Genomic DNA, 72,089 nt, shown 5'->3' with positions numbered 1-72,089 from the left:
AATAAGGAAATAGGAAGTTAGGCTCTTCAGTGGGCTCCTGAGTGGTGCAGTGGTCTGAGGCACTGTGTCTCAGTGCTTGAGGCGTCACTACAGACCCTGGTTCGATTCCAGGCTGTATCACAACCGGCTGTGATTGGGAGTCCCATAAGGCGGCGCACAATTGACCCAGCATCGTCCGGGTTAGGTTTTGACCGGGGCAGGCCGTTATTGTAAATAAGAATTTGTTCTTGACTGACTTGCCTAGTTAAATAAAAAATAAAATCATTAAAGTGGAGTGGTTATGGCCACCGCCGCTGCCAGTTGCCAGTTTTCCACTCATGTCATCTTTCCTCATTTACAGATGACGTGACAATTATTCCGTAATTACACACGTCATCTGGACCAGAGTGCCTGTCGCCAGCGCTGATTAATCCTGTTTACAGTGGCGACGGCAACGAGTCCCCGTTGTTACGGCTGGCCACCAGAGAGACAGACGGGCTATGGGTGTGCTGGTAATGAAGGTGCAAATAGGTGTAACTGACTAGCCACCAGTAAACAGATAGCTGACACACAGTGGTGTCGTCTCAACGGTTGGCGACCTTTAAGGCATTGACAGATTGATGCTATGATGATTCAATGTGGTTTCATGTCAATTATTTGACCCTTCCACCATGGGAATCGCACTAGGGGGTGAGGCAACAGAGGCTAGAGAAAACCACCAAAGTGTCGGTGCCAACGACTATGAGGTTGCCCACTCATGGGGAAAGGGCCAAACATCGATGCTTAGACACACACAAAGCGGCGGGACGCTTGCCAAGGCATTTGAATACTATGTACAGTAGTCTAGGTCTAACCACCTCTGTCAGCATCTGACGCCAACCCCGATTTGCCATCCATGAATAAGACTCTCAATTCATTACCTAGTGCCAGTAGATATTAACAAAGGAGATGGCAAGACTGCAAATGAGAATTGTATTTTCCTCATTGGGCAGTGAGGTCATGTGGGCATTGGAAGCGGAGCGGGGCGTGTGAATCACTCTGCAGGCTGTGTTTGTGTGTATGCGCGTGCGCATGTTTGTTGTGCACATGCATGGAAATATACATTTTCCTGTAAATGAATACACAGCACATGTGAGCCTGTAACCCAGTAAACAGGAAGATCTTGTCCCATGATGGGAATGTGGGGAGGGGATGGGAGAGGCGTAGATGGCAGTCTGGCTGGTCCTCGGTCGGTGGGGGCCTGAGTCAGGCCCTTTGAGGGGTGGGGGTGGGCAGACAGGGGTTTATCTGAAGATGAGGTATGGGGGCAGTGGGGTGGAGGGGGTTGTGAAGCACTCTGTCATCTCAGGTTTATTCAGTTGGGGGGGAATTCTCTATCCATCCATTACCATCACCTTTTCTTTCTTTCTCTTTCTCTCTGTGACAGTGGAATGCCTCAGTGAGAATGTGAATCGACTGTGCCTTCTTTTCCCAGTAGTCCCCACACTCCCCCCTTCTTTTCCTTAACGGTGTGCTCATTTAGGGAGCGGGTAAAAAGAGTCGAGTAGAAATGTACCCTGTAAGGGGAAAAAAGGTGATGATACAATCAGTTTTATTGTGCTGTAAGGATTTTCATGCACTTGTGGTTACACACCCCGTATACATGCTCTATGCAGGCCACAATGAAAGAATTGCAATTCACATGCTTTTCCCCCCCTCCTTCCATCTTTTCATTGCTCCAAATAATCAGGCCAGTGTTTGGACTCATGGGCGGGAACTTCTCTGCTCACGTTTCTGTGAAACGCGACGAAAAGAAGAAAAAAATGTGGCCAATTTGTGCTGCTCTAGAAAATGATACCTGTGTGTGACACCTCCTCTCCTCCCCTGGTGTGGTTTTAGCATGGAGTTGCACAAGGTACACTGCACTTCGTCTGACCTAATTCTTGTCTGGCACACTTCCAATGCTACGAGTGCATAAGGAGCACGAGACTCACTGTCAAGGTATTCCAAGAGGTGCCGTATTTGGCAATTAAATGACATCTGTTATGTTTTTGGGCGATTATAGTGATCCCGTAGAATTGAAGTCTGAAACTATTCCACAAAATTCATAGAGATTGCCTACATTTTCCAGACGTCTTTGTAACAGTCTGGAGAGACAACAGTCTGGAGAGGCAGTTTGAATCTCTATTTTGCTCTTTCAAGAAAATGATTTTGGTCAGCCATTGTCACATTTGAGGTATGTTGCATCATTTGACATCTGCCGGTATTTTACAACCGTCTTAAAATGTAAGTTTATGGAAACGTGTTTGTGTGTGTGTGTTTGTGCACGTGTGTGTGTGTGTGTGTCAGTCCCACCCCTTATGGTCCATCAGTTTTAGCATTCCTCTCAAGTCCCACCCAGGCAAAACCCAAAGCTCCCATACGGGTGACTGCCCAGAGAGTTAGCTCACCACAGCTCTCTATAACCAGAGCATTACACGCCATGCCTGCGTTGGCTCTTTGCCCTCTTCCTCTGCTGCCACTTTCTCCCATGCATCTTTCATGACTCGCGGTGGTTTTAAACAGGCCCAATAACAGCCCTTACAACAGGGAGCACCGACGGGGGACAACAACTCGATTCGCCGAGCGACCATGATATTATTCGTCGGCGGGAGAGCAAGGCTCGCCGCTGCGCCCTCCGCTCCTCGAAAGCAAGGACGGGGGGTAGGGGGGGCTGGGGGTATGGGGTGCCCTGCCGCGTCCCTTTTGTGTTTACCCGCCTCTGCGTGGGACTGATGTTATTTTCAATTTCAAGGCACAGACCCGGCTAACTCGGCCCCAGCCCCCGTCATGCCATTTGCCTTAATAACGTGTGCTGGACTCTCAACGGGGAGAATCGCCGCCACCCTGAGACCTGCTTTATGCCACATTGAAGTTCATTGATGGAAAGGATTACATGCTTGCACGCAGGGCACTTGGCGAACTGACCCTCTTCATATTTCTCTCTCTCTCTACCACACCTGCTGTCTCGACCTCTGAATGCTCAGCTATGAAAAGCCAACTGACATTTACTCCTGAGGTACTGACCTGTTGCACCCTGAACAACCACTGTGATTATTATTTGACCCTGCTGGTCATCTATAAACGTTTGAACATCTCGAAGAACGATTTGACCTTAATGGCCGTATACTCTTATAATATCCTGCCTTTCTAGGCAGATTTTCTGAGCCACTGTGCTTCTACCTCTGCACTGCTTGCTCTCTGGGGTGTAAGGCTGGGTTTCTGTATAAGCGCTTTGTGACATCTGCTGATGTAAATAAAAATGGCTTTATAACTGCATTGGACTGATTGATTGACTTATTCTATGAAGGGCACTAAACAAAGGTGATGGATCGTGTTTGAAGGGAAGAGGTGGCTCACCGAGATGTCAAAGAAAGTGAGCTGATTTACTTATCCATGTGTAATGTGCTCCTTATGTAGTGCTCCTCACAGAAAAAGCCTATGGGAGCCTATGGGATCCCATGGGAGGTTGGTCACCTGCCCTCTCACTTAATTTTGAATTCATTCCATTTGTAGGTTATGTGTTCCATCCTTTCAATAACACTTGTATGATGGCTTGCTTGTCATGCTTTGATAGGTATTACAATCTTGTGTCCAAAATATGAAATACCACATCATGCACAGCCGATATAGAATGTGGTGGTCTCTGCATTGGTAGCGTTGCCTCATTGTGATTTCTCCATGGTGTATCTTACGTCTAAGGAAGCCATGTGCTATCGACACAATTGGCATGCGCGTTCAGAGCACATGTATCCCTTTACATTTCCTGTGGTCAACGCTGTGTCGAAGTGTGGCATTGCCAGGGACGCGACCCATCCTGAAACGTGAGGCACTCTCTTACTTTGTCCCCCAATGTTTGCTCCGGAGCGGACGACACATTTATCAAAGGAAAAATGACCGGGGCTCTGGAGCGTCTGAAAGGACGTCAAACGGTGATCAAATGAAGAGATAGTGTATCTTATCGTGTTCCTGTGCAATACGCGGATAGATATTTATTCTCCTGCCAACACTGCTCGCGATTAATTCATATAAATGCATCTGTTATGCCTCAAACTGGCCAGATGCTTGGATAGATTCTGTTGGGAGGGTGTGACATACGACAAAGTGATATGAATCACCTTCCAAAAGCGTGAGCCCCATGAAACATATTCTCATAGGCTCCTATTTTCTGGATTAATGGTCACTTTTGCCAAAATGATTAACATAGTACTTAAACTTCCCTAAAGGGACTGTTTCCTGTAACAAATGATGATGAAAAGGGTAGCAATAGTCTCAAACTAAGCCTCCTGATCATAGGGGGTGCAGAACATTGGATTAGAACAACTTTCCAGTTCAGAATATATGAGCAATTCAGGGGTAAACAATTTGCCTGGGTTTCCTGTCATGTAATAGCTGTAAGTGGGGCAGGGCACCAAGTACTGTGGGACCAGGCCAACCTCTAAGCAGCTAATTCATCAAGGGTAAACATTTTATATAGGCATATTTGACTATAACTGCCTCCTCACATGAAGGCTTAAATGCAGTAATAAATTGAAAGTTCAAAGTTCATAACTGAGATGAATATGGATTTTCGCCATTTCGGATATGAGAATTCCAGATGACGCCCCTGTCCGCTAATTCTCAGACAAATCACTCAACCCTTTAGGGCATTCCATTTCTGGGAAATGCCATCAGCGGAGTAAAATCCTGGTAAAGGATTTAAACAATGGCGCTAGCTAGTGATGAGTTTGCCATGAAAACTGACAATCTACTAATCTACTTGAATAATCTACTAAATGACGTAAAAATGCCGAACTACGAATGGAGGCTTCACAACCATCTAATTGTCAGATTGGGGTCATCATCATGCGGGGTAAATCAATGCTCAGAGCTTCTGCTTCGTAGTGACCAAGTCCATCACACCATTATACCCCATGCAACAAATGAGTGTGAACAAATGTTCACACATCTCCCACTATCGGTTGATCCTTTGGAAGCATGATGTATGTCCATGAGGGGGCCTTAATGTAAAGACTGTGTGAAAGCAAGACTTGCGGCCATCTTTTTATATAAGAGTAGCTGTGATATTGCCACAAGCATTGCTTTCAGTGCGCCGCCCACCAATGTCCCTTCCAATGTTGGCCAATACATGTTTCAAATGCATTAGTCACCCTGTGAGTGGGATAGTCCTACACACAGACCACTGATAGGCCACTTCATTAAATAGACTACCTATACCTTGGACACAATACCCAATAGTACTTTAAATAAGGCTGGACAGACTCCATCTTCAAAGATTAGCCTTAACTCTGTCAACCACCGCGACACTAAACAAAACAAAAATCTATATGCTGCATCTACCAGAAAAAAAGGGTAGAAAAACCAACCAATCAGAAACAAAAGCAATCCAAAATTCAAATCACAACACAGTCTATTTTTAAGCTCGGCCGTCTTAATTGGCATGAAGAACACAATCAGATAAGCCTGGGTATGTGAATCAGACGCTACCCAGAAGCCTGGGTATGCTTCCAGAGCCCCTACTATCGTGTTCTGTGTCACTTCCATAGGTCCCCTGCTCTATGTGTGTGTGTATGTGTGTGTGTGGGGGGGGGTGGGGGGGTGCGGGTCCATCTGGGCCCAGTGAGGTCATTGCACACCGGCTGCTCAAGTAAGGTTTCACCATGGCTTCTGGGTAGCGTCTGTGGGCACGCACTGGGCACGCATGGCGAAGCAGATGTGTAGGTTTACTGGTAGAAAAGGCCCTGGGATGGCAATAATCATCAAGCAGACACAATGTCACCACCGCTTGCAAAGCATGTCCCCAGCTCCAGGTTTCAGAAGCCTTTTTACAGGTTTCTGTGCAATTTCATGTTTAATGAGACCTATGTGGCTTGCTAATTTAGGGAGACAATTGCTCCTTGCATGCTCAGGTGGAGTTAATAGGCCCTTGAAAACAAAACTGGACTGATCCCAGTTTATTCCATAGAGTGAAATGTTATTCCTTGTTTGGGTTGTGTGTGTTGTGTTGTATGTAGTTATCTATGTGTACCTCTAAAGAATACATTGGTAAAACGTAACATTACATTTCTCTTATACTTGTGTACTAATGGTGCATTTATAGTAACAACAAAATGTATGAATTGTGTTACATTGTCATTCAATAGTGGTATTACACAATACAAAATCTTCCTTGAATTATTCTAACAGATGTTTAATACCATTCACAACCCATTGGGCACAAACTGGTTGAATCAACGTTCAATCAAAAATGGTCAACGTATTTTGATGTGGAATCTACATAGAAAATGCACTAGATTTGAAAAACGTAATCAACTGTTGTTTTGAGGGTGAAACTTCAACCACAGGATTATGTCGTCATGGTAACCAAATTTCAATTTAGACAAACCTTGTATAAAATATGTTGAATTTGAACCTTTAAAACAGCGTTGTATCAACTATCAGAAGAACAAAAAACAATAGGCTGGGGAATTGATATCTCTACAACTACCCTTTGGTCTCCGATACAGGGTTTTAACCAAGCCCAGCTCTGCTTAGGTATGATATTTGTCACTGACTATTACCAATGTGCTATCGTGAGAATGAAGGTTGAGAGATCTTCACTTAAAAATGAAATACATTCACTGTTGCTATCAAAGTCATTCCAACGGGTAGGTTTAACAGAGCAAACAAATTGGGACCATACTTTATCACTCATATATCATTAATGATGCTATTTAGGCCTATATACAGTTGAAGTCGGAAGTTTACGTACACTTAGGTTGAGTGTCATTAAAACTTGTTTTTCAACCACTCTACAAATGTATTGTTAACAAACTATAGTTTTGGCAAGACGGTTAGGACATCTACTTTGTGCATGACACAAGTAATTTTTCCAACACAAGTAATTTTTCCAACAATTGGTTACAGACAGATCATTTCACTTATAATTCACTGTATCACAATTCCAGTGGGTCAGAAGTTTACATACGCTAAGTTGACTGTGCCTTTAAACAGCTTGGAAAAGTCCAGAAAATGATGTCATGGCTTTAGAAGCTTCTGATAGGCTAATTGACATCATTTGAGTCAATTGGAGGTGTACATGTGGATGTATTTCATGGCCTACCTTCAAAGTCAGTGCCTCTTTGCTTGATATCATGGGAAAATTCAAGACCTCCGCCAAGACCTCCACAAGTCTGGTTCATCCTTGGGAGCAATTTCCAAACGCCTGAAGGTACCACGTTCATCTGTACAAACAATAGTACGCGAGTATAAACTCCATGGGACCACACAGCTCAGGAAGGAGACGCGTTCTGTCTACTAGAGATCAACGTACTTTGGTGCAAACAGTGCAAATCAATCCCAGAACAGCAGCAAAGGACCTTGTGAAGATGCTGGAGGAAACAGGTACAAAAGTATCTATATCCACAGTAAAACGAGTCCTATATTGACATAACATGAAAGGCTGCTCAGCAAGGAAGAAGCCACTGCTCCAAAACCGCCATAAAAAAGCCAGACTACGGTTTGCAACTGCACATGGGGACAAAGATTGTACTTTTTCGATAAATGTCCTCTGGTCTGATGAAACAAAAATAGAACTGTTTGGCCATAATGACCATCGTTATGTTTGGAGGAAAAAGGGGGAGGCTTACAAGCCAAAGAACACCATCCCAACCCTGAAGCGCTGGGGTGGCAGCATCATGTTGTGGGGGTGCTTTGCTGCAGGAGGGACTGGTGCAAAATAGATGGCATCATGAGAAGGAAAATGATGTGAATATATTAAATCAACATTTCAAGATATCAGTCAGGAAGTTAAAGCTTGGTCGCAAATCAGTCTTCCACATGGACAATGACCCCAAGCATACTTCCAAAGTTGTGGCAAAATGACTTAAGGACAACAAAGTCCAGGTATTGGAGTGGTCATCACAAAGCCCTGACCTCAATCCTATAAAAAATGTGTGGGCAGTACTGAAAAAGTGTGTGTGAACAAGGAAGCCTACATACCTTACTCAGTTACACCAGCTCTGTCAGGAGGAATGGGCCAAAATTCACCCAACTTATTGTGGGAAGCTTGTGGAAGGCTACCCGAAACGTTTCAACCAAATTAAACCATTTAAAGGCAATGCTACCAAATACTATGTAAACTTCTGACCCACTGGGAATGTGATGAAGGAAATAAAAGCTGAAATAAATAATTATCTCTACTATTATTCTGACATTTCACATTCTTAAAATAAAGTGGTGATCCTAACTGCCCTAAAACAGGGAATATTTACTCGGATTAAATGTCAGGAATTGTGAACTGAGTTTGAATGTATTTGGCTAAGGTGTATGTAAACTTCCGACTTCAACTGTAGCATTTGCAAAGTGATACAGCTATTGTTTAATCTCAACCCAGATTTCAACAAAAAATAGACTATACATCTAGGTCTAGGGCAGGGGTTCCCAAACTTTTTTGGCCCGCGACCCAGTTTTGATATAAAAAGAAAAAACCTCACTGTGTAAAAAAAGTAATACTTTTTTGGGCCTTCCTCTGACACCGCCTAGTATATAGGTCCTGGATGTCAGGGAGCTTGGCCCCGTGATGTACTGGGCCATACGCATTACCCTTTGTAGCACCTTACGGTCAGATGCAGAGCAGTTGCCATACCAGGCGGTGATGCAACCGGTCAGGATGCTCTCAATGGTGCAGCTGTATAACTTTTTGAGGATCTGGGGACCCATGCCAAATCCTTTCAGTCTCCTGAGGGGGAAAAGGGTGCTGTCGTGCCCTCTTCACAACTGTCTCAATGTGTTTGGACCATGATAGTTTGTTGGTGATGTGGACACCAAGGAACTTGAAACTCCTGACCCGTTCCATTTCAGCCCTGTCGATGTTAATGGGACCTGTTCGGTCCTCCTTTTCCTATAATCTACGATCAGATCCTTTGTCTTGCTCACATTGATTGAAAGGTTGTTGTCCTGGGACCACACAGCCAGGTCTCTGACCTCCTCCCTATAGGCTGTCTCATCGTGGTTGGTGATCAGGCCTACCACTGTGGTGTCGTCAGTAAACTTAATGTTGGTGTTGGAGTCGTGCTTGGCCACGCAGTCGTGGGTGATCAGGGAGTTAGGAAGGGGACTAAGCACGCACCCCTGAGGGGTCCCAGTGTTGAGGATCAGCATAGCAGATGTGTTGTTGCCTACCCTCACCACCTGGGGGCGGTCCGTCAGGAAGTTCAGGATCCAGTTGCAGGGGGAGGTGTTTAGTCCCAGGGTCCTTAGCTTAGTGATGAGCTTTGTGGGCACTATGGTGTTGAACACTGAGCTGTAGTCAATAAACAGCATTTCCACATAGGTGTTCCTTTTGTCCAGGTGGGAAAGGGCAGTGTGGAGTGCCCTTCAAAGCACTCCATGGCTACCGACGTGAGTGCTACGGGGCAGTAATCATTTAGGCAGGTTACCTCTGCTTTCTTGGGCACAGGGACAATGGTGGTCTGTTTGAAACATGTAGGTATTACAGACTCGGTCAGGGGGAGGTTGAAAATGTCAGTGAATACCCTTTCCAGTTGGTCCGCCCGTGCTTTGAGTACACGTCCTGGTAATCCGTCTGGCCCTGCGGCTTTGTGTATGTTGACCTGTTTAAAGGTCTTGCTAGCAATGGCTACAGAGAGCGTGATCACACAGTCATCTGGAACAGCTGGTGCTCTCGTTCATGCTTCAGTGTTGCTTGCCTCGAAGCGAGCATAAAAGGCATTTAGCTCATTTGGGAAACTCGCGTCACTGGGCAGCTGACAGCTGGGTTTCCCTTTGTAGGCCGTAATATTTTTCAAGCCCTGCCACATCTGACCAGCGTCAGAGCCGGTGTAGTAGGATTCAATCTTAATCCTGTATTGGCGCTTTACCTGTTTGATGTTTCGTCTGAGGGTATAGCGGGATTTCTTATAAGTGTCCGGATTAGTGTCCCGTTCCTTGAAAGCGGCAGCTCTAGCCTTTAGCTCAGTGCGGACGTTGCATGTAATCCATGGCTTCTGGTTAGGGAAATATACATATGGTCACTGTGGGGAAGACGTCGTCGATGCACTTATTGATGAATCCGGTGACTGAGGTGGTGTACTCCTCAATGCCATTGGATGAATCCCGGAACATATTCCAATCTGTGCTAGCAAAACAGTCTTGTAGCGTAGCATCCATGTCATCTGACCACTTCCATATTGATAGAGTCACTGGTACTTCCTGCTTTAGTTTTTGCTTGTAAGCAGGAATCGGGAGGACAGAATTATGGTCAGATTTGCTAAATGGTTTAGAGTTTTTTTCCCTCTGGTTGCACATATGACATGCTGGTAGATAGTGTGGTCTACAGCTTATCAGAAGGTATTCTACCTCAGGTGAGCAATACCTCGAGACTTCTTTAATATTAGACATTGCACACCTGCAGTTATTGACAAATAGACACTCCCCCGCCCCTCGGCTTACCAGACGTAGCTGCTCTGTCCTGTTGATGAATGGAGAAGCCAGCCAGCTCTATATTATCCGTGTCATTGTTCAGCCACGTCTCGTGGAACTTAAGACATTATAGTTTTCCAATGATTGCAAGTTGGCCAATAATATGGAGGGAAGTGGTGGTTTACCTACTCGTCGACGAATTCTTACAATGCACCCCGCCCTCCTCCCCCTTTTCCTCCGTCTTTTCTTCACGCTGGTAGCCATCCCTGATGACGGGGATTTGGGCCTTGTCTTGACAAAGCAATAAGTCCTTCGAGTCGGATTCATTAAAGAAAATATCTTCATCCAGTTCGAGGTGAGTAATAGCTGTTCTGATGTCCAGAAGCTATTTTCGGTCATAAGAAACAGTAGCAGCAACATTATGTACAAAATGTGTTACAAACAATGCGAAAAAAGAAAGAAAAAATAAGTAGCACAGTTGGTTAGGACCCCATAAAGCGTCAGCTCTCCCCTCCGGTACCATTATCTCAGTTTCTCTCGTAACCCCTAGTTTGGGAAAAGCTACGCTAGAGTTTCAAGCTCTGTTTGATTTAAAATGTGATGATATTTAGTGGTAATGAATTGTGTTTGGTTGTCAACGCAACCAAATATCAACATTTGAAGGAGATGTACAGTGCATTCAGAAAGTATTCAGACCCCTTGACTTTTTTTCACATTTTGTTACAATTATTCTAAAATTGATTAAATATATTTTTTTCCCTCATCCAACTACATACAATAACCCATAATGACAAAGAAAAAACAGGTTTTTAGAAATGTTTGTGAATTTATAAAAAAATAAATAAAAAAATATCACATTTACATAAGTATTCAGACCCTTTCCTCAGTACTTTGTTGAAATACGTTTGGCAGCGATTACAGTCTCGAGTCTTCTTGGGTATGACGCTACAAGCTTAGCACACCTGTACTTGTGGACTTTCTCCCATTCTTCTCTGCAGATCCTCTCAAGCTCTCAAGCGTCGCTGCACAGCTATTTTCAGGTCTCTGGTTCAAGTCCGGGCTTTAGCTGGGCCACGCAAGGACATTCAGAGACTTTTCGTGAAGCCACTCCTGCATTGTCTTGGCTGTGTGCTTAGGGTCATTGTCCTGTTGGAAGGTGTACCTTCGCCCCAGTCTGAGGTCCTGAGCGCTCTGGAGGTTTTCATCAAGGATCTCTCTGTACTTTGCACCGCTCATCTTTCCTTCGATTCTGATTAGTTTCCCAGGTCCTGCTGCTGAAACATCCCCACAGCATGATGCTGCCACCACCTTGCTTCACCGTAGTGATGGTGCCAGGTTTCCTCCAGACGTGACGCTTGGCATTCAGGCCAAAGAGTTCAATCGTGGTTTCATCAGACCAGAGAATCTTGTTTCTCATGGTCTGAGAGTCAAATCAAATCAAAGTTTATTTGTCACGTGCGCCGAATACAACAGGTGAAATGCTTACTTACAGGCTCTAACCAATGGTGTGAAAAAAAAGGTGTGTGTGTAGGTAAGTAAAGAAATAAAACAACAGTAAAAAGACATTTGAAAAAAGAGTAGCAAGCTATATACAGACACCTGTTAGTCAGGCTTATTGAGGTAGTATGTACATGTAGGTATCGTTAAAGTGACTATGCATATATGATGAACAGAGAGTAGCAGAAGTGTAGAAAGAGGGGGTGACTGGTGGTGGGACAAAATGCAGATAGCCCGGTTAGCCAATGTGCGGGAGCGCTGGTTGATCGGGCCATGTAAGTAGTATGTACATGAATGTATAGTTAAAGTGACTATGCATATAAGATAAACACAGAGTAGCAGCAGCATTTGATTACCTGTTCAGGAGTCTTATGGCTTGGGGGTAAAAACTGTCAAGAAGCCTTTTTGTCCTAGACTTGGCACTCCGGTACCGCTTGCCATGCGGTAGTGGAGAGAACAGTCTATGACGGGTGGCTTGGGTCTTTGACAATTTTTAGGGCCTTCCTCTGACACTGCCTGGCATAGAGGTCCTGGAAGGCAGGCAGCTTAGCCCCAGTGATGTACTGGGCCGTACACACTAGCCTCTGAAGTCCCTTGCGGTCGGAGGCCGAGCAATTGCCGTACCAGGCAGTGATGCAACCGGTCAGGATGCTCTCGATGTTGCAGCTGTAGAATCTTTTGAGGATCTCAGGACCCATGCCAAATCTTTTTAGTTTCCTAAGGGGGAATAGGCTTTGTCCTGCCCTCTTCACGACCGTCTTGGTGTGGTTGGACCAATCTAGTTTGTTGTTGATGTGGACACCAAGGAATTTGAAGCTCTCAACCTGCTCCACTACAGCCCCGTCGATGAGACTGGGGACGTGCTCGGAGCTCCTTTTTCTGTAGTCCACAATCATCTCCTTAGTCTTGGTTACGTTGAGGGATAGGTTGTCATTTAGTCCCAGGATCCTTAGCTTGGTGATGAGCTTTGAGGGTTCTATGGTGTTGAACACTAAGCTGTAGTCAATGAACAGCATTCTCACATAGGTGTTCCTTTTGTCCAGGTGGGAAAGGGCAGTGTGGAGTGCAATAGAGATGGCATCATCTGTGGATCTGTTTGGGAGGTATGCAAATTGGAGTGGGTCTAGGGTTTCTGGGATAATGGTGTTGATGTGAGCCATTAACAGCCTTTCAAAGCACTTCATGGCTACGGACGTGAGTGCTACGGGTCAGTAGTCATTTAAGCAGGTTGCGTTCTTGGGCACAGGGACTATGGTGGTCTACTTGAAGCATGTTGATATTACAGACTCAATCAGGGACATATTGAAAATGTCAGTGAAGACACCTGCCAGTTGGTCAGCACATGTCCGGAGCACATGTCCTGGTAATCAGTCTGGCCCCGCAGCCTTGTGTATGTTGACCTGTTTAAAGGTCTTACTCACGTCGGCTACGGAGAGCGTGATCACACAGTCGTCTGGAACAGCTGATGCTCTCATGCATGCCTCAGTGTTGCTTGCCTAGAAGCGAGCATAGAAGTGATTTAGTTCGTCTGGTAGGCTCATGTCACTGGGCAGCTCGCGGCTGTGCTTCCCTTTGTAGTCTGTAATAGTTTGCAAGCCCTGCCACATCCGACGAGCGTAGTATGCTTCAATCTTAGCCCTGTATTGACGCTTTGCGTGTTTGATGGTTCGTCGCAGGGCATAGCGGGATTTCTTGTAAGCTTCCGGGTTAGAGTCCCGCACCTTGAAAGCGGCAGCTCTACCCTTTAGCTCAGTGCGAATGTTGCCTGTAATCCATGGCTTCTGGTTGGGGTATGTACGTACAGTCACTGTGGGGACGACGTCCTCAATGCACTTATTGATAAAGCCAGTGACTGATGTGGTGTAATCCTCAATGTCATCAAAAGAGTCCCGGAACATGTTCAAGTCTGTGATAGCAAAGCAGTCCTGTAGCGTAGCATCTGCTTCATCTGACCATTTTTTTATAGACCGAGTCACTGGTGCTTCCTGCGTTAATTTTTGCTTGTAAGCAGGAATCAGGAGGATAGAGTTGTGGTCGGATTTACCAAATGGAGGGTGAGGGAGAGCTTTGTACGTGTCATTGTGTGTGGAGTACAGGTGATCTAGAATTTTTTTCCCTCTGGTTGCACATTTAACATGTTGATAGATTTGGTAGAACTGATTTAAGTTTCCCTGCATTAAAGTCTCCGGCCACTAGGAGCGCCACCTCTGGGTGAGTGGTTTCCTGTTTGCTTATTTCCTTATACAGCTGACTGAGTGCGGTCTTAGTGTCAGCATCTGCCTGTGGTGGTAAATAAACAGCCACAAAAAGTATAGCTGAGAACTCTCTAGGCAAGTAGTGTGGCCTGCAGTTTATCACAATATACTCTACTTCAGGCGAGCAAAATCTAGAGACTTCCTTAGATTTCGTGCACCAGCTGTTGTTTACAAATATGCACAGACCACCCCCCCCCCTCGTCTTACCGGAGTGTGCTGTTCTGTCCTGCCGGTGCAGCGTGTATCCCGATAGCTGAATATCTATGTCGTCATTCAGCCACGATTCCGTGACGCATAGGATATTACAGTTTTTGATGTCCCGTTGGTAGGATATTCGTGATCGTACCTCGTGTAGTTTATTGTCCAATGATTGCACGTTGGCGAGAAATATTGACGGTAACGGCAGCTTTCCTAGTTGTCTTCTGCGGGTCCTGACGAGGCATCCGGCTCTTCGTCCTCTGCGTCGCTTCCTTTTGCGAATAATTGGGATGTCTGCCCTGTGGGGTGTTTGGAGAATATCGTGTGAGTCCTGCTTGTTGTTGTTGAAGAAATCTTTGTCTAATCCGAGGTGAGTGATCGCTGTCCTGATATCCAGAAGCTCTTTTCTTCCGTAAGATATGGTTGCAGAAACATTATGTACAAAATTATTTATAAATATCGCGAAAACCCCCCACATAATAGCACAATTGGTTAGGAGACCGTAAAACAGCGGCCATCTCCTCCGGCGGCGCCGAGTCCTTTAGATTCCTTTTGGCAAACTCCAAGCGGGCTGTCATGTGCCTTTTACTGAGGTTGCGTTGAACACCAAACACAATTCAATATCACTTTATAAATCAAATAAAAAGCCTAATAACTTGTCAGGAAGTTAACAAATTATATGTTGGATTCACGTCTCCATCTCAACCTAAAATTCCTACTTCCTACTCTGAAGACGCGTTGTGTATACCTGCCCTGGAATAAAGCTTGTTGTCCAATAACTTGCACAGCGGTCGTTTGACCACAGGACTCTAGAGGTATTATAGTCAATGCTAATGAACTGAATATAAGTGAATTTCCATATATCAATGACACTAAAAAATATGTTGAATTTTTCAGCAACTTGCAGTAAATGCTAGCATGGCTTTGGTGATGAAATGCGTTTATTGTTGTCTCCCTATCAGGCCACTACATGCTGTGACAAGGGCCTGGATGGTGTGCTACTTCAGTGCTACTGGAAGCAAGGGCCTTACCTGGGAGCACAGCAACAGTCTCTCTCTCTCTCTCTCTCTCTCTTGCGCTCTGTCTCACACAGCCATTCTGTCAACATGTCAGTGCTTTCAGAAATTATTCATACCACTTGACTTATTCCACATTTTGTTGTGTTACAGCCTGAATTCAAAATTGATCAAATGTATACTTTTTCTCATCTATCTACACACAATACCCCCAATACCCCATAAAACTGAAAACATGTTTTTAGAAATCTTGGCAAATATATTGAAAATAAAATACAGAAATATCTAATTGACATAAATGTTAACACCCCTGAGTCAATACATGTCAGAATCACCTTTGGCAGTGTTTACAGCTGTGAGTTTTTCTGGGTAAGTCTCTAAGAGCTTTGCACACTTGGATTGTACAATATTTTCCATTATTCTTTTTAAAGTTCTGTCAACTTGGTTGTTGCTAGACAACCATTTTCAAGACTTGCCATAGGTTTTCAAGCAGATTTAAGTCAAAACTGAAACTTGGCCACTCAAGAACATTCACTTTCTTCTTGGTAAGCAACTCCAGTGTAGATTTGGCCTTGTGTTTTATGTTTATTGTCCTGCTGAAAGGTGAATTAATCTGCCAGTGTCTGGTGGAAAGCAGACTGAACCAGGTTTTCCTCTAGGATTTTGCCTGTACCTAGCTCCATTCCGTTTAATTTTTGTCCTGAAAAACTCCCTGGTTCTTAACAATTACATGCATAACCAAAACATGATGCAGCGACCACTGTGCTTGAAAATATGGAGAGTGGTACTCAGTAATGTGTTGCCCCAAACACTTTGTATTCAGGACAAATGGTTAATTGCTTTGCCACATTTTTTGCAGTATTACTTTAGTGCCTTGACGCAAACAGGATGCATGTTTTGGAATGTTTTTATTCTGTACAGGCTTCTTCTTTTTTGCTCTTTCAATTGGTTAGTATTGTGGAGTAATTACAACATTCTTCATACATCTTCCGTTTTCTTCTGTCACAGCCATTAAACTTTGTAACTGTTTTAAAGTCACCAATCCCTGAGCGGTTTCCTTCCTCTCCGGCAACTGAGTTAGGAAGGACGCCTGTATCTTTGTAGTTACTGTGTTTATTTATACACCATCAAAAGTGTAAATAATAACTTCACCATGCTCAAAGGGATATTCAATTTCATCTTTTTTTAACCCATGTACCAATAGGTGCCCTTCTTTGGAGTCATTGGAAAACCTCCCTGGTCTTTGTGGTTGAATCTGTGTTTGAAATTCACTGCTCGACTGGGGGACCTTACAGATCATTGTATGTGTTGTGTACAGAGATGAGGTATTCATTAAAAAATCATGTTGAACACTATTATTGTACAGAGAGTGAGTCCATTCAAGTTATTATCTGGCTTGTTATCTGACATTTTTACTCCTGAATTAAATACTTATTGACTCAAGACATTTCAGCTTTTCATTTCTAATTCATTCGTAAAAAAATTCCTAGAACATAATTCTATTTTGTCATTATGGGGTATTGTGTGTAGGCGAGTGACAAAACAAATCTCAATTTAATTCATTTCAAATCCAGCCTGTAACACAACAAAATGTGGAAAATGTCAAGGGGTGTGAATACTTTCTGAAGGCACTGTATTGTATGTATCCACTCAAATTCATACGAAGTAATACGGGCAAAAGCACTGACTTGTATTCACTACTTGTCCCATTCTTTAATCTTGACTAAAATATATATTTTAGTTGACACACCTGTGTGATGTCTGATATACAGTACCAGTGAAACGTTTGGACACACCTACTCATTCCAGGCCTTTTCTGTATTTTTACTATTTTCTACATTGTAGAATAATAGTGAAGACATCAAAATTATGAAATAACAAATCAAAATATATTTGATGTTTGAGATTCTTCAAAGTAGCCACCGTTCGCCTTGATGACAGCTTTGCACACTCTTGGCATTCTCTCAACCAGGTTCATGAGGTAGTAACCTGGAATGCATTTCAGTTTACAGGTGTGCCTTGATAGGGGGCAGTATTCGGAAGTTCAGATGACTGAGGTGCCCAAAGTAAACTGCCTGTTACTCAGGCCCAGAAGCTAGGATATGCATATGATTGGTAGTATTGGATAGAAAATACTCTGAAGTTTCTAAAACTGTTAACATAATGTCTGTGAGTATAACCGAACTGATATGGCAGGCGAAAACCCGAGCAGAATCCATCCAGGAATTCTTTTTGAGGTCCCCACCCTGTCTATGGGAAAAATCAAAGGAAATCCTCCCAGATTGCAGTTCCTATGGCTTCCACTAGATGTCAACAGTCTTTAGAAAGGGTTTCAGGCTTGTTTTTTGAAAAATTAGCTATAATTTGTAGTTTTTCTAGGTGGCTCTCATTTTGACTGTAGTCTTGTGGAGTGCGTGGATGAGGGCGCACACTTCGTTATTTATCTCCGGTAATGAACATACTATTCTCCGTCTTAAATTTGATTGTTTATTTATATATTAGGGTACCTGAAGATTGATTAGAAATGTTGTTTGACTTGTTTGGACGAAGTTTATTGATAACTTTAGGGATTCCTTTGTATTCATTTTGAATGAGGGGAACAGGTAGATTACTGGATCAAGCGCGCCAACTAAACTGACTTTTTTGGGCTATAAAGAAGGACTTTATCGAACAAAACGACCATTTGTTATGTAGCTGGGACCCTTGGGATTGCAAACAGAGGACGATCTTCAAAGGTAAGTGATTTATGTGATCACTATTTCTAACGTTCATGACACCTCTGCTGGTTTGGAAAATGTTTTTAATGCTTTTGTATGCAGGGCGCTGTCCGTAGATAATCACATGGTATAATTTCGCCATAAAGCCTTTTTGAAATCTGGATTAACAAGAAGTTAAGCTTTTAAACGATGTAAGACAATTGTATTTTCTTGAATATTTAATATTACGATTTTTGGATTTTGAATTTCGCGCTCTGCAATTTCACCGGATGTTGTCGAGGGGTGCCGCTAGCGGCACGTCTAGCCCAAAGTGGTTTTAACCCTTTCAATGGCCACATTTTGTGGATGACCAAATGTACTTTTTTTCCTGTGGTAAAGTCATTAAGACAGCACTTATGATTCAAAAGGTCTAAAATCAGTGCAAGTCTCATGTCCAGGTGAATACTACTTTATTAATGTACAGTACCAGTCAAAAGTTTAGACACACCTACTCATTCAAGTTTTTTAAATTTTTACTATTTTCTACATTGTAGAATAATAGTGAAGACTTCAAAACCATTAACACATGGAATCAAGTAGTAACTAAAAATAGTGTTATACAAATTCAAATATATTTTAGATTCTTCAAAGTATCCAACCTTTGCCTTGATGGCAGCTTTTCACACGCTTGGCGTTCTCTCAACCAGTTTCATGAGATAGTCACATGGAATGATATTCCAACAGTCTTGAAGGAGTTCCCACATATGCTGAACACTTATTGGTGGATTTTTCTTCACTCCGCGGTCCAACTCATCCCAAACCATCTCAATTGGGTTGTGGTCAGATGATTGTGGAGGCCAGGTCATCTGATGCAGCACTCCATCACTCTCCTTCTTGGTCAAATAGCCCTTACACTGCCTGGAGGTGTGTTTTGGGTCATTGTCCTGTTGAAAAACAAATGATAGTCCCACTAAGCGCAAACCAAATGGGATGGCGTATCGCTGCAGAATGCTGTTTTAGTCATGCAGGTTAACTTTGCCTTGAATTCTAATTAAATCACTGACAGTGTCACTAGCAAAGCACCCCCACACCATCACACCTCCTCCTCCATGCTTCACGGTGGGAACCACACATGCGGAGATCATCCGTTCACCTACTCTGCGTCTCACAAAGACACAGCGGTTGGAACCAAAAATCTCCAATTTGGACTCATCAGACCAAATGACAGATTTCCACTGGTCTAATGTCCATTGCTCGTGTTTCTTGGCCCAAGCAAGTCTCTTCTTATTATTGGTGTCCTTTAGTGGTAGTGGTTTCTTTGCAGCAATTCGACCATGAAGGCCTGACTCACGCAGTCTCCTCTGAACAGTTGATGTTGAGATGTGTCTGTTACTTGAACTCTGTGAAGCATTTATTTGGGCTGCAATCTGAGGTGCAGTTAATTGCTGATTTCCGAGGCTGGAAACTCTAATGAACCTATCCTCTGCAGCAGAGGTAACTCTGGGTCTTCCTTTCCTGTGGCGGTCCTCATGAGAGCCAGTTTCATCATAGCGCTTGATGTTTTTTGCGATTGCACTTGAAGAAACTTTCAAAGTTCTTGAAATGTTCCGGATTGACTGACCTTCATGTCTTAAAGTCATGATGGACTCTCATTTCTCTTTGCTTATTTGAGCTGTTCTTGCCATAATATGGACTTGGTCTTTTACCAAATAGGGCTATCTTCTGTATACCACCCCTAAATTGTCACAACACAACTAATTGGCTCAAACGCATTAAGAAGGAAAAAATTCCACAAATTAACCTTTAGTTAGTTAGTTGCATCTTTCCTCGGGGAACTGTCTGCGGATAGCTGACAACAGAGTGGCAGGTTTTTTTTATGTGCTGTTCTTGAGTTCCATAACACAGAAGACTCACCTGCAGATAGGGGGATGGACACATGTTAGTTTTTATAATAGTCTGGGAGACCATAAGTTTGAGTGAGTACATTAAATCCAATCCAACCAGTGGCCCTGGATAATATGCTATGCAATCACACAGGCAGACTGCCATAGTAAAATACATTTTACAGAGTGCATCAAGTGTACTATTATGAGTGGAGCTTACTTCTCTGTGCTCTGGAGAGATTGCAGGAAGTTGGTCAGAAGGCTCTGGAGGTCATTGAACCATTCTGTCTCTGTAGTACGTGGAGAAAGACTGATAGACGTAGTGAGTGTGCTTGAAATAGAACCCTCACCCCTGACCTCCCACTGGCCTCCTGCCTAATCCTCTAATCACAGTCTCACTGACAGTGAGTTACTCTAGGATTATACAGGTGTATGGTGCCTAGGGCTTCTCCACTCATATGAGTACTATTAGTACTCTTGATACTATTGTAATAGTACCATGCGATGTAAAGAAAACAATCATATCATGACTTACTGACACAGAGTGCTGCATGTTCCTGCTGGTAGCAAGCCTCCACCTGGATGCAGATAAATGTCCTGCCTTGTAGACTGGTGGCATCTATCTCTACCAGGCTCCCAAGAAATCAGATGACAAACCTGAAGAGATTAACAAAGGTAAATGGTACCTGTATTTAGGATTCATCTGTCAGTTGGCCTATTTCATGATTAATGTCTGTAAATGACAACAATAGAGCTGATAAAAAAAATGTGACATGCCATCCAAGTGAATTATATTATGGCACCACGTCTCATCTCACTAACAATTGCTACCTCGACTTATTCCATCATGACAACGTCATGCTCCTCCTTATTTTACTGTAGTTAGCAGGCTTACAACTTAGATTCCTGTGATTGTTGAGGCCTAATTTAGCATCCAAACAGCTTCATAGACGATGTCTGAAAAATGAGTAACACTTTACTTGACTCCCAGCATCATAACATGTCACATCATAACAGCTGACATAACCTGTCATAATATGGTCAGAACACTGTCAAGAAATATATTTAGACCGGTGGTGGCATATATTGCATTATTTTATAGCTGGTTATGACACCTACATAAGTGTCAAAACCCACTAAACCTACCACATTAGTTATTTTATGGTTGGATATGGTCTGTACATAAGAGTGTCAAAACCCACTAAACCTACCACCGTAGTTATTTTATGGTTGGATATGGTCCATACATAAGAGTGTCAAAACCCACTAAACCTACCACCGTAGTTATTTTATGGTTGGATATGGACCATACATAAGAGTGTCAAAACCCACTAAACCTACCACCGTAGTTATTTTATGGTTGGATATGGTCCATACATAAGAGTGTCAAAACCCACTAAACCTACCACCGTAGTTATTTTATGGTTGGATATGGACCATACATAAGAGTGTCAAAACCCACTAAACCTACCAGCGTTGTTATTTTATGCTTGGATATGGTCCGTACATTAGACTGTCATATCCCACAAAACCTACCACACAAGGCAAAACATTCCATTACACCATAGCCTACTTGTCAATTGTATGTTTATGTCAAATGAAATTTTCTGAAATTGGCCATATGAAATTATAATTGTAATTGCGCACACAGTCCAAATAAAGTGACAGGATGGTCATAATGCTTCATGACAGTGCCATAAAGTGTACTTTCTTAGTCCAAATAAAGTGACAGGATAGTCATAATGCTTCATAACAGTGCCATAAAGTGTACTTTCTTCGTCCAAATAAAGTGACAGGATGGTCATAATGCTTCATAACAGTGCCATAAAGTGTACTTTCTTAGTCCAAATAAAGTGACAGGATGGTCATAATGCTTCATGACAGTGCCATAAAGTATACTTTCTTAGTCCAAATAAAGTGACAGGATGGTCATAATGCTTCATGACAGCGCCATAGTGTATTTTCTTAGTCCAAGTAAAGTGACACAGGATGGTATTAATATTTTATGATAGTGTCGTAAAGTGTATTTTCTACAAGTTATTTTCTATTTTCTACAAGAATTCATTACAACAACAACAAAGGACTTAAGAAACAAACTTTCAAATGAAAGGAAACTTCTTGGCACGGAAAAAAACCCACATTTGAATAAATGGGAGTTTTGACACTTATGTAGGTGTCATAACCAGCCATTAAAACATAATAATATATGTCACAACAGGTGTAAATATATGGGTCATGACAGTGTTATGACCATATTATGACAGGTTATGACAAGTTATGTCAGCTGTTATGACATATTATACAATGGGTTGGTCTAATCCTGAATGCTGATTGGTTAAACCCGCATTCCAGCCGGTGTCTATTCCACGAGTTACCACCGGCAAAATCTATGACGTTAAAATGCCTATTTACGCTGTTCCATCTGACTGCGAAATCCACTATCTCATCAGCCCAGCCAGGCAATTTATGAACTTGATCTCTACTAGATAAAGCATATAGACATTATCTCACGTTTCTTTTAGACTAACATTTAGTTTTCAACAGTGGAGATTTATTATAAACCTTGCTGTCTGTCTCGCCGACATTTGCAACACTTTCAATATTCAAATTCGATCTCCAGCTATCGCATAGTAAGGAACGTGTCAGGAGTCGGGATGAAACAGACAGGCAAATCAGCCTGGATTTATACAAAGAAATATCAATAGAAAACAGGTCAACTTAAATGAAGTGCAGCAAGGAATTGTGGTGTAGTATAGTAGTCTAGGAAAGTCTATGGTTGCCTGGAGTCATTCTCAATCAGAGGCAGGTGTTTATCGTTGTCTCTGATTGGGAACCATATTTAGGCAGCCATATTCTTTGAGTGTTTCGTGGGTGATTGTTCCTGTCTCTTTGAGTGTTTGTTTGCACAAGATAGGGCTGTTTCGGTTTTTCACGTTACGTTTAGTGTTTTTGTATTGTTCGTTTTTCATCTTTATTAAATAACCACGCTGAATGTTGGTCCTCCTCTCATTCGACAGAAGAAAACCGTAACACAGCCAGTATGGCAATAAAACATTTAGAACGAACGACTGGACGAACGATTTAGAACGAATGTCCATAGATACAGAACAAAAAGACTTAATGACTGGGACACGTCTCTGGCAACCGAACTGATAAAACGAACGACTAGCAGGCTTGGATAGCAAGCCTAGATTTGTGTTGGACTATAACTTGTGAAAGGATGAAATAGTATCAATAAATTCATCAAAATAATGTTTTTAATGAAAATATGTAAATCATTATTTGAATATGTTGGTAACCCGTTGTATAAAAGGGATAATGTACCTCAAAGCTGGTGTATGGAGAATATATTGGCACGATTTTCCAGACCTCGACTTCATCTCGGGCCTAACAACAGCCGTGCCAATATATCCTCCAAACACCTGCTTCTCTGGCATTACCACTTAAGTATGACATGTAAAACACAGATAGTTAGCTAGCTAGCTAACCAACATGCTAGCTAGTTTCTCTAGCTAGCTTGACACACTGTAAGGTTAGCTTATCATGCTTTTCAGGACAACTCGACATTCCTCTTGCCAATCCTGGTCGACTGTCACGCCCTGATAATAGAGTCTTTTTATTCTCTATTTTGTTTAGGTCGGGGTGTGACTAGGGTGGGTAATCTAGGTTGTTTTATTTCTATGTTGGCCTGGTATGGTTCCCAATCAGAGGAAGCTGTTTAGCGTTCTCTGATTGGGGATCATGTTTAGGCAGCCATTTCCCCACTGTTTTTTTGTGGGATCTTGTTTTGAGTTAGTGCATGTGGCACCTCTGATGTCACGGTTCGTTGTTCATTTCTTTTTTTGTTTGGAAGTTTCGAGTAAATAAATTATGTGGAACTTTAATCACGCTGCGCCTTGGTCAGTCTCTCCACACAACCGTGACACGAAGACCTCCTACGAAGGTCCACAGTCCGGAACCTCCTACGACGGTCCACAGTCCAGGCACGGCGTCCAGTCCCTCGCCAAGGCCGGAGCCTTCCTCTGTGCCGGTTCCCATTCCAGGCACGGTGACCAGTCCCGCTCCTTGGCAGGAGCCTTCGTCTGCGGCAATGTCCAGACACGGCACGGCGTCCAGTCCTGCTCCATGGCCGAAGCCTTCCTCGGCGCCGGTGCCCAATCCGGGTGCGGCGTTCAACCCAGCTCCATGGCTGGGGTCCTCCTCTGCGCCCGAGGATCAGTCCGGGCACGGTGTTCTACCCGGCTCCATGGCCGGACCCGTGGTTTGGGCAGGGGCAAAGTCCCACACCAGAGCCGCCACCGATGCTGGAGCCGCGGGATGAGCGGTTCTTTGACCCGCACCGGCACCACCACCAAAGCTAGATGCCCACCCTATAGAGTCAGGTTTTGCAGCCGGAGTCCGCACTTTTTTTGGGGGGGGGGGGTACAGTCATGCCCTGAGCATAGAGAGCCTTTTTATTCTCTATTTTGGTTAAGTTGGGGTGTGACTAGGGTGGGTAATCTAGGTTGTTTTATTTCTATGTTGGCCTGGTATGGTTCCCAATCAGAGGCAGTTGTTTAGCGTTGTCTCTGATTGGGGATCATATTTAGGCAGCCATTTCCCCACTGTTTTTTTGTGGGATCTTGTTTTGAGTTAGTGCATGTGGCACCTCTGATGTCACGGTTCGTTGTTTGGAAGTTTCGGGTAAATAAATTATGTGGAACTTTAATCACACTGCGCCCTGGTCCGTCTCTCCACACAACCGTGACATCGACTCCTTCTTGCCTACTCCCGTCTCACGGTCTTCTTCTAGATTCAAAACGTTATGACTGTAGACAGTCTGGTGCCTTATTGTCAAAAAGCAACCCACTGACACAGCAGCATCGCTATTATCTCAAATTTCCAATGTTGAATGAAAAAACAAAGTGACAAATCATATTGATGCATCCACTGTGTATACATAACATTAAGAACACCTGCTCTTTCCATGACATAGACTGACCAGGTGAATCTAGGTTAAAGTTATTATTCCTTTATTGATGTGTCTTCAATCAGTGTAAATCTACTTCAATCAGCGTGGATGAAGGGCTGGAGGCAGGTTAAAGGATTTTTAATCCTTGAGACAATTGAGACATGGATTGTGTATGTGTGCCATTCAGAGGGTGAATGGGCAAGACAAAAGATTGAAGTGCCTTTGAACAGGGTATGGTAGTAGGTGCCAGGCACACCGGTTTGTGTCAAGAACTGCAACGCTGCTGTTTTTTTTTATTTCGCTCAACAGTTTCCTATGTGCATCAAGAATGGTCCAACACCCAAAGGACATCCAGCCAACTTGACAACTGTGGGAGGCATTGAAGTCAACATGGGCCAGCATCCCTGTAGAATGCTTTCGACATCTTGTAGAGTCCACGCCCTGTTGAATTGAGGCTGTTCTTAGGGTAAAGGTGTGTGTGTGGGGGGGGTGCAACTCAATATTAAGAAGGTATTCCTAATGTTTGGTATACTCAGTGTTTTTGCACTACACATACTTTTTTGGGGGGGTGCTATTGTGAAACATGGTATTTAATGAAAATATAAATGTAGAATGAACGGTCCATCTTTAGTGTTTCCACTGGGGTACAATAACTACTGCGCACATGGCTTGAAATCACCTCCCCAGTTTAAGCACCTCCTTCCACGTTGAAATGAGATAGTGTGCCCAGTGAGAAGGGCCCTTTAAACTTGAAAAAGATTCAACTTGAAAAATACTATCACTGACGCCTCAGAGGCTACATTCACTTTTGGTTTAGCTTTTTTACCTGATAAAATATCTTAATTCAATTGTTGGAATTATATCAGATTTATCCTAGGTAATAATGTTAACTTGTATTTGTGAATTTAGCAAAAATGGGACTAGATTCATTTCCTTAGATGAGAATTGTATCTCTTTTCATACCTATAGGGTTTTACATCAAGTGGATTTTCTGTGGAAAGGAATACCACAACCAAAAGGTATGTGTGCCCAGGCACAACCCACTGATGACCTGCTTGTTTGAAATGTCTACACAGAGCTTGTGTTTTTGGTTGTCTGTGCTGCTGTTTCGTATACATGCACTGTTGACACTGTACACATGGTTGATACTTGTCACCTGCTGCACCATGTCTTCTAAAATGTAAATCTCCAGTTTTGAAACAGATAGAAACCTACCTAATGGGGGGGGGTCAGTAGGTATTAGGTTTTTGTCTTGAAATTACAGCCTAGGCTAAAATGTCTAAAGCTGTAACCTACTTTGAGATGGGGGGGGCTAATCATGTCCAAACTTGCACAATTTCCTTTCATTCTGCTGTTATTAGGAAATAATAATGGAAATTCAAAAGTGTCTAACATTAGTTTTGGAGTAGCCTAGCATGCAGGCAGGCTGTCAGCGTGGACATGGCGCCTTATGTCAACCAGATGCATCAAATCATGTGGAAGTCATTCATTGTCGATGGAGCAGTCTGCAACGCTGCGTTGGGGATACCGCACTAGGCTGTAGTGCGTTCTGTGTACCACGTGCATTTAATATCTTCAACTAGTGCGGTTGCTTTACTGTGCACTGGTACATGGAAGTACACAGACTCCAACTAGCTAGCTTTTAGCAACTTGAAAAGCGAAGCACGTGCATCAAGTACGAAAAATGCGGGCTACACATCCAACAAACAAAACGCATATGCATATGGTGGAGATTGGGCGTTATGTAAACGGTATAGACTTTATACACAAGCCTCGCGTCGCCCAGGCGATTCTGAAACCTATACCCCAGTTGGAAATGCAGTAGCCTAGCATTGAGATATTGGAAAACTTCACAGTAACATAGTTGGAACATCTGGGAAATGTTATTGAAGTCAGACCAATAGGCTACACTTAAATAGGCTACACTTTGTTTGTATAACCTTATGTTTTGTTTGTCGCCATGTTCTTCACATGATCCGTTATTTCCTTATAATATATGGGAACTCACAGCGCACCCCTTTTCAATAGATGAGCATCAGTAATTGTCTACTATTTGTTTAACTAAACAGGGTGCGTGGTGTCATAGTAGCCTACCGTGTTACTATATTTAATAGGTTACGGGAAATACTATGCTTATGGCGCAATGTGCAATGTAGACACGTTCAACAAGACAGAGATGTTTCATTGATATCACTGTGCATTTTGATATCTTGAAATGCTGCATGCATGGTGGTGATTCGAGTGTCAAACGTGTGTATGCCTATATACCAGTGAGCGGTCTGGGCATAGCAGTGACTTGATAAGCAAAGCAACAATATATGTGGGCTGCGCTAGAAATATATTTTATTTTTCCGTGTCATTAGAATTGACCGATTTTTTTAGTTGGAACATATTGACGATGCGCGTTCCAGACCCCGCCTGCTTCACAGTACGTCATTGGCGAGTAGTAGGGAGGGGGCGAAGGGACTCACTTCCCTGCCTACTTTTAATAGCTTTGTCATGTGATGGAAGCAGTTGTAAGACAGGTACCCTCAGTTCATTCTCGGTAAGGGGCAGTAGCCTGTGCGAGAGCGAGTGGAGCGCGAGTGGATTTCTTTTTGCCTGATTTCTTTTTTTGTTTCTTTCGGATCGTCATTCAGTGCCTGGATGGCGTGGGACAGGTGTAACCAGGACTCGGTCTGGAGAGAATTAGAGGTGAGCAGTTCTAAAATATCCAACTTATTGTCAACTGTACCGTTCTGGAACGTTTTGGGTGATGGACCTCACAGAACATCCAAAGACGTTGATATCCGATAACGAATACGGCTTTTCCTTTGCTGTGTTGGCACGGGATGCGTAATATCGCCGCTATTGCGCTGAGGATACGATACGGGGAAATGCACAGGAATACATGACAAGTGGAGGGGATAAAGCAAAATTGCTGCTTTTACTTCATAGTGTCGTGTTTAAGTCGTTATATGTAATGTTGTAGGCTGCATGAGCGGTGCGTCTCTTGCAGCCCTGGAGTTTGCTGCTGGTCGCGTCTCCCTAGGATGTCGTGCAGTCGGAAAGAATGTTTACATGCGTATGGAGATCTTTCCAGTCAAAGTCTGTATTCGCTCTTGTGCTGATGTGAGAAGGGTCCGCTCTTGAAGTCCGAATGACAGAAATGTTTCTAAGTCAGGTATTGTACAGTGACAAAGAACACTCACGACGATATACGTGTCTTTTTATCGGGGCTTTATCGGGATTTTACGTGATTTGTTCAGTGGGATTTGTTCAGTGGAAAGTGCAGGGGTGATAACAGGCACGGAGGTTCGATATTACGGAGGAGCATCTTCTCTAACATGTATCGGGCGCGTCTTGACATTTCTGCCAACAACATCCGTTTGGAGGAGTAAACACATATCTGTAGCCTAGTTGCATATTACAAAATGAGAATGTTTTGACCGGTTAATGAAAATATTTGCGTAATTGCCATCGGTAATGTTTTTCCCATAGCATACTTTGTAAGCTCTTGGTTTAAAACGCACGGGGTAGATTGACAACTCAATGCAATGATTTTTACTTGAATAACTGGAAATAATGCAAATAGTGATTTGGAGATGGACGATAGACTATAACTCTGTTATTAGTGTTATGCATGTCTATGCAGTTTTGTTTTAGGCATTGAGCTGTAGGCTATAGTCTGCAGTTACCGTCGACTTATACGCATTCATGGGATAGAAGCTCATCTTCGATATGAAGCTGCTGTCGGTTTATCAGCTTTTCTCCATCTGTCTATTATCACCACTCGAGGCAAGATTGAATGACAATTATTCGCTTGACAAAATGCCTTGAAATGTCAGTTTAACCCATTACTTATTGACCAAGACCATTGACCTACGCATGTATTTATTTGCTTGCATTGACAGCCTGGCGAATTACTTTATGCACCAGTAGCACTCCTTTACACTTTAACTTCAATTATTCATATCGATAGATGGATGCTCGGTCGTCTGAGCCAGCCTGTCAAATTATTATAGTAAAAAAAAAAACATTTTTGTTTTTTTGTTCCGTGTCGGCATTTTCGAGTGTATCATCGTAGTGATATCTGCTGCCTATCTATTGTGTTGTTCACCCCCCCATTAAAAAGGTGCGTGTTTTTCAAGAACCTGTCCTGCTTGTGACAGACATGCTAACTTTATTCTATATTTTCTAAGTGCGTCAATTCATTCTGAGTTGAGTATAAATCATGCCGTGAAATTTCCAAAGACCGCCCCTTTACAACCAGGGAATTTCACTCAACATCCCCAGTCATATTCCTAATAATCTCACCATAGCAGGTGCTTGTATGTGTTCTGTGTGTGTAAATCACGTTGGCTCGCAGTGGCGGTTAGCGCACTCCCCCCTCGCTCTGTCTGGCGGCGCTATTTCATTAACACCCTTGGAAGTCGATGAGAAGATTGAGAGGAAATGTCAGATCTCTCTTTGATTTCTTTTTTCGTATATCTTGATAAAGTGGGGCATTTTACAGGGCTAGGAGGGATAGAGACTATGATGAATTTGCATCTTTATCCTAGTTTATGGGCAAAGGAGAGGGAGTTGTGTTGTAAATATAGCCTATGACTATGTCATCTCATGAGTGCAACCAGAGGCCGGATCGACTATGGCACGTGTTGGCCGGGGCGTTTTTCTTTTTTTGAAGCCTACCTCCCACTTGGTATAGTAGGCTATATGTCTCTCTGTTGCCCTGAGTCGAACCCTGGGCTCATCTCTCTCCAGTCAGACGCCCTCTCCCTCTCTCTGGCTCCTTGGCGAACTAACTGCCTCCGGGGTATGCCCGAGGGTATCACCATTAACTCTCCCTTAAGTCTGCATACATTGAATCCTGACAACTCTCTAGCCAACATTTATGACATGTGGGGTTCGATTTGACATTTGCCAAACTTAAAACGCCTGTTTATCTATGCATAACGAGGGTGTCAGTGAGAAGACGCGAGAGTAAATTTGGGATTTAAAAAAATACCTGCATTTGGTTCACTCGAGCTGATATCTCCTTGCTTGCCTGGGGGTTTCTCTCTCTGTCGAGTAGAAGTGACTGCCATGTTCCAGAACAAGATGCATTGCGTGCAGTGCTGGCATAACCTTGCCTCAAGCAAGCACGGGCCGCTGAAGCAATTAACATTTGTAACATATTGGCACCTGAATAAGAAATGTAGGTTAGCAAAGCGCCTTCCTGGAACGTGTTTACATTGAGCTTGCAACCGTTGGCGCAGAGTCAAACTTCATTGCCCCATCTTCCTCCTCTCTCCACACCACACATATTTAAAGTCTGTGGATCCCCTCAACGCAGTTCGATGAAGCGATGATTTGTGTCTGGAGAGCGGCGGAGCATCTGTCGCATAGGCCCCTATATAAAAGCGGACAGTGACGAATGAAATGGCAGCATTTAGCATCACCGTGGCCCGCTGTATCACATGTACGGGGTGGAAAACGACTGTTGGGTCAGAGTGAAATTTGTGCCATGGCTAACGCTGCCATTGTGTTGACGCGCCCAGGTCAGCCAGTCAGGTGGCAAGTCTAGCCATGCTGTCATTCAAATGAGGTTGACCCCGAGAGTTCAGCCTATCAGTGACATGGACATAAAACCATAGGAAGAATACCCATGGAACACGATGTTAAATGAATTATCAGGCTTTATGAATGTCTGACCTATTAGGCCAATAGGCCTAGCAGGATTTCCTAGTCTGCTAAAACGAACCATGCAGTATGAGAAATGTAAAAAGTTAGGCCTATCAATAAAGATAACTTGTTATCATCAAATACATAATGAATGTCCTCAAGGCCAGGATGTAGTGTACAGATATTGCATAATAACCATAAAATAATACCTGTGGGGGTAACGGCTTGTGAATTCATGTGAAAAAGTAGCTTTCATCATTTGCCTCAGTGTGCGTGTGTGTTTGTGTGTGTGTGCGTTGGTACGTATGTGTGTGTTGATGGGTTTTTGACACCTTCCATCTTCTTGTCTCCCCAGTGTGCTGCCTTGGTTGGCGAAGACCAACCTCTCTGTCCGGACCTCCCCGAACTCGACCTCTCAGAGCTTGATGTCAGTGACCTGGATGCGGACAGCTTCCTGGGCGGGCTCAAGTGGTACAGTGACCAATCAGAGATAATTTCCAGTCAATATGGCAACGAGGCTTCCAACCTCTTTGAGGTAAGAGAGCATATCATACTACAGCTTGTTTTTATTTCCCCAAGTCTCTCTGCTCCCCTTTGTCCCAGTATCACACAATTTATGACACGGTCGTTAACTATTTACGGATATTTTGGTAGCCTGGACTCTTGTTCAGTATGTATTTTTCCATCTAGGAAGTGGATGCTAGGTAAATGAACTCTTCAGAGGTCACCAGCCTGAGCTCAGTCAGCGATAAAAACAGACGCGTCACACTGTATGCTGAGTTTGCTATCTGTTGAAAGCCTTCCAGGTACATGATAAAAAACCTCCCGCCTCGTACAGTATGTAGTAGTACCGACTGTATTGAGAGAGGGACTTTATATCCCCCTGAAAAGTACGAAGTCAAGATAACAGGGGTTTGGCGATAAGCCTGGAGACCTTTGTACTGCCCTTTGGCTTCTCTCCCTGACAGTACCTTATCAATCCCCCAAGTCATTTATTACAGTCCAGCCACTGCTCTACTCTGCTGTGGCAGGCATCTAAAGGAGCAGAGGAAATTAAACCCAGCTCTTGGCCCTTTGGCCCCCATATTATGGCCATATTGCGAAAGCCCCCTTTTCCAAAAGGTTTGGGAGGAAAATGTTCATCTTTCAACCTGCGGCACTCTCTCTCATTCAGGGAGGCAAAGTCCACTGAAAGTAGCATGCTGGGGGGAAATAAAGTCATTTGGGACAAGTAAGCTAGGAGAGACAGTTCATTACTGTTTTATCAGTGGGGAGATAGGCGAGGAACATGGAGATTGGTGCTGGCTTGGCTAGAGAGAGGAGAATGCTGGAGGGGAATGCCACTGTTGGTCTGTGGCTTGTCATGCTGTCACGTTTTCGGAGGCGGAAAGTGTGTGTCTCAATGGCCCCAGTAGGGGAGAGGTTGATAGCGGACAGAATTCTTTCCACGCACACACACACACACACACACACACACACACACACACACACACACCTCCCTCTGGTCCTTCAACCTAGTGCCAGTGAGGGGCCCCTAGACAGTCCCTTGTGCTCCGGGGTCTTGAGTGCTAGTCGTGTGACTCCGGACCCTCAGAGTGATATGGCCTGCGGCCGATGAGGGGATGGATAAAAATACAAGCTAGCATGTCTGTCAAGTGTGTGTGTGTGTGTGTCACATTTTAAAACACAATGCACTCTTTGAGGTAGCCAGCATAGAGAAACCAGCACTGTACGAAGTGTGTGTGTAGGATACTACATTATTTCAACACACATACTACACAGCTACGATCAGAAAACAGCTGTAACGTTCGAAAAACATCTGAGCACTAATGAATGTGATGCATTTCAAATGAGTTGGCTTTACAATCAATGAATGTATTCCTTGTGCTGGTGGTTGCCATCTGGAATTGGAAAGTGGAAAGTTTTCAAGTTGCCATACGAAGTGCTCAGTACATCATACTGCAACACTGGGAGTTGGCTCGTGTTATTAGTAATCCTTACTAATCTGACAGGGGAAAAATGGTTGGTTCTCTCTCTGTGTTTGTGTGTGTGTGCGTGCACGCTCACAGATCAGAGGCTTGGGGCTGGGGGTTGCCGCACAAACTTTCTGCGCTTCCCTGATTGGCCAGTGTGGGGCACTGCAGCGCCCAATCACAACGTCAGGTTTTAGAACTGGTTAATGATTGGCCAGCTGTTATGTGAAACAAGTTGGCACAGGGGACTTTGTGTTCTTCCTTTCTCACAATCTACTGCCAATGTTTTCTTAAACTACCTGACTAGAGGTTAATGGGTGTTCGTGGTAGGTCGTCTCTACCCTAACCGTAACCTTAAACAATGCACAAACGAATGAATACACACGCACACACACAAACCTCATAGACATACAAATCCACACACATACTTACATAACTACTGCACACACAAATGCGCATAGTCTCTCTCTCAGTCTCTCTCACTAATTCTCTCTCTTTTTCCACACACACACACACACACACAGAGTGCTGAAGGGCCCGTTGCTCTGTTTTTTTTTTATCTTGCATGTGTGATTTGCCATGGAGTTCTTCTAGTGTGCACAGAACAGAACAGGCCCTGGCTGGCAGGCAGATGAGCAGAGAGAGAGATCGAAAGCGAGACAGAGAGATAGGATCGGGAGCAGCAGCAGAAAAGGCACAGTGGATTGTTGTGAACTTGACGGTTGATGCCCTTCAGTGTCAGTTCGCTTGGCCATGATTCATCTGGAGCATCTCCGGGGCTAAAATGGTGGGGTTGAGTCTGGAGGTGGTAGGGGAGTGGAGGCCGCTTCACAGGGAGGGTGCCTGGAAGCTGGGTGCAGCTGTCACCGTGGGGCCCCGTTCTGGAGGGTGGGCGGTAGGGAGGGGGAACCAAGACGGGGAGATGTGTGCTAGGCTGGGCTCCCTCTGGCTACTGCACACAACTGGAGGGAGGGGGAGAGCGTGAGAGATAAAGAGAGAGATAAACAGATATAAAGAGACAGAGTGAGAGTGATAGAGGCAGAGAGAGACTGAGACTGCAAGAGAGAGACACCCTCTGATGCCAGAGAAAGAAAGCTTTGTCTTTCCTTCTTTAAGAACAGCCTCTGAGAATCCTTCCTAAAATGGACACCCTGGTTGTGTTTTAATGAACTCCAGTCTCGGTCCAACGCTACTTGGGAAGAAGAACAAGTATTGTTTTTGTAGCGTTGGCACTGATGCAGATGCTGCCGGGCCGCGTGACTGGCGGTGGCAAATGTATAAGCAGCTTTATTATTATACAGCTAGAATTTAGTTTTTTAAAAGTCGCTGGCTGTCGATAATGTGAACATCTAGCGTGAAGTTGGTTCGATCATTAATGGACCAGGGTGATTGTTCACATCCTGCACATGGGCTATTCGTGTGTGTGTTTGGTGTGTGCGACTACTATCAAGTGTTTGATATAGAGTGTGTGTGTGTGTGACTGTCTGCTTGTGCGTGTGTGTGTGTGTTTGTGTTTGCGGGTGTGCTTGTCCATGTGCATTGTGTGTGTGTGTTCTTTCCCTTGGATGGCCTATTTTACTGTACTCTGCCAGTGTTCTTCAGCGGGATCCGGACAATACTGAGAGTGGCACACAGCCTCTTACAAGGCCAGCTATCAGTCTGGACCACAGTGTGCTCTCACACCTCTTCAACACGCCCCGGCCACTAAGCCAACACTTTCTATATCGGGCTATGGTTGTTGGGTCTGCCAGTGAGATTATGTCCAGAACTCCCCAACCGGTTGCCAATGTGGACTCAGAATCACGTGGGATCCTCAAGATACTCAGGATACTCAAACAACAGATCTAGATTCAGAATCCCTACCTTAAACCTTATACAGATTAAGCAAGATCTGATCCTAAATCAGTGGTTAGGAGCAACTTTATACCCACTCCATCAAATATGGCTGCCGTCTCCTTGTAAGGAAGGAGTGGAAATAACATTTGCCCAATGCCCGTCTCAAACACTCTGATCAAGTCATTTAAAGATGACTCTATCCCCAGCTGTCAATCACTCAACATTACCCAGTAAAGATATCAGACCATTAACAGAGTCTCTTATTAACAACGATAGTGAGGTAGTCAACATTGCTAGAGGTAAAACAAGATGTCGATTGCGTGCCTCTGTCTGAAACAAGTCGCTGATCCCGTGGATTGAGTGATTGGCGTCATTTTCGCGGCGAGGATAGAATCCCGCCATGGAGTGCCAGCGGAAATCCCCCAACTGATGAATTAAAAACAAGAGAGTCTGGTGAGAGAGGGAGTGGAGGATTTAGGGCATTAGCCAGGTACTGTATATGCAATGGCTTTTTCTGTGTCGGTCGCACACAAACACACGCTAGATTAGTCATCGGAGGTGGGCGATCTCGCTTACGGCGGGTTTGGGATTGTTAAAGGAAGAAGGTATTATGCCTCCGAGACAGAGGTCCCTCCTCTGTTTGTTTCATTTTTGTTTGTTTATGTGTTGTTCAAATGTTTCCCTGGGCAGATGCAGTGCTTACGCATAGCGGGCCGAGGAAGACAGCCCGGATTGATTAGGGGGATGTGTGTGTGTGTACGTTTGGAAGTGCTGAATGTGTCGCGATCAAAATGTTTGTTTAATAGTCCCCCCTCCCTCACCCTAGACACTTACAAGTAGTAAACTTGCACGCACACACATGCACGCGCACACACACACACACACACACACACACACACACACACACCTTCATCACCCCCTGTTACCAGTCCCCGCTGAACGCTGGCTGCGTTTACTTTGCAAATTTATGCTGACATTTGAGAGCACAGCACACGCACCCTTTCTGCAGTTCAGCGAGGGTGGCTAAATTATCATACTGTACTGTATAATATGATTCTCTCAAGTGAGCCCTATTAAAATAAAACACACTTCCCATAATTGTTAGGACCCCTACTTTGTGCACAAACAATGTAGTTTGATAAAAGCCAGGCTCCCCTTCTTCTGATAAACAAAGGCAATCTCTGTAACAGTGTAACAGACTCACAGATCTGCCATTCTGGCTGTAATGTAGTCTTGTGGTTTTTTGGGGGGGAGGGGTGTTGCAAGTGTGCTGATCAAAATGTTATGTTCCAATACCCCTTTCTTCCAACACACACAGGCACACTCAAGTGTACACGTATAGGCACTCACTCACAGGTGAACACACACACGTCAGCACACACACACAGGGTTGAGTCGGAGCGTTATCTCTGAGCGTCTGTCAGATTCATTCCACAGCAAAGAGATACTCTCACTCTATCTCTCTCCTTCTCTCTATCTCTCTCTCCCCTACACAATACTCCATTGGCTCTCACACAGACACACACACACACACACACAGACACTCTCCCCAAAGGATGTCCGCAAACAGCCCCGTTACGTTTCATATCCAGTGGGCATAAAGAAATGGATTCACCCGCAGACTGAGGGATGGGGAGGAGGGGGGAGGGAGTGAGGGAACGAGGTGAGCGAGGCAGCCAAGAAAATAGTACCCTCAGGGCATGTTTGGAAAAGAGCAAGAGGGAATATCTTTTGGTGGTTGCTTGGCAGGCTGGCTGGCTGACTGTTGTATGTCTTCCTAAAGAGATACACTGCTGATTGAGGGCTGGGTTGGAGCAAGTAAGTGCCCCAGCTGAGTGTCCTCAAACGTATTAGCTGATTGTATCTGCTTAACAAGACACCTGCACACACATGCGCACACACATGCGCACACACACACACACACACACACCCTTCTATTCAATCAGACGGCACCGGTACGGCCAAGAGTTTAATGGGTTTTGTGTGTGCAGGCGCTAGCCGGACTGTCTGTCTAATGTTTCGGGGTCTGTGTATCTAATGATGAAAAGCTTTGGGTCCCATCTCACACAGAGAACCATACTGTACTGGGCATGGATGGAAAACACACTAACTGTATCATCTGACAACACCATAGACACTGCATTCGGAAAGTATTCAGACCCCTTGACTTTTTCCACATTTTGTTACGTTACAGCCTTATTCTAAAATGGATTAAAAACATTTTTTCCTCATCAATCTACACACAATACCCCATAATGTTTTTTTAAATGTAAAAAAAAAGAAAGTCTGAAATGTTTGAAAATGTATTACAAATTAAACCCAGATATATCACATTTACATAAGTATTCAGACCCTTTACTTAGTACTTTGTTGAAGCACCTTTGGCAATGATTACAGCCTCGAGTCTTCTTGGGTATGACGCTACAAGCTTGGCACACCTGTATTTGGGGAGTTTCTCCCATTCTTCTCTGCAGATCCTCTCAAGCTCTGTCAGGTTGAATGGGGAGTGTTGCTGCACAGATATTTCCAGGTCTCTACAGATATTTTTGATTGCGTTCAAGTCCGGGCTCTCAAGGACATTCAGAGATTTGTCCTGAAGACACTCCTGCGTTGTCTTGGCTGTGTGATTAGGATGGTTTTCCTCTTGTAAACTGAAATTTTTCATCAAGGATCTCTCTGTACTTTGCTCCGTGCACCTTTACCTCGTTCCTGACTAGTCTCCAAGTTCCTACCGCTGAAAAACATCCAACTTAAATGCTGACCAGACCGCTAGCGTGCGTACATCCGTCATCGCGTGCATGTTGATTTTATCCACCCACACCAGGTCACACAGGTTGAAATATCAAAACAAACTCTGAACCAACTATATTCATTTGGGGACGGGTCGAAAAGCATTGAACATTTATGGGCAATTTAACTAGCTAACTTACTGTTGCTGGCTAATTTGTCCTGGGATATTAACATTGGGTTGTTATTTTACCTGAAATGCACAAGGTCCTCTACTCCGACAGTTAATCCACAGATAAAAGGTTAAAGTTTGTTTCTAGTAATCTCTCCTCCATCAGGCTTCTTCTTCTTCGGACTCTATATGGCGGTTGGCAACCAACTTTAAGGTGCATTACCACTACCAACTGGACTGGAGTGTGGACCTCAGTTAATCTTTCAATCACCCACGTGGGTATATGCACCTAAAAACCAATGAGGAGATGGGAGAGGCGGGACTTGCAGCACATCAAGCTTCACAAATAGAACCAAGTTCTATTTTAGCGCCTGGCTACACAGACGCTCATTGAAGCTCGCAAGCAGTGTGGGTGCAATGATTGAATAACACATATGTGTACATTTACTTTTCAACGTGAGCGGTGTGGTCAGCATGTTAGGTGATGGTGCCAGGTTTTCTCCAGAAATGACTCTTGGCATTCAGGCCAAAGAGTTCAATCTTGGTTTCATCAGACCAGAGAATCTTGTTTCTCATGGTCTGAGAGTCTTTAGGTGCCTTGTTAAATGGCAGGTGCCATTTACTGAGGAGTGAGTTCTGACTGGCCACTCTACCATAAAGGCCTGATTGGTGGAGTTCTGCAGAGATGGTTGTCTGGAAGGTTCTCCCATCTCCACAGAGGAGCTCTTTCAGAGTGACCATCGGGTTCGTGGCCAAGGCCCTTCTCCCCCGATTGCTCAGTTTGGCTGGGAGGCCAGCTCTAGAAAGAGTCTTGGTGGTTCTACATTTTTTTCATTTAAGAATGATGGTGGCCACTGCGTTCTTGTGGACCTTAAATGCTGCAGAGATGTTTTTGGTACCCCTACCCAGATCTGTGCCTTGACACAATCCTGTCTCTGAGCTCTACGGACAATTCCTTTGACCTCATGGCTTGGTTTTTGCTCTGACATGCACTGTCAACTGTGGGACCTTATATAAACAGGTGTGTGCCTTTTCAAATCATGTCCAATCAATTGAATTTACCACAGGTGAACTCCAATCAAGTTGTAGAACCATCTCAAGGATAAGCAATGGTAACAATATACACCTGAGCTCAATTTCAAGTCTCATAGCAAATGGTCTGAATACTTATGGAAATAAGTTATTTCTGTTTTAAATTTTTTTATAAATTATCATACATTTCTAAAAACCTGTTTTCGCTTTGTCATTATGGGGTGTTGTGTGTAGATTACTGAGGGAAAAAAATATTTGATCAATTTTAGAATAAGGCTGTAACGTAGCAAAATGTGGAAAAATTCAAGGGGCTGAGTACTTTCCGGGGGCACTGTATAAGGTCCCAACACGGGTGGGGTCAGCTATGTGACCTAGTGTCCTGTATGTCTCCCTCCTGAACCCCTTAATGAGGACATGGGGGTAAAGGTTAACCATGAAGAGGTCACATCCACCTCGCACTTCCGTCAAAGTAGAATCTGACTGCCAGCCACTGGAGTGAAGCCCCCATGACAGGTTTATTGTATTTTTAAAAAAAGACTATAATAGGTTGTGTTTCCTTTGAGGTTGTAATGTGTGTTGGGTGTGTGTGTTGTTTGCTTGTTTGTGTGTTGTTGTTGTTCTTAGAGTGAGAGTAAGGTGTAAAGTTGGCATGCCGTTGCTGCAATAGGTAGGCACCCACACTTCCTCAAGCTATACTAGTAGCTAGTGTGTGTGTGTGTGTGTGTTGTGTGTATGTGCGCACGGGCACACACAAGAGAGTGAGACAACTTATAAAAATACCAGGTGGTGACGTTTGCATGTGATGAATGGCTAGTCGCTGCACTTCCATAGCGTTCCTGTCTGTGTGTGTGTGTGTGTGGCTATTTTTAGTGCGAGAGCGTAATCTGTACTAAGAGCCTTTCAGGACCGCTTCTCTTTACCCTGGCCGGAAATGCTAAGCCAATAAGCCCCCTGCACGCACACATAGACACACACACACACACACACACACACACACACACACACACACAAATACACACACACACACACACACACATACAAATACACGCAGGAACCCAAACCGCAAGCCAAGCCTTCCTGTATTATTTAATAATGTATACTTTCAAGCGGGTGGGAGTTAAAAACACTTGCTTTTTAGAGAGGGATAGAGCGAGAAAGAGTAACAGAATGAGTGAGAGCGAGGCAGAGTAAGAGAGAGAGAGAGAGAGAATAGAGTGAAGAGAAAGGAGAGAAAGTGAATTGAAGAGAGAGTGAGAGAGCAAGTGAACGATAGAAAGAAGGAGAGAGGCCCTCAGTCCGTGGGTTCAGTGATTAGATGTGAAGTGCTATCAGTCCTGTGTGATCCTCCTCTCCAGGAGAGGCATATCGATCAGAGGTGTGCAGCCCTCCCCAGCCCGGCAGCCCTGCCTTGCTACAGCTAGCATTTCTGCACTAGCGCCTCTCTCTTCCCTAGACCTACTCATAGAATAGGATGGAATAAACTAAATTGCCGTGATAGAAAAAAAATGGTCTCTTACAAAGTGTGCAGTGTTTCTTTTTCTTGTATGCCTTTTGATGTGGAAGTCAAACTCACAACCCTGGTCATTCCGGAACTACGTTCAAGACCAAGTGAGCTACGCGAACTGCATGCTTATGGTTCAAACTTGTGTTTTTCTATTTGAACATTTGGGCTCAGGCAGGGCCTTGAATAGTTGTAAAAGCTCTTGAAGTAACTCCTTGTGCTTGAGTGAGTGGCTGCTGGGATGACGCACATTGGCTTGACAATCATTACCACTGACAGACAGTAGGCTAAGCAGAAAGTTGTGGCATGGACATTGATGGTGTGTGTGTATGTGTGTGTGTGTGTGTGTGTGTGTGTTTGTGGGAAAGGGAGGGGGGGAAGTGGGGGGTCTGCCTGCCTGTGTGTGTGTGTTTGTGGGAAAGGGAGGGGGTTTGTCTGCCTGCCTGTTTGCCTGCCTCTGTGTGTTTGTAGGAATGGGGGAGGGGGGGTGTCTGCCTGCCTGTCTGCCTGCCTCTGTGTGTTTGTGGAAAGGGGGGGGTGTCTGCCTGCCTGTCTGCCTGCCTCTGTGTGTTTGTAGGAAAGGGAGGGGGTGTCTGCCTGCCTGTCTGCCTGCCTCTGTGTGTTTGTAGGAAAGGGAGGGGGTGTCTGCCTGCCTGTCTGCCTGCCTCTGTGTGTTTGTGGAAAGGGAGGGGGTGGGGTGTCTGCCTGCCTGTCTGCCTGCCTCTGTGTGTTTGTGGGAAAGGGAGGGGGGGTGTCTGCCTGCCTGTCTGCCTGCCTCTGTGTGTTTGTGGGAAAGGGAGGGGGGTCTGCCTGCCTGTCTGCCTGCCTCTGTGTGTTTGTGGGAAAGGGAAGGGGTTTGTCTGCCTGCCTCTGTGTGTTTGTGGGAAAGGGAGGGGGTTTGTCTGCCTGCCTCTGTGTTTGTGGGAATGGGAGGGGTTTGTCTGCCTGCCTCTGTGTGTGTGTTTGTGGGAAAGGGAGGGGTTTGTCTGCCTGCCTCTGTGTGTGTGTTTGTTGGAAAGGGAAGGGGTTTGTCTGCCTGCCTCTGTGTGTGTGTTTGTGGGAAAGGGAGGGGGTTTGTCTGCCTGCCTCTGTGTGTGTGTTTGTGGGAAAGGGAGAGGGGTTTGTCTGCCTGCCTCTGTGTGTGTCTCTGCTGTGTTTATGGGAAAGATTAGGGGGTTCATTCTCACTGGAAGGATGTACGCACATTTGTTATGAAGCACATTTGGGAAAAGTGTGTGTCCTCCGATGGGGCTGTTGACCTAATTTTAATGAGCGCTAGCTCGAAATCCCTCTATTCCTCCATCCCTGTCTGTGTCCATTACCACGTTAGTGTTGTTATTACTTATATTAACTGGCAGACTGAGTAGGCTTTGTATCCAGACAATTTTGTCTAGTATTGTCAATTATGGTACGGCCGGTAGCCTAGTGGTTAGAGTGTTGGGCCAGTAACCGAAAGGTTGGTGGATCAAATCTCCGAGCTGACAAGGTAAAGATCTGTCGTTCTGCCTCTGAACAAGGCAGTTAACCCACTGTTCCTAGGCCGTCATTGTAAATAAGAATTTGTTCTTAACTGACTTGCCTAGTTAAATAAAGGTACAAAAAAATAAATAAAATGCTGGCCAATTCCGAGCAGAATAAACAAGGCCTATATCAATGGGCAACGTCATATCAAAACATACCCTCTTCTTCTTGCTGAAGTGTGCACTTGTTCACTCCTCCCCACAAAATGAAAAGCATTGGATTGGTGTAGGCGTGGGATAGAGGGCTTTTCCATGTACCAGTAATGGTCCTTCAAATCCATGAAGGTATGTGGATAGGTGCTTAGGGAGAAAGTACAAGCATTGGAGAGTTCATAAACGATGGCGTTAGGTTAGCTGGCCGATGCTCTCCCCCATTTATGAGACAGAGACGGGGATATCATAATAAATATCAGCAGTAACCTTCACACACTTAACACCATCCTCCATTTAAAGAAGCTGAAGCACTTGAGGCAGGAGGCCACAGGTGTGGCCACAGGTGTGTCAGTATGCAATTAGTGAAATAACAAGACTTGCAAGCGTTCAGCTGACAATTACAGGGACATTCCACTCAATCGAACATTCAAACAAACAGGATAAAGGTTGAGCCGATTGGAAAAGATCAATTTCCGGGATTTGCATAATAATGACATTTTATGATCCTAGATAAACATGCAATAAACACATTCATATAAATTACAGCGAAGGCTACTCCTTGACAGGTATTTCAACGAAAGGTATTTCAATGAATTTAAGTCCCATCTATGAAATCTTTCCAAACACCCATCTGTATTGATGCAGAGGACTTAGACTTTCTCTCGTTAGTTTGCTCTATGTGTATCTCCACAGTTGTAGAGACGTAGTATTACTCAATAGTCCCACTCAGACCGTTGAAGGGTTTTGGGCGCCCTCTTATGTTTACCTGCTGGCGAGTGTGTCGCCACCCCAGAAAGGCCATCAGATAGCCAAGTGGATGAAACGTGACTCTTGATAACCTGCTCACAAAGTCAAGGCACGGACAAGGCCTACCTGCTGCAGCACCCGGACCAGATACAACTGGGGGGGGGCACATGCACAGAAGTCAAGGTAAAAGATAATGCATTTATTTAGTAATCAGCAAATAGCTTTTATGCAGTAGGTAAGTGCCGAGGTCTCTCGGCTTGATAGGATCATTTGCTTTCAGGTGTTTTCTGCTCTCCTTGTTGTACTCGGCATAGAGTGTAAATTGAATAGGGTGACCTTTTGCCACAGAATCAAATTGACTATATTTTCCGAAAAGATTTCTGTGGTTTCAATTACCATATATTTGTGATATTGGGTCCATACCCTCCCCAACACCGCGCACACACATAGACACACACGCGTGCTTACATAGAAGCACACCCGCATGCACACGCGCACACGCTCCCAATCGACGCAGAAGTGTGCTTCCCTGCATACAAAATGTTTTCCCGTTTGCGTCCCGGTACACAACACCACTGTGTGATACAGTATCTGTCCACCCTCATCCTCGCTCTCTCCTATCTATGGGATGGATCCTCCTTTAGATATTACTGCGACAAATGAAAAGGCCCGCAGCCCTTGATGAGCTTGGCAGGGTCTGAAAGGTCAGGGGGGCAGCGGATATTATCCTTGGCAGTTCTGTGAGAAAAGGAGACGCTTTGGATGTTCTCTCTCCGTGAAAATGTCGTGACAACACAGCCTCAAACTAACACCACACATTGCTTTTGTTTTGCTACACGCACGGTAACGGTGGAGGAAATGTGACAATGTCCATTTAACAGGGTTTGCACTTCAGAGCCCCCCCCCCACTCTCCATCTACTGACCACCATTGTTTACACGCCGACACATACCGAGGGATGCTTAGCACTGCAGCTTCATAGCTGTCTACTAAAGCAAACGGCTAGTTGCATGCCATTAGAAAAATGCATAGAAAATATTCCCCATCTCTTACTCTGTATCTAGTGGGATTTTTGATGCAAGCAAATGATTTTTGATACAAGCAATCAAAGTCCCATTTCAACTAAGTGGGAATGCAAGAACCTCTTGCATTCCCACATTTCTTGCGTCAACCTGGATAATACAGAAGAACCCCAACCCAAATCACCACACGAAAGAGCATCCAAACATTTTGATGGTGTGTAATTATGTTGGAGTAATAAAAATAAAGAATTAAACAGGCTCTGACCACTCTGACCATCTGTTAGAAGGAGAGAGACGAAAAACAACAGCAGTTCTGCGTTAGACCTTAGATGTGGATTCTCTAATCACACTGTTAATATAAACCCCCCCTCATGGTCTGGCTTCAGCTGTCTGGTGACCGGCGGCTCTCCTGGGCCTGTAACGCTTGTGACTAAGCCACTCCTCAGACTCTAGTAAGTCTAGTCACTGAAGAGCTCCAGTTGTCTTCAGCAGTGGAGGTGAGCAGACTAGTCCAAACCTCCTGGGGGAGGGGAGGATTGCTTTAGGTGTTCTGCCCCCCCCCCTTTGCTAGAGGCATATGGAACCAACCATTGGCCTTCTCTTCATTTGTTGGCGTCCATCTCCTCATTTGTTGGCGTCCATCTCCTCATTTGTTGGCGTCCATCTCCTCATTTGTTGGCGTCCATCTCCTCATTTGTTGGCGTCCATCTCCTCATTCGTTGGTGTCCATCTCCTCATTTGTTGGTGTCCATCTCCTCATTTGTTGGTGTCCATCTCCTCATTTGTTGGTGTCCATCTCCTCATTTGTTGGCGTCCAACAGTCTGATCTCCTTAGAGATCCACTGTTGGCGTTGTGCGAGCTGCTATGTCTGCCTGTTTCTGTTATGTGTACACCTGCTTAGAGAATCCTGAGCAAGGATTCTAGCTTGTTTCATGGCTGCTGATGATGTTGTGGTGGTAGTGTAGGTTTTGCTGACTCCCATGACTTTTGACCCAGGGGTACTGTACAACCGGTAAGGCTGAAGTCTAAAAATTGCCGTAGGACAAGGATGGCGTCAGCAGATTTTCGAGACCTGGGCATGTTTTGTGTCAGAGTTTCGGTCAAGAGTTGTGGTGGGACAGCCGGAGCTGTCGGTCAAAGACTGGCCCATCAACCTTTTACAAACCAGAATAAAGAGACGTTTCCTTATAAACACGTTTGGGTTACTCTCAGAATCAGAGTGAGTTGTGTCTGGTTTGACGGTCTTTGACAGAGAATCGGTCATAAGGATTTTCTTCTGCTCTTGCGCTCCCCCTCTCTCTCTCGCTCTCCCCGTTCTCATCTCATAGCGCTCTAACGGTTGAAATGGCTCCCAGGAGACACATCATCAGTGCTGGCCTCGGGGCATACACTTCTCCCTCACACAGTCCAAGGCTCCACCGACAGGCCGGAGTGTAGTTTCCACTGTTTAAAAGTCATACTGGTTGTCAATGGGAGTGACACGTGACAGTGATATCCTGCCTTGACATCACTCCTGATATCACTGAGAAACTGTGTGTAGGGCCAAGATTTCTGGCTTGGATCAAACGGTCAATGGTCATAATCCTGCACCGGGATCTCTAGTAGTACATTGCTAAGATGTTAGGCAAGCTAGGATATGAGCCCTCTTACGGTGTTAGCTCAGCAGAGAGGGAAATGGTCTGATTTGAGCTGAGTGGACGACCCACAGTTTTGACCACTCTTATCTGTATGTAAAACCCAGACAGTCAAGGAATTAGACTTTTATTGCTAGGTAAATGGGCTGTATACGTGTGTTTTATTTTCCTATGTGTGTGTGTTTTTTGCGTGTGTCTTGGCTCATAAACATTTTCAGGTGTTGGCCGATGCAACCTGGTGAGCCTTGTGTCCAAAGCAAGCAGACCCCGGTCTCTTGCTTGGGATCGTTTGCTTGGGAAATGGACTTTGAATAATCAGATGCACCGTTGACTCCAATAGCCAGACGGTAAAACGAGACTGGCCTTCAGCGCTGACATCTGTTACCGGGCCAATCATGGCCTTGACAAATTTGACAGTTTTAATATTTTGTTTTATGACTCGTAACACTGAGAAAGACAGTGCAGCCTGACACACACACACACACACACACACACACGTATGCACACATACACAGACACACACATACACAATAAAGATCTATACAGCACTTATGTATTGTGTCGTTCCTATAGGTTACGATCACCTTCTCTCTCCCTGTGCTAAATGACTGGCCGTCTCTGTTGGCTGCACGATTTGTCTCTCCAGTGCATCGTGCTGCACCTTAAAGCCGATTCATGGTCCAACCGGCGTCTGCAGTGGCCGTACAGCATTTACGGCGATTCGGCCTCCGCAGAGCAGAGTGTGGCATCCAATGAATTGGTCTGCACCACTTAAAATGCACCGGTCGCACTGATTCAGGGCTAATTTCTATAGCCAGCCAGCTAATTACAAGCAGCCGGCTAAATTAAAAGACAAGACCTTACCTCTTCTGAGATATTGGAGTCGGTATCCCGGTGCTTGACATAGGAGCTCAGCCAAGACAGCGTGAAGTCAAATGGCACCGTTTTCTCACCTGCATCTCCACTTCAAACATTTACATTTTTTTTGTTTTACAAACTTGTCCTGCAACTGCCTCCACTTCTTGTGGCAAGCGTCCCCTTCCATCGCCACTACCTCCCCGATCTCTCTTTTTGTGTCTTTGAAATCCCTACACGCGGTATCATGAAGATGTTTACGTTTGCAAACTTGTTCTTATAGCCTTTTGTCAAGGTTCTCCATGTTTATTGTCATGGAAGTTGTCAAGGAAGTGAGTTTGTGTTTATAAAGGACCTACTGCCCCCACCTACCATCAACCAATCATGTAAATGCAGAGCTATACAGAGCCCTCCGCATTGTTCCAAAATTTGGGAGGTCCATGGCATCACCGTACATAGCTTGATTTGTCCTCCGCAATTGTGTCATACTCTCCATACGGAGCCTCCGCACCGCATTGCCAGACCAAGCATAAAATTGCCCCTTTCCCTCCCCCTCTCCTGCCATATGTTGCGCCTGTGTGACCAGCTGACTTGTCAGCTCGACTAACGCCTTAGTGGCTTCTGACTTGGATTTATTTCCTCTGAAATCTGGGGCAATAATACAGAATGACATTATTTGTTCATCAAATCTAACGCTGCTTTCTTGGTGGAGTTGTGACGTTGAAGCAGCTCACCTCTCCTCCTCTCCACTCCTAGCCTGGTTTCCCCTCCGTTTTTGATTGTGCTTTGATTAGGTCTGGCTACTCGTTTAACCTCGTCCGAGAGAACGCCTTTGAGTTTATGAGGGGGCAGAGAGAGAGAGAAATATCTAGACGAAGCAGCACAATTAAATTGTCAAGGCGCGGATTTAACCCCGAGCAATTCGCCGGCCAATTTATTAAGAAATGTTTTCTGTCTGTGTAGACTGACTTTTTTATTTATTTCTCCCCTTATTTGCAGTCTCCCCTTATAAACAGTACTTTCAATAACAGATGACCCATTTAGAATGAGAGGATTTTCTTCTCCCTGAGTGGTTGTTGTAACAGTCTCTTTCATTTTAAGATAACAGCAGTGGGTATAAAATGAATCTCTGTCTCATTGAATGATCAGGTTTGCAATTGCGTAAACTTTTACAGTGGATTTTTTGATTCCCCTCCTTCAAAGATGGAAAGATGCATTGCCAAATGCCTACTTGAAGTTTGATCCCTGGCGCATTGCTCGGAGGCTTCAAATCTTCAAGAAGCAATTAGTCCATTTAATTTGGCTATTTAACTCAGAGTTCAAAAGTGTTTATTATTATTTTTTAAACATGCACACCCCGTTATCAGTGGCACGAATAATACCTCTGGAACACAATGGCTCTGCGGAACTCAATGAAAGACTTAAAGCAAGGACGATTTCAAAGACAGCCTGTCTGATAACAAAGAACCTCGCCTGATAATGAAGGACTGGTGTGCTGGAGGGGGGAGGTGGTGGGAGAGAGATGGAACAGTCCTACCGGCGCTTGCCAGCATGCTTTATGGCTAATTGAAGCGCTTGGAGTAAAACAGCCATGAATGGCACCCTTTAGAATTGAAGCGGGTTAATATATTGTGATCCCACAATTAGCCTTGGATGGTTAAGATCTCTTTAATTCAGTGAGGTCCATTAACCAGGATGGGAGAGATGGTGCTCCCACTGAGGCCATTCCTTTTTCTTTTCTTCTGCCAACCCTATTTCATTCTCTCAACAGCCGCTGTGGTAATCGATAAAAGAGGACGCCAGGTTAGCCCCGATGGTTGAATATCTCAACCCAATCGGTCCAAGTGAAAGACTTCCCCCAGGAGGGTTCTTTTGGCTGGTGAAGAGTCAAGGGGTTAGTGGATTGACTTTGGTCCAGTAAAGCAACGAAAAGAGGGTCCTAAGCTGGCATGGCAAAGCTGGGCTTTGCTGGACAGGGGCTCTCTCAAGAGGAGAACCACTTTCTCAGGTCTCCTCTTTTCCCCCAAGCCCCTGAAAATCCCCTGACTGGCCTGGGACTCTTACCAGCTGGAGCTTTAGCAAGGCCTGTAGCATGACCGTCACGACTTGAGCTTTTACAAGTGTCCCTTTCACAGCATTACAGTCCCCCAGGGGGTTATCTTGAGGAACATGGCCTACCTCTCAAGTCTAGCAAGACTTTTTCAAACCGGATTGTAGTGGTCACGTACCTCGAGTGAAACTCGACCAGAGCCTTGTAAAATCATTCCTGAGACCCCTCCCTTCTGACGAGGCTCGGTGGCCTTTTGAACTTCTACGGGCACTCGGTCAGACAGTGGTCTTGATTTCACGTGCAAAGCACATGCATACTGGGCAAGACAAAACTGGAAAGGAGGTTAAGAAAACGCCACCCAAGCCTTCAGTGAAAAGTTGTTTATGTTGAATCCAAACAGATGGTTCTCCATTAAAGCCTCATTTGAGATAATCTGAAATGATCCCAGTTACAATTTTCTAGCTGAGGAGCGCATGTTAGGTTCTGAGAAAAGGATCTGGCTGTATCAACTGTTATTACCCACCCGCTTAGTGCACGGCTAATAAAGTGGGATGTTGGAAAACTGTGAACGGCAACATAGGTTCCGGCACGCTGAATTGAAGCTCTTTTGCAAGTAATTAAACAGCATGGTACCACTTCGGGAGCAATTTTCCTGCTAACCGTTTACTGCCAGTGCTGGCGTGGCCCCAGTCACCGTTTTGTTATCTCTATGAAATTATGGCCCTTTTTATAATGTTCTAATAATGACTGAGAGCACATGTTGTTAGAGGGTGAATGTTGTCTGAATGGGCATTGGATTCACATTCTCCTCACTGTCAGCTAGCTAACGCAAATGCTTAGGCTATCTGTGCCATCTTCCCAAAAAATGGAGGAGAAAAAAACATGAAATGGCCGCTATCTCGGAAGCTCTAAAGCTTCTCCTGTGAAGAGCTATCCACGGTGGTGTGTAATCGTGGGAAACTCAGAGGGGTTGAATGGGAGCAAGCGGCCTGGGGTAATTGTGTGCACGAGAGAGCCAAGCCAGAGTAGGCAAGTGGCGCTATCTGAAGGGATGGTTCCCCCTCGGCGGGATGATCGCCGCACGCTATCGGCGAGAGATGCTAATCCTGCTGTGTGGCATAAAGGGATTTGTTCTTATTCTTATTGGGCTCGCAGTGGAGCATCCCGGGGCGATTGCTGTTTATCTTTTCCTGTCTTTTCGGTTCCCCTGGGTTTTGTCCTGGAACTTCCAGTGCCTGTTGTCTCCCCCCTCCATCCTCCATACCCCTCTCTCTCACACACCTCCCCTGTCGATGGTAGGCAGCTCACATCTCTCCGTCTCTTTCGCTCTCTCTCTTCACCCCTTTAACTGTGGAAACAGCTGCAGCTAACTCACAACATCCAACTTCAAAGGGGAACAAGAGGAGAGAACAGGACTTTATTTAGAAATGTCGACGGCAACTTTCCCCTCACACTCGCTTCTCGACGGATGTCAGTTGTCTTTTCCTGCCGCTTAAAAAAACACATTCATTTAGCATTAACAGGCAGTATTTCGCCTTATCAGAGGATTGCTCGAAAACATATTTTTGACAAGCCTAACTCAACATCCCTCCTTCCCTATCTGCTCCCCCCTAGATATTTTGCCCGCGTGTCACCCTTGTTAATGGATTTTTTTTGGGGGGGAGATATTATTTTGGTGCTGTAAGCTGCATGCTTAAAATATGAGTGACAGGCCTGACTCATGTGCGCAGAGAGAGAATTGTGTTTTTAAAAGGAATAGGACTCCAGAACAAAGCCGTTCTGCTGCAAAACTGGCCTACTCTATTAACAACATAAGCATGTTACCACCCACCCTCCCAACCCCTTCTGCAAATAAATACACATGCTGGTAAAGCAAATTCTCTAAACTAAAATGTCCTATTTCTCTCTCCATCCCTCTTCCCTCTTCTCTCCTCCTCCTAAGAAGATAGATGAGGAAAATGAGGCCAACTTGCTGGCAGTGCTTACAGAAACGCTGGACAGCATCCCAGTGGACGAGGACGGATTGCCTTCGTTCGAGGCCCTGGCAGATGGGGACGTGACCAATGCCAGCGACCAGAGCTGTCCCTGCACCCCCGACGGTTCGCCGCGCACCCCCGAACCAGAGGAGCCCTCCTTGGTAAGACCCTGTTCCGCCCCCTCCCTCATCCCCCAGCACACACCCTTCCCTTCACTCCCTTCGCCAGAGCCTCAGCCGACACCAGATAAGGCACTATGAGCGAAGCCAGCCGGTGACCAAAAATGGCTGTGTGCCTTGCAGGCCTTCAGCTTTGGCAGCCCAGCCGCCAACCCATATGCACCCCCCCTTGTGCATGTCTGTCTGTGGGCTGAGATGAGCCATGATTCAGATGCATGGATGAAAGAGCAAATCGAATTGATCAGTGTTAGCTGTGAGGTGCTAATTACATTGTAGCGTACTAGCTGCGCCAATGTAATGATACATGCACAGTGGTGGGTCTGGAATGGGTGACACTATGCCACAGGCCTGAAAATCAAGCTAGGGATGTAATGAGGAAAGGAAATCCATCTCATCTAATGTCAGTGGGCCATACTAATCCCAGAACCATCATTGGTTGGTCATACTGGTGTATTTGTTGCGAAACACAAAACATGACTACAATAACCCCTTTGATTTGGCCTTTCCTGAGGGGGTTTGACCCGGAATATTGTTTATTTTGTTCAGTTATAGTCCGTTGTATTTTATGCTGGCTCTGCTTGACCAACCTATCCGCACTAGTAAAGCACGGCCGTTGTGTACCCCAAAACACCTGCCACGGCAATATATTTTCTTATCATTCTTATAGGCTGGGTTTCTGTACAGCACTTTGAGATATCAGCTGATGTACGAAGGGCTTTATAAATACATTTGATTTGATTTATTGACTTGTCCTCTTAACACTGTAAATAAACAGAAAGAAGACCTGCTTGATAGATAGTAATGAGCTTTGTCTTCATGAGGGCTTCTGTGTTGTTACAACAACACCAAGATAAATCGAACATCCTCAGTCACACATTTACAAAAGCGTTGACTATCTCCGATCGTTTATTTGAGTGAAATGTTGAAATTTCAGAGGCAACGGCCGTTTGCGTAATCTCTACTCACCCCTTTTTTTTCTCTTCTCTCTTCCCCCCCTTTCTTCTCTGTTCTGTGTGGGGGGTTTTCCAGCTGAAGAAGCTCCTTCTGGCACCCGCAAACTCCCAGCTCAGCTATAATCAATACATAGGCGACAAGGCACAAAACCATGCAGCCAGCAACCACCGGATCAGACCAACACCTGCTGTTGTCAAGGTAGCTACCCAGTTGCACCGTTCGCTCACTTCAAAGGCACCGCTTCCGAGGGCCCCTCCATGTTTGTTTATCACCCCTGCTCTCAGATTTCTTTTCATTGCCGGCCTTGGAATGTGTTAAACTTCTGCTCCACTGCAGTCTCCCAATAAAAACAGTCTGATTGCCTGTTCAGCTTTCCAGGCGAGGCATCGGGACTGTTGTCTTATTTAACCCCCCCCGTAGAGGGAATGGGTTTTCCATTTAGATGAATGTATTATTTTAGTGGGTGTATAATGGGCACAGGAATACAAATTAAGTGAAGTCGGTGATTCCAGTATTTTGCTGTTTGCCGCATTTCATTGGAACATGATGAATGCTCTTGAAGATTCGATTTTTATTTAGTACGATAGCACATAAATAATACATTCGTTTACTCCCGCTTGTTCGGAGAAACTACTGAAAAAGGTGCGCTTTCTAAAAAAATTACAAATAATTTGGAATGCATTGGTAGCGTTGTTGTCTAGTAAACAGCGCATATGGGAGCCGTTGTGTTGTGCACACACAGAGCTAAGACATCCCTGAAAAGTCTATTTTTAAACCGTTCCTTTGACTCACCCACTTCTGGAGCATGGAGCCATGAGGGCTCCCCCAGGACAGGGGATGAGCGCACAGAGCTGCTGCGGTGCCGCTCGGGGGCCACGCAATTAAGATGATGGGCGGGCGGCGCTCCCACCACCGCCTCCCAAACAGTTGGGCCGACCCGTTGTGCTGAGCCTCACTCTCTCTTCCTTATTCTCTTTTAACTCTTTTCTTTCTTTCGTTCTACCTCCCCCTGCAGACGGAGATCTCCTGGAACAGCAAGCCGAGGGGGGGCTGTCCGCAGCAGAGCCGTCTAGTGAGGCGCCCGTGCACCGAGCTGCTCAAGTACCTGACTGCCACCGACGACATCCTACTCCAGACCAAAGCCAGCGACGCCAAGAGCGCCTGGGGGGGTGGTGGCAAAGACAAGGGCGGCCTGCTGGGTGCCTCCTCCTCCACCTCCTCGTCGCCGTCCTCCTCCTCCACCTCCTCCTTCTCCTCCCTCTCCTCCTCCTCCTCTATCGCCTCCAAGAAGAAGTCGTCCTCGTCGTCCGTCGTGTCGCAACAGCAGCAGCAGCAGCAGCATCACCAGCGAGGTGAGAGCCGGGCTGCTGGCGAGTGTAGTGTGGCTGGTGTGGGGGCTGGGAAGTGGCGTCGTTGCGCTCATGGGGCTGGTGGCACTGAGGGACAGTCCGAACCCGCGGCGGCACCCGCTCCTGTCCCCCCAACACGTAGGAACGGCAGTGGCCATGCCCGCCCCAAACTGGAGCGCAGGCCGTCCAGTGAAGAAGGAAGGCCGCCAGGTCCGCAGCCTGCGGTGGACGCGGGGCGCCTGGCAGCCGCTAGGTTCATTAGGTACATGCATTCTTATTCTCTCCTTCCTAGAGAGACGGGTCAGACAGGCAGCTGTGGGCATTGCCCTGAGGTGGGCACTGCCACTCAGGCTAGCGAGTGCTGGGGCGGGCATGGCCGTGGTGCGGCAGCGCGTAGGCACATCACAGTGACCATAAAGAAAAGAGAGGAGGAGCCGGGGCATCCGTTGCTTAGCCAGTTGCTGACCTCCAAGCAGAGGCCCGCCAGCTATCGGGCCCACTTGCTCCTGCCCGCTACTACCCCTCAGCCCCGCAAGAGCAGTTCATCAAGAATGAGCTCTGGAGTCCTGGAGAGGGATCAGTGTCCCAGCCAGGCTATTGAGGTGGAGGAGAAGTACAGAGGCACTGTCAATATCAATCCCAGCAGCTGGGATCTCAGACAGGCCAAGGAGCCTGATTCGGACCCCCTGTTGGCCGAGAGCTTAGGCCTAGGCAGCTGGGTTAGCCAGTCAGACCAGGGGCTAGATTTGGGGCTGGAGCTGGGCTTGGGTTGGCCGGAGGTTGGCCTGGTGGAGCAGGCTGGCTGTTTCGGGGAGGAGGTCCGCAATGATGATGCCATGGGCAGCCCCATGGCGCTCTCACTGGGCCTGCCATGCCCACTCTTCCCAGATTCTAGAATTCCAGACCCCACTCCCTCCGTCACACAAGGGCAGCAGCACCTACACATGCAGGCAGTCTGCAGGCACCCCGATGACCAGGGCCTCCTGTTGTTAGGTAATCATCGCTGCATCCCCGCCCTCTCTCTCTTTTCTCCCTCTCCTGCTCTAACCACTTTCCAGTTTGACTACACACTAACCCCTATGCTAATTTGAAGCTAGCTATCACTCCGAGAACAGCAAATACATTTCTAGATGTACCATCTATTCCAAAAGGCATTCTTTCGAATTGGTACAGACCATTGTCTCAAGATTGACATAAGGGGAGGTGGGAGAGGGGTAGTAGCCTGTTACGTGTTGATACATTTATGGCATCTGTTAAATCAACCACTATCTGGCTGGATCAAGCTGAGTGTTCTGAATGTCTACCTAGCTAGTCTCGGCAGAGTACTGCTCTAATGTCTAACTGAGCTTCAATCTTTAGCTGCAGTTGGAGACAGCCAGAGCCTCAGGCAACTGCACAAGCTTCTTCAACTCTCCTTTCTTCCTCTGCTTTCGGTTCCAAATGCATGCGACAATTACTTCATGGGGGGAGGGGGAAGGGGGGGGATCACCACCTCCCATTGCCATGTGTACTGTTTGTGCCGTTTTCTATTTCGTTTTTCGTAGTTTTGATTTTTTGTATTGAATGGGATATCTGGGTCGAACGGTGTACTCTGAACACATGTGCCAATGCCATCACTTCATCCTGCCTCACAGAGTGAACAGTCGGACAGGGTCAATAGAGAAATCCTATTGGTTATTTGCTCTTCTAAACCAAGAGCAAGAGAGCATATTTCTAATCGTACTAGGTTGGGTTTTGTAACATAATGCCCAAATCTGAGATCAATTTGCAGATTTGGACCTGATCTCTTCTGCCTCAACTTGTTATCTAATCTAGTTAAATAATTACCCATGCTCCTTTGTGTTCTGCAGCCAAACCAACCACCTTGCCACTTCCTTTGACCCCAGAGTCTCCAAAGTAAGTGCAAGAGTTTTTCAACATTCTACATAGACCAGAAAACAACAAAAAAAGAACAAAGACAAAGAATTAGCACCAAGAATGAGGCATTTTGTTAACTCTCATTTCCATTTCTAAGATCACAAAGCCCTTTTATTGAAGTCACGTTTTCCTGTGTGGTGTAAAATGGTGTGTTCAATCTCGTTTGTCTCTCAGTGACCACAAGGGATCACCGTTTGAGAGCAAATCCATTGAACGCACATTGAGTGTGGAGATCTCTGGAACCCCAGGTAAGCATCTCATGTGTTTTCAGGAAATGTATGAATGAAGATCTTCCATATATGAAGGAGTGGGGATTGATGCAAATATTCACAAAAATGACCTAGAAGCTCGCCCTGCTTTGTAGTGGTATAATGGAAAACCCCAGTTCTCTCACTAAGCCAGTTAGGGGTTAAATTGCAGTCACTGCCTCAAGGCTTTTCACACCATCTTGATAGTTTCATAAAAGTTTAGAGTTCAAGGTGAAGGACTAGGACACACGGTGACATTTTTTATATGCCTCGCTATTGATTAAGCTTTCCAATCTCCTTTGGGTTTATTAGGCAGATCCCCCTTCTTCTCTCTGTGAAGAGTTAATATACTGCCTCTCCTCTCTCTCTCTCTCTCTCTCTCTCTCTCTCTCTCTCTCTCTCTCTCTCTCTCTCTCTCTCTCTCTCTCTCTCTCTCTCTCTCTCTCTCTCTCTCTCTCTCTCTCTCTCTCTCTCTCTCTCTCTCTCTCTCTCTCTCTCTCTCTCTCTCTCTGTCTCTGTCTCTGTCTCTCTGTCTCTGTCTCTCTCTCTCTCTCTCTCTCTGTCTCTCTCTGTCTCTGTCTCTGTCTCTCTCTGTCTCTCTCTCTCTGTCTCTCTCTCTCTCTCTCTCTCTCTCTCTCTCTCTCTCTCTCTCTCTCTCTGTCTCTGTCTCTGTCTCTGTCTCTGTCTCTGTCTCTCTCTCTCTCTCTCTCTCTCTGTCTCTGTCTCTGTCTCTGTCTCTGTCTCTGTCTCTCTCTCTGTCTCTCTCTCTCTGTGTCTGTCTCTCTCTCTCTCTCTCTCTCTCTCTCTCTCTCTCTCTCTCTCTCTCTCTGTCTCTGTCTCTGTCTCTCTCTCTCTCTCTCTCTCTCTCTCTCTCTCTCTCTGTCTCTGTCTCTGTCTCTCTCTCTGTCTCTCTCTCTCTCTCTCTCTCTGTCTCTCTCTCTCTCTCTCTCTCTCTCTCTCTCTCTCTCTCTCTCTCTCTCTCTGTCTCTCTCTCTCTCTCTCTCTCTCTCTGTCTCTCTCTCTCTCTCTCTCTCTCTCTCTGTCTCTGTCTCTGTCTCTCTCTCTCTCTCTCTCTCTCTCTCTCTCTCTCTCTCTCTGTCTCTCTCTCTGTCTCTCTCTCTCTCTCTCTCTCTCTCTCTCTCTCTCTCTCTCTCGTTTCGATCTTAATGCTCTTTGACTGTGATGCTCACCAATACATCACAGACAATTGATGTCATTATTATTATTTTAATTGGTTTTGCCACGTAATTCAGTTTCGACTGATATTATCTGTGTCTCTTTTTTTTCCGTCAGACAGTCTGGTAATTTGATTAGAGACATGGGAAGGTAATGTCCAATGTTAAGGCTTGGTATTTATGGGAAGGATGACATTTTCCAAACGGGGTCAACGCGGGGTGATTTTTAGTAGTATTATTGTCATTATCCCTGTGTATTCTATACTTATTCATTAAGTGTGTCGGTGAGAAGCTACAGACAAAAGGTAATTAAAAGCCAGACGAAGAGAATGTCAGCCAAAGCTAAAACACCAGGCTTCAGCAGTTCTTCTCTCTCCCTCTGTCTCTCTCTCTGTCTCTCTCCCTGTCTCTCTCCCTGTCTCTCTCCCTGTCTCTCTCCCTGTCTCTCTCCCTGTCTCTCTCTCTCTCTCTCTCTCTCTCTCTCTCTGTCTCTCTCTGTCTCTCTCTGTGTATGAATGTGAATTATGCAGGTAATTATTTCAGTACCCCCCCCCCCTTCCTTCCCTGAGATTAATCATCCCAGGTCAATAAAAACAAAATGGATGCCCTTTTCTTCTTCTTCACAATGTATTGCCTTTTGGTATTCATTTACCAGATTGGAAAATAAAGGGCCCACGATGTAAACACACCAGACTTGCCCCGACACGCAAGGTGACATTTTGTTTGGGAACGAGGACCAATAGGAATTATCTGCCATCTCCTTAAGTGTTGGAGAGGGGGTACATTTGTGGGACACCAATGCACCAAGGGGGGGTCCTCCAATTGACCTCGATCCACTTGCCATTTAACCCTGTGTGTATATGAGCATCAGAGGTCAGAGGGGACACCCAATGGGAATTAAGAGCTGTGGAGCAATCAAACTGTTAATATTTCTTTATTTTTACTGCGTGTGGGTGTGCCTCTGTCAGCAGACCTAAACCCCGTCCCATTCTCCTCGTGTCCCTGTGCTCCTGCTCCAGCCATAGTTAATAAAGACAAACTCTGACCCCACTGCCCTTTGCAGATTTGGGATTAGATATTAGGGAAAAGCAATTAGAAGGGAAAAACTCGTGGATATTGAGCCCCTTCCGCTTTAGGATTAGTCTAGTCCCGTGCGGTAAGCGACTAGGGAACGCTGGATATGGAGAAACGGGGGGGGGTATGAAATCTCTGTGATCCCCTGAGTTAATGTCTGCTCAATGGCCCCGCTTGAGTAGATCTGGAGATTATGCTTCTTTAATTGATAACCAAAAGGAGCTAAGCCAAAGGGGGAGGGGCCACCTTCAGGACAGGGAATGTTCCGTGGCAAGGAGAGACATTTATGTATCTTTATTAGGAGTTGTAATAGTAGGCCAGTAGTAGATAAACATTTCAGCTGGAAACTTTTCCATGACATGTGGTGAAAAATGTTTTCTTTATTATCAGTAGTGATGATAGTAGTAGGCGTAGTAGTGCTAGTAGTAGTACTAGTAATAATACAAGGAGAAGCCTGAGTCGTCGTCATAGTATGATTATAAACCGCTAACCGTACACTCTAGCATCTTTTTGCTATGGCCTAGGCCCTTGGTTGTTATTGTTTTGTCACTGAGGTAAACCTGAGGCAACCCCACTACTCCGAACGAGCCCACAGATTTGACTGGAAGGACTAATCTCCTCTCACTAATAGATTTACTCTGCACTGTGTTGTCTTTAATTACAGTATCTCATGACACTGGGGTTTGGGTCTATGTGTTGCTATTTGCATGGCTTACCGCAGGATCAACTCTTTAAGCCCTGAGTCAGAGTCATTCGGTTGGAAGTCTTTTCGCAATTTACAGTCCGGACAGAAACAGATTAGGGGGAAAAAAATAAGAAAGAGACAACAACAAAAAATGGCTCTATGTTAAGTGTTTGTGTCTGCCGAGCATCCATCACCAACCGGTTTGACTGAGAGGCGCATATTTATCGAATTCTGATTTATTTTCCACAGCGCTAATGGCTCCTAGTTTATGACCCTAGTGCGCATTGGCGAAACAGAAGTTCCTCAGGCACCACCCTTCCCTTTTCATAGCTCATTTCTTTTGGCGTAATGATAAACATAAGCCCTCTTTCTCAGTCCTCTCTCTGATATGCTGCATCAAGTCTCTGTGTGTCTATCGGCGTTGCACGTCTGACTGTTAAAGTGGGACGGCGGTTTGCGGTTCGGTTTAATGTCAAATCCAGATAATAATTCTAGATGATAAGCTGGTCGGATTAGACGGCCCAAACTCAGGAAATGGCCCCGAAACTGAACTTGTTATGCATCAGTCTCGCTCTTTCTCTCTCTCATTCTTGCTCTCTCTTTGTGTCTTTCTCCCGCTCTCTCTTTTCTGACTCCGAGCCGTCCCATCAAATACTCTTACACTGGATTTGAAACTAATAGCTGTCACTTGGTCCAATTCACTGCGACGGAGAGTAATGTGCGTTCATGAAAATGTGCAAAGACAGGGAGCGTAGGTGTTCAAAGTGCCTAATATACATTCCAGAGAGGGAGGCCGTTCGCGGTTATTGTGTGCCTGTGTCCGTGTGAACGTGCATGTTTGGCTGTCTGTCTGTGTATTAGTCTGGAAGAGCAAGACAGGCGGTGAGAGAAAGAGAGATGATGAGAGACAGAGAGATTGATCCAGAGAGGACGACCGGCAGGGAGAAAGGAAGGGAAGAGACAAGAGAGAGGGAAAGGGACTGCCTACCTAGCGCTGGTTGTTTGTGTGTGTGCATTAACAGTGCCATAAAGCAGACCCATCTCAGGAAGTCCCATATAACTGCCATCTGTCGGCCTGTAAATCTGTCAGGAGGGGTCAGGTTCGGCACGAGTCACGGAGAGGCAGGCGGGATCTGAGAAGAATGACAACCCATTACCCCGGCAGACAGTGAGCCTCCATTACCAGTCAGACATCTCCCTCGCGCCAAGCCGACACTATCGTATGACAGCACAGTGGCACGCCATAGCAACATGTACCTCCAAATACTGACATATCTCGCTACCTTGACTGGCAGTAGAAAGGGGGAGCCTGAGCTATAGGAGACTTGTGATAGATTTTCAAAACTGAAGCCAAAGGTCTTTGCTATTTTTAGGCTACATTCGAGGGTTCAAGTCGAGATGCTATATATTTTCGAAGAATGATGTGTTCTAGTTGTCCGCTGCGGATGTGTGGCTTTCTCTTCTTCCTGAACAAGGGATTGTCCAAGGTCAGGGAGGGAGGGAGAGATGGCGGAGGTAACCGAGCCATGTAGCAGCTCCACCATATTAAGTTACACAGAGCATTACATGAATCTGTCAAGATTGCAATAAAATACGGATCAGGATTAGGAGCGGGAATGAAAGTGAATATTTTAATCAAGCCCCTGTGTTTATCCCACTGTCTATAAACAGGTTGTGGGGAGTGGAAATGGAGGGGGGGTAGGTGGAGAGGTAGAATGCATTATAATTCCATTCTCTTATCAATCCTTTCTCTTTCTCTCTCCTTCCTCTCGCTCTTCTTCTCTCTGTCTCTCCCGCTCTCTCTCTCCAGGTCTGACACCACCTACCACGCCCCCCCACAAAGCCAGTCAAGAGAACCCTTTCAAAGCATCACTCAAAACCAAGTTGTCTTCATGCTCCTCGTCTGCCCTGGCGTACAAGAGGGTTCGGCTGAGCGAGGCGGGCCCCTGCGGCCCCCCAGCCCTAACCCCGACCCTAGGTGGGGGTCCCTCCAGGAAGGGCCCCGAGCAGACTGAACTGTATGCTCAGCTGAGCAAAGCGTCCACTGCCCTCCCCAACTCGGTGGTCACCGCAACGACAGGGGGTTGCCAGGAGGAGCCCCGCGGCTTCAGCGACCACGACTATTGTCAGTCGCCGGCGGCCAGCACAAAACGGGACGCTGACGCTAATGCGGCTAACGCAGCTTATGCTACTGTTACCATGACGACTACTACGACAACCCCTCTGATGCCCAATCCGGTCATGGCGGAGGACAGGCATGTGAAATGTAAGGACTCAGCCATGCCACCCTCCTCCTTTTCTTCTTCCTCCTCCTCTTCTACATCTTCTCCTACATCTTCATCCTCTTTGGCCAAGCAGCTGCAGCAGAGCTCTTACCCTGTGGCTACGGAGGCTCGGGGGCAGGGTGCTCGGGGACAGGACCGGACCCCCACCACCCAGACAAGAGCACCCCCACCACAGACCCTAGATGGGGATCAGCATTCCACCAGCAGGAAGCAGCCCCTGCGAGACCAGGAGATCCGGGCGGAGCTCAACAAGCACTTTGGCCGCCCCCAGCAAGCCATTTACAGCCAGGGTGAGAAGGGGGGGGAGTTGGTGGTGGAGGAGGGGGGGCAGGGAGGAGGGGAGAAGGTTGTCGCCCCGCAGGCGTCCGAGGAGAACCCTGCTGGGGACGAGTACTACTGCAAGCTCCCTGGTTCTGGTTCTACTGGGTACCTGCACCCGGGTCTCCCGCCCTTCCACGAGGAACTTGAGCTCCAGGACCGTGGCGTGGAGGGGCGCTACCTCTACCCCTGGGAGGGCACCCCCCTGGAAATGCTTTTCGAGTCCTGCTCGCCGTCCTGCTCGCCGTCCAGCTGCTCCCCCTCACGGGGCTCCGTCTCACCCCTCTCCTCGCTCCTCCTCTCCCCCAGACACTTTGTCTGGCCCCGTTCGGGCTCCCCCTCCTCCCGTTCTCGCTCCCGGTCCCGCAGTTCCTCCTCCCACCACCGGAGGCGCTCCCTCTCCAGCTCACCCGACGGACGCACCTCCTCCAGGTGAGTAAAGCCTCAATCTCTTCTCACCGTGTCTAGGCTCCCATGTCCATACTACGTCTTGCCCAATGTGTCTACTACTTCATTCATTCTAAGTAGTATGCCAGTGTGGATATCGGAACACAGCCAACTCATTCCCTCCTGCTGGGTGCCATTTCCCCTCTGTTGTTCGAACGTTGTTTGAGCGTTGCCTAAAGGTTGTGGGCGGCTCTGACAGTGTTCCCGGCAGGGGGTGGACAGCTCAGTCGTGTCAACAGGCCTCCTCAGCTGTCAGAGACGTGTCAGTAGAGGATAGGCCATGTGCTCTGAGTCTCTTCAGTCTCCCAGTATGGGGCCTCCTTTAGCTTCAGCTGCTTCAGCATCCCCAGCTTGAGCTAAAAACATTGGGGAGACTCATTATATTCCACAGGAAAGAGGCTTTAACAATAGGAGAGTGTGGCAGGGTCAGGGAGAATCCTTACTGGCTTGACTACTAGACAGTGGATTGCAATTGGCTGGTGTAATGAGGCTAGCCAAGCTCAACTCTCTCTATAGACTTTACTATAGAGCAGAGGCTGTATGTATCACTCTTCTTAGAGTAGAAGTGCTGATCTCAGAGCAGGTCCCTCATGTACATAATCTTATTCACTATGCTCTAAAAGGCTAAACTGATCCGTGATCAGCACTCCTACTATGAGAAGCTTGATACTTACAGACCGACAGTTCCACTGGGAAATACCAGACAAGGAGGTTTGGTGTGTTAGTCATGTGCTATCAAAATGGTATATCTGAGAAAGAGGCAACTAGGAAAATGATGAAGCGACTGAGGCGCTGGGCTTTGGTTGCTTCAACGTTGTCAAAGCTTCATTTCCCATGGCAAGGTTTTGTCTCTCTCATCTCCTCCTCCGTTTTCCTGGGATCTCTGTTTGATGCAGTGCATGTTGTTTTAAGCTGCAGCTGTTGTTTTTGCTGAGCGCCAGGCGAACCCCCCTTTGTCCCGGAAGATGAAAGCCAAATCTGGGAAGTGAGTTTAGTTCTGGACCCCCCCTCCTCTGAAAACAGTGTGTATTATCACAGCAGCTCGAGAGAGAACTACATTTCCCATGGTTCTCTTTGATCGGAGCAGAGTGGGTACTGTGTTTTTTTTTTTAATTTTAAGGGTTATAGGTACCGAGTAGGACGACACATATAAGGAGACTTTATCACCGAGTTTGCATTGAGTGCCTTGCAAACTGGATAGACTCTTCGTTCACTTCCCTCAAGCTCATAAGTGAGTTTAAGTTTGTTTGCTGGGTTAATGAAAGGTCTCAATGGAGGTTAGCTTTGCCCTCTGTTTTGAAGTCCTTTACCCTTGATAAATCACTCACTCGGATGACTATCACCAACCTCATGATACAGTACACCGAGAAAGTCACAAGGTTTCTAAAGATGTCAGAGTTGGTACTTAAAAGAAGAAAAACGTGGGGAAAAATAACCACATAAAAGGTCATGACTAAGTTTACCGGAGTAAAAGTACCTCAATCTCAAGAGCTCACTCAAGAACTCAAAGGGAAACAATTTCAACAAATCCATTTTTTTCTCTCTCAAATCCTCTCGACTCCCCATCTCTCTTTCCAAACTCTCGTCTTCCTTAACTCTGTGGACGTTTGACCGTTGCCTAGCCTCTCTCCCTCTATCATTCAAGTCTGCCTTCTTCAGCATCTGTTCAATAATTAAGCAATGAGATCGTGTACTCTGTGTAGGGCTACTAGCTTTAGAGTTAGGCCACAGGGCCTAAGGACCTTCCCCTCATTTAACATAGATACGAGGAGTATGTATATACTGGCCCTGATGGGGGGAAAAGGTGAGAACATCTCCCAGCTGCACTGTGCAGAAGCAGAGTCTAGCAAGTCAAATTCAGTAGAACTAGGAAAATGTGTTAAGAAAAATTTGCAGAATATATTTGGACTTTTGGTTATGTGTTTTTTTTTATGGTTAGATTTTACACTGTGACTGTCTGTCATCTTGCAAGAAAAGGCTATGATTTAGGGATGCCAAGGTACAGTGGCTGGCATGTCTAGACAACATTATCGTTTTTTCGAGATACGCATTTCAGATATGCACACATTTTTTAAATATCCTGGATGATATCTTGATGATTAATGTGCATTCCGTTTTTTGCAGGCCTCGTCACAACATGGACTCCAGCACTTACCGATCCAGGACCCACAAAAGCCCTCACTCGCAGTCTCGATCTCAGTCCAGATCCCCCCTCAGCCGCAGGCCAAGGTAAGGGTCCACCACATTCCCTTACACTAAACCAGGGGTAAACAGCTCTGGTCTGATGATCCAGTCCCTGCAGTTAATGCTTGTTTTCATCCTTGCCTTTTAACCAACAACATGAATTGATTGAAAACCAGCAGGATTGTGGAACCCCTGTACAATGTCCTTATGCACAAACACAGGGAGTGTAAAATGTTGACAGTCACTCCCAGCTCCAAAATGATTTGCTATTGATGAGCCTAACGACACCAGGAAATCCCCAACTCTTCCCATCTCTCCAATGCATGGACAAATCTTGACGAGGAAGTTGAGAGAGAAAAGTTGCACTTCTTTCCCCCCGGACGAAGCCCTAACTAAGCAGAAAGTAATGACGTCAAGTAGTGCTGACAGTGGCAGCTGCCCAACTCCCAACTGTACGCCTCTCCCGCTATCCACCATCTCCCGCGGGCCTCCTGTGGGATCCATAACCTTAACAGCGGGGAGGAGGCATCTTCTTATTAATGCGTTTGTTTGTTTCCCTACCCCTCTGAGAAATTTAGCCCATCTCGTTGGTGGGTTTTTTTCGGCCGATACGCTTCATAACTGCTGGCATCAAATTGAAGGGCGGATGTTGGAAGGGCGGTGGAGGACAGTGAAAGTGATGGGTTTGGTTTGGTCCCTCCGCAGGTACGACAGCTACGAGGAATACCAACACGAGCGTCTGAAGCGGGAGGAGTATCGCCAGGACTACCAGAAGAGGGAGTCCCAGAGGGCCGAGCAGAGGGAGAGGCAAAGTGAAAAAGCAATAGTGAGTTCCCCTGTCATTCTTCTTATATTCTCTCTTTTCTGATCTTTCTCTCTCTCCCTCTGCTAATGTCCTTACGTTCCCACCCACCCACCCTCGCCCTCTCTGCCTATCTCTCTACTTTGCCACCCATCCAATCCCTCTTTCTCTTCACCTCTCTCTCTCGCTGCCTTTCTCTACACTCCCAACCACTCTCTCGCTCTCGCTCTCCCTCTCCCTCTCTCTCTCTCGCTCTCTCTCTCTCTCTCTCTCTCTCTCTCTCTCATCCATCCTTCTAACAGCAGCCTGGCATTAATATCTCCCAGCTGTACCCATCGCTGTCTCACTACCTAGACAGGGCAGACAGTTGTGGGCCTGTGGCCGTGCCTCCTGCCTACTGTTCCTCTCTAATGAATGAATACATGCAAAGTGAGTCACTGAATCTTTCAGGGCTCCACTCGTTTCCTCTTTATCTCCAGGTTGTGTATTTTTAAAAGTCTCCGGCATCTGGGAACGGTGTCAGTTCTAATTAATCACACCACAGGGGCACATGTTAGAAACGGCAAGAGTGGGAGGAGGGATAAAAAGGGAAATTCGCCGCCAAGGCAATGTACACTTCAAATAAGGAATCTTTCTAGTGATCTAGTTTGAATTTAATCAAAGTGGGATGAATATCAATTCTCAACCCTTCTCTCTGTTTAGTATTGCACTCGTTTGGAACATGCTAACAGAGACTGATAAAGGCACACGTCAAGTAATGCACACACGCACAGCTTTAGCCTGCATACATTTTAGACGAGACGGTTATGGGTAGCAAAGCCAAGCTGTCAGTAGAGGTTTGGGAGGCAAGCGGATGTGAGGGCCACACACACGTACACTGACTGCCAGCCTTGGGGTGGAGTCCTGCACAGGGCAGTTTTTGTTGAGCCGCACCCGCCCCACGCCGGCCACATCAATTCTGAGCTTCACCCGATACCCGACATCAGGACAGATTTTTTTCTCCACAACCCAACCCATCGGCATAGAATTGTTCTGAGAGCCGATCCGTGACCCGACAAATATCAACTTCTAAAAAAAATATGATGACTTAATTTGTCTGCGTGTCTATTCAACATTTGGATAAAAGAAAACCATGCCATTAGTAAAGAGCAATATATTTTATTTTCACAATGAGATGCGGCATATTGACAACTCAATCGTTCTGAAGAAAAGGGCATTTTCATTAGCCATCTTACCTCCTGAAAGTCTATAACCGACATAACAAAACCTTTGCATTCAATTTTGTTTAGATATTCAAAAAGTTTAATTGAAACTTAAATCAACAATTCCCATCATCGAATATAGGCTGCAAAAATAGATTTATTTAGTATTGCTATACTCAAACTTTTAACAACCACACAGGTTTAAACTTGATATGGTCTAAATGAACAAAAGCCTGAATTAACATTATAAGATGATTATATTTTTTTATTTATTTAACTAGGCAAGTCAGTTCAGAACTATTTTTTTTTTACAATGACGGCCTACCCAGGGCAAACCCGGACGAAGCTGGGGAAATTGTGCGCCGGCGTATGGGACTCCCAATCACTGCCGGATGTGATGCAGCCTGGATTATTAACTGATAATCAACTGAATTAGCCTATCATAAACAAATATGCTTTGCAGGCTGTGTATCCATCTACCGGTTTTGTGTTTCAGCACCACACATATAATGGACAGTTCCCTGATTCGCTGCATGTGTGGCTGGTAGCCTGTCTGCCTTACCATTCACCGAATGGAATTTGCGACACAGTGCCAAACAACATGGTCATGGGTTCGTAAAAAAAAAAACTTGAATGTTTCCTACCTGCAGTATAATTGTTCTGAACCGCAAGCCGACCCGCGGGTTGAAAGAATATTTTCATTCCACCCGGCAGCTTCTTTTGCTGGTCAATCATAGGGACCTGTGGATATCAGACCCGATGCAGGACTCTACCTTGGGTGCCGTCTTGGAAAGCCAGTATATTTATCAGCTGTCAGGAATTAAATAACTAGTTCCGCAAACTGTATGTGAAGAAGAGCCAGAGAAAAAGAACACTTATCTCTTGCCATTGAGGATGCATCCCAAATGGCACTCTGTTCCCTAGATAGTGCACTACCTTTGACCAGGGCCCATAGCGCTCTGGTCAAAAGTAGTGCATTACATAGGGAACAGGGTGCTATTTGGGACAGAGCCTTAGTTTAGCTTCTTTGCGGAGGTGAACTTTAAGTTTTAGTACCAGGCAACTGATTTACATGTATAAGTTACCAGTGGCCTGAGGTAGCTTTCAAAATTTGAATGGATTCCAATAGACTTGCCCCAGCAATGGCAAGTAAATGAGTGAATAAGTAAATAATACCAGTGATACAACGTAGCCCTAAAGCTTGCTCTGCATTATATGATTAGCAGACGCAATTAAATTTCTCCCAAAACCATGATTGCAGCCTCGTGCTTTAGGTCCAAAATTATGCCGCTGTGACCTTTGTGTCCTTTGTGGTTCGAGGAACATTGTGTGACCCCCCCCGGCCTCCTGTTGTTCCTGATGGTGTTTCGTACAGGTTTCTCTAAATGGCATATTAACTGGAGCCTACTGTATGGCATAAACAACTCATTAACTCATGTTCAGTTCTGAGACTATAACAAAAGAGGACGAGCTATTGAAAGAGAAAAGGCTTCCTTCTGATATTTGTCACTGGATTGAACAAAAAATATGGGCCAGAAACAAAGACAGAAAAGACAAGTGAATGAACAGGGAGATCTAAGACGATCGCTAAAGCCTCTCTGTCCTATCAGATAAGAGGAGGTATTTAGCACAGCCCAACCAATCAAGGAGGAACAAAACAAGACGGGAGCAACAAAAGGGTGGCCTCACGTCAACGCTCGCCACCGGGTGTTCCGAGTAGTTCATAACGGCCACAGAGTGAACCTGAAGGGAAGGAAACAGGATGAACGAGAGGGAAGTACTCCTCCTTTATCTCTCTCCCTCTCTCTTTCTATCCTTTAATGAGCAGGAGGAGAGACGGGTGGTGTACGTGGGGAGACTGAGGTCCGACAGCACGCGAACCGAGCTAAAGCGGCGTTTTGAAGTCTTCGGCGAGATCGAAGAGTGTGCCGTGAACCTGAGAGATGACGGGTAAGGCCCCGGGACGGTGTTTGCGTGTGACGTGCGTGCATGCGTGTGTGTTGGCTATATAGGGAGGTAATAGGATTCATTGTGTCCATACATTCCTACCATCTGGGTTAGGTGGAACACGGAAAAGCATCATCTCTTTGCATCGACTTCTATGTCAAAGTCGAGTGGAGACGCAGGGCGGGATGGAGCTGTATGCATTCCAATCATGTTTTATTCATCTTATCTGTTCCTAGCCTAAAAAGAGCCCTACAGATACATTTTACTGTATAAATAAATAGTGTGGATGTCCACTAACAGAGGAGGCCCTGACGTCGTTTTTCTATTCCCGACTGCAGGGACAATTTTGGTTTCATCACCTACCGCTACACTTGTGACGCCTTCGCTGCCCTTGAAAACGGACACACCTTGCGCCGGTCAAACGAGCCCCAGTTCGAGCTGTGCTTCGGTGGACAAAAGCAGTTCTGCAAATCGAATTATACAGACTTGGGTAAGTTCTGCTTTGTTGTTGCTCGGGAGAACCCCGGAGCCACGGCCAATACAGGCGGACTGTCAAAGGGAGGGATGGAGGGGGAAGCTGGGAAAGAAATAGGCTCAAGTGACACCTTATAAAATGAAAGAGCATATATTTACCCTTACCCCACCCCACCCCCAAGCTTTACAATTCACCTTTGAGGCATCACGGTTCTGTGTACCAGTCCAGGAATAGAACTGCTCTTTTACCGCCACCCATATAGGAGTATATCTCGAGGAATCGGGAGGCCTTCTTCCATTCCATTGCTCAAAGCCTATATCTTTCTACTTAGTCAATGCACAAGTAATTGGAAAGATGAGCGCAAGATTCTTTAAAAGCTTATCTGTGATTTGTTTTGATACCCTATATACAGTGATGTATAGTTTATGCTCTGGTCCTCTTGGAGGGGAAAGAGAGGTAGATGGAAGCAGAGAGGGAGGGGGGAGTGGGATGAAGAGGAGGGTGGAGGGGTGGAGGGGGCAAGGTTAAGTCCCATCAGCCCATCCCTCCTGGGTGAGCCTCCATCTGTTGCCAGCTGTTGTGGCGTTCAACAGAGGAAAGACCTCGCTGTGGTACCTAGCAGCGTGTCATCCACTGAGAGAAGGATGAAGGGTCGACGGGAGGGAAGGGGGGGATGAAGAAACGAGCCTGACAGCAGAGGCCTGATTGACTAATAATCAGCCATCTCTTCCTCATGCGACACTTATAGACAAAGACAGACACAGGCTCGGGTTCTTAAGACGGCAGCCCTACAAAGTGCCGTCGACATAAAAGCACGGGTAGAGCTAGTTGATTCATCTGAGGAAAAGGTACACAACTTACACATGCATGCACCGAAAAAGAAACCTCATCCGCATGAAAGACTGGACTCGATGTTCAGATGGACGTGGTGCCGGATGACGAATATGACAAATAATGCAAGACATTGATCAAAAAATATCTCTGCTTCTCCCTCGGCAGACGCCGATGTTGAAAACAAGAATAGAAAATGGCTGGTCCATCCTTCTCTTTCTCATCCTCTACCTATACTATTGCCCCAGTATCAATAAGAGGGTAGACATTTTGGCATCGATGTTTAAATAGTCAGTCAGTCCACCAAGGTGGATGTTCTCCTGTGTGGCCATAAGAGGTCATTTGCTCCATTTGATGATGGAGGTTAAGATGCAGAGTGGGGCTTGTACAGTTGCTCCCATATTCCACTCGCCATTCATACCTTGACAGAGAGTGAAATGGGGAATGCTTAATGCAGGGCCACCGGGAGGTCAGTAGGTCATGGCAGAAGGAAAAAAATAACATGTTCTTCAAAGGAATGAAGGCATTATTGTATATTTCCGAGGTCCTTGAGAAAAGACATGGAGCGCTAAAGACAGCTAATCAGTCTCTCGGAATGAAAAGAAAGACCTTCGTTCTGCTTCCTCTCTTTTTTTTGAGAGAGAAAAACTAGTTCAGGCTATCCCAAACTGCCCCGTGACGGGAGTAGGAGAAAAAGGGAAGGCGAAAAGAAAGAGAAGAGAAAAGCGTAGTGTCCAAAGCGAGGGAACTTGAATAATGTCATGCGGTAGCGACCTCAGTCCTTCCTCTCAATCTTGCCCGGCGCGCTCGTCTCGATTTTTTTTTTTTTATTGTTGTTTTCCGAGACACTGTCCATTAGTTCTAAGTAGTGTGCATGGGTATTTTTCATCCGTCAAGGTGTGCGGCATGACACAATCCACCCCTTGGCCATAGCATTAGATCACGACTGGCATCTCCTGCTTGCCATGGTCATTCCCATTTCTCAAGCTCTCAAAGTTTGCCGCAGCCTGTGTGTGGGGGCCCCATTTGTGAAGCTGTCTGCCATGAGAGATAAGACACTTGTTTATTATCGCGCTGACCATTCAAAATAGATGCCTCCGCCACTCGCTCAGTTTGGGATTTTTTTGGTCACTCGGTGTCAGGAAAAGCTTTATTTTCCACCCTGAGCATTTTAATCATGTAAACATTGTGTCTAAAGACCTCATTTCATGAGAGATATGAAACATTGGAGGGGAGTACGGATAACTTTGGGACTTATTGAAAAGTAACAGATGCAGATGGGTTCTTTGAGATTGATGTAGACGTGCCACTTGCCTTGATCTGTGAGACAGGTATTTTGTGTCCAGCGACATTTTGTGTCCAGACATTTACAATACACTTTAGTCGTTTGGCAGACGCTCTTATCCGGAGCGACTTACAGGAGACCATTTAGGTTGCTTAACACTGATGTCAAAATGAATCTCTGGTTTCAGATTCCCATTCTGACGACTTTGATCCAGCCTCCACTAAAAGCAAGTATGACTCCATGGATTTTGACAGCTTGCTGAGAGAGGCCCAGCGCTGCTTGAGAAGGTAACAAGTGCTCTAGCAGCCGCTGTCTACCAAGAGGGATGTCTTGATACCTCACTAATGCTTCTGTCCTTTGACTACGAGAAGTTTTACACTCTATGTAAGAGAGTATATAAAGAGGAATCTATATATATATATATATATATATATAGACATATATATATATAGACATATATATATATAGACATATATATATATATAACAAAAAGTATATTAAAAACAATGTTTACATGAACATAGCTGCTGAAGAAGCTGGGAAGAGACAGTACCTGGAAAGCCAGTGAATCCTCATAACCCTGTACACAGATGTGTGTGCTTTACTGCTGTACAACAGTCAGTGAAAGACAAAAACATTCATGAGATTTTTTTCTCTCTCCAAGCACTACAAAAACCCAACTATGCTTTGAGTGGTGAAACATGTGCAGCTCGTTCAGTCTTTTTTTCTTGTTGTCCTTGATTATTCTTTTAGTTTTTTTTTTTAAATCTGGTGTTTGGGATGTGGTGTTATGTTATTAACGAGAGTATAGGGAAGCGTATCTTGGAGGCTCAAGATAACGTTGCTGTCTAGATTTTCAGGACAAAAAATGTAGCCCTGTATATACAGATATTATCAAAAGGAATATTTTTATTTTGTGTACATATCAAACAAAGTTCTTTATTTGTTACAGCTATGCACTGTAAAATGCAGCCTTTTTAAAAATGATGAAGACATTTTCTCAATTAAGAATGTCGATCTGTAGTTATTACAATGATGTAAGACATATTGTACACCTACATGAAGTTTAGGAGGACATGACATGATTGTAAAAATGTGTAGGAGGCTCATTTTGATGGAGCATGTGAACAAATTTCCTTTTTTAAGAATTATTTTGTTGGGGGAAAAAAGTTACCCATGTATAGTTTTATCTGTTTATAAAGTTTCTCAATCAGTGTTTTTCCGTATACAACAAGTATAAAATGCATTTTTAACGTGTTTTTTCATGATTGTAATGAAACAAACCCCATTTTTAATAATATTTCTGAAACAATCAGTATATATATATATATATATATCAATTCATTTTGATTTCAATGCTTTTTATGGTTCTCGTTTTGATAATTTTACTCTCAGTGAGAAAAGACTACTACTATGTTTAATCTGTTTAATCAGGATAAACCGTGCATATTTATCTATTTATTTTAATATTTGAATCAAAAATATTTATCCTCTCCATCTCACATGGTGTACCTCACACATTTTTGCTATTTATATTTTTATTTGATTTTTGTTATTTCACTTACAATCAGTGGGTAAGGTGTACAATAATGTGGGAATATTACATTCTATGCCTTTCAGAAACAATAAAAAAATAAATTATAATCTCCTCGACAGTGGCCCATCATGAGATATGCTGCTCATTGTCCAAGTGATTTCTGTCTCCACAACAGTGGTTTGCAGCCATGACAAAATGTCTACCACATTATTTTCCTTTATACACCGTAGAACATGAAGCAATAAAATGATTTTCCAGGTATTTTTGTTGTACCACACTGTAAAAATCTGTTTCGTTGCTCCACACGCTTGATTATGTGAATGCCAAACAAAAGTTTACAATTTTCTTTCCTGAATTAAAAAAATCTTGTATTTGATGTACAAAATATATATATATATATATATATATATATATATATATATATATATATATATATATATATATGATAATAATATTGACATTATTCACAATAATTACAAAAATAATAATAATATAAATGAAAGAAAAAGTATATAAAAAAGCAATAAATTATTTTTCAAAGTTGTATTTTAGCTCATATTGTTGTGTGGTTTTGGACCCTGACCCATTACCCAATCGCTGGCAACATACAGGGATTCCATTCCAGTGTCTTAGCATGGTCACATGACCCTTATCACCCAATAGAGAACACTTACAGAATGTTTTGCTCAACACTCGTGTTTGCCCATTTAGTGTACGTTCAGGTCTATGTGTTTGTGTAGAACATTGTGGCAACTGTACAAATGTAAACTAATACCATGGAAAACACACTGTTAAAACTGTAGTGATCAACAACAAGCATCCTAGCATCAAAACATTTGTCTGTGTAGCGCATGGCTATTAAATGATGACAGCCGATACAGCGCATAGTACTTTGGATATCAGGCTCTCCTTTCTAAATGGCACTACTTGAATGACATCTTATAAGCCTAGAGAAACTACTCAATACTGCATGGAGCCGCACCATTTTCTATTAGGCGCTGCTGCCACACAGTCCAGATACCACAGCACCTTCAACGTGACATTAAAGGTAACCTTGTGCTTTCTGGTACAATTAATATCCTGTTTATAGTGCAAGCTAAGTAACAAGAAAAACCAGCCTACATTGCAAGAGGTAGAACTCTTTTGTATGAAAGCTTCGCTGATCACAGGCCACCTTTCATGAAGTTTGACTTGTGTAGATGAAAACGAGCTAATTTCCTTGATGCAGAGGCAAAATCAGTGGTGGGGAAATCTCCCCGTCCACCTGTATTTCAACATATTTTTTATTTTATGTACAGCGCTTGGGTAATGGTGTCGCGTCCCATTTGATAGATGTGGCTTTAATCATTGTAATAAAATAAAAAAATCTGCTTTGTAAATCGCCTAGAGTAGTAATATATTATAACACCTTATGGTCCTCAAAATGTCAACTGTGTCAGACTTTTTAACAATGTGAACTA

General features: G+C 45.1%; 1 protein-coding gene and 1 long non-coding RNA gene across 6 annotated transcripts; one reads left to right on the top strand and one right to left on the bottom strand.

The window, feature by feature from the left end:
• Positions 1-19,776: 19,776 nt before the first annotated feature.
• LOC121847433 lies at positions 19,777-30,408 on the bottom strand. Its single transcript, XR_006084284.1, has 3 exons — positions 29,882-30,408; positions 20,164-20,600; positions 19,777-19,974 (listed from the first exon to the last, which is right to left on the bottom strand). It is a non-coding gene; the product is annotated as an uncharacterized LOC121847433 (long non-coding RNA).
• Positions 27,386-69,526, top strand: LOC112259985 (peroxisome proliferator-activated receptor gamma, coactivator 1 alpha). 5 transcript variants are annotated; one of them, XM_024434742.2, is made up of 13 exons: positions 27,388-27,588; positions 30,893-31,072; positions 49,702-49,896; positions 50,944-51,066; positions 51,884-52,220; positions 54,068-54,113; positions 54,309-54,382; positions 59,127-60,351; positions 62,491-62,595; positions 63,256-63,376; positions 66,380-66,504; positions 66,840-66,991; positions 69,280-69,525. In XM_024434742.2, the coding sequence occupies exons 1-13, from the start codon at positions 27,541-27,543 to the stop codon at positions 69,381-69,383; spliced, it is 2,835 nt and encodes a 944-aa protein (XP_024290510.1). In that variant the 5' UTR covers positions 27,388-27,540; the 3' UTR covers positions 69,384-69,525. The 5 variants fall into 5 exon arrangements, with proteins under 5 accessions (XP_024290513.1, XP_042184328.1, XP_024290510.1 ...); XM_024434744.2 differs by having other exon boundaries at positions 49,705-49,896; positions 69,280-69,524; XM_024434743.2 differs by having other exon boundaries at positions 66,383-66,504; positions 69,280-69,524.
• Positions 69,527-72,089: the final 2,563 nt, after the last annotated feature.

The sequence above is a fragment of the Oncorhynchus tshawytscha genome, linkage group LG10 (genome assembly GCF_018296145.1).
Source record: "Oncorhynchus tshawytscha isolate Ot180627B linkage group LG10, Otsh_v2.0, whole genome shotgun sequence".
NCBI classification, from domain to species: Eukaryota; Metazoa; Chordata; class Actinopteri; order Salmoniformes; family Salmonidae; genus Oncorhynchus; species Oncorhynchus tshawytscha.
The sequence above is the reverse complement of the archived record's forward strand: the minus strand, read 5'-3'. Positions and strand labels throughout refer to the sequence as shown.

Coding starts and splice junctions, on each gene's coding strand:
- LOC112259985 (XM_024434742.2), top strand. CDS start 27,541: ATGGCGTGGGACAGGTGTAACCAGGACTCGGTCTGGAGAGAATTAGAG. Junction 27,589..30,892: donor CGGTCTGGAGAGAATTAGAG/GTGAGCAGTTCT, acceptor TTGTCTCCCCAG/TGTGCTGCCTTGGTTGGCGA. Junction 66,992..69,279: donor ATCGAATTATACAGACTTGG/GTAAGTTCTGCT, acceptor CTCTGGTTTCAG/ATTCCCATTCTGACGACTTT.